Source organism: Neltuma alba, unplaced genomic scaffold (genome assembly GCF_004799145.2).
Source record: "Neltuma alba isolate B1F8T4 unplaced genomic scaffold, ASM479914v2 tig00012322_pilon, whole genome shotgun sequence".
In the NCBI taxonomy this organism is placed as follows: Eukaryota; Viridiplantae; Streptophyta; class Magnoliopsida; order Fabales; family Fabaceae; genus Neltuma; species Neltuma alba.
In genome coordinates this window covers 71,071-132,018 of record NW_021636833.1, presented here as the reverse complement: position 1 = coordinate 132,018, position 60,948 = coordinate 71,071, and the positions used below count along the sequence as shown (strand labels likewise).

The following is a 60,948-nucleotide window of genomic DNA, read 5'->3' as shown; positions in this document are numbered from 1 at the left end:
AAATTTGATGATGTCACTTATAAATATAACAAAAAATCTTACCTCACTTCCTTATGCACATAACAAATTAATGATGAGATTTATAATAAAAACAAAAAATTTCTCTCTATTCTATAAATAAAACCAGATAAGTATATATAATGAAATATGATCGATCTAATCTTGACAATTAAGACAAGATCGATGAGTTTAATTAGTTAAATTAATATCATTAATAAAAGGACACGTAGGAATAATTAAATTGAAGGGGACACACAATGGTGGATGGTAGAGGAAGCCCTGCTAGCATGCGTGGCAATAATCATCATCATCATCATTTTCATTTCACACACACACACACCCCTTCCAATTCCAATCAATCATGATGATGCTTTGCCGATAATTGACATCCCCCTCATATAATCACCAACTAACAAGCCATCACCATTATTCTGGCCTTGCATCTTTATCACATTATCTTATCGCCTCTTGAAATGGATCGATCACTCGAAATGAGTTTAGATGATAAATGTGGATATACTAGCTCCAGTTCTTAATATAAGAACTCGTTTGATTTTTATTTTGATTCTAAATATAAGATCCAAATCTACTTTGTCTCTTATATTTATTTATTTTTTTTAAAGATAGTCCTCGTAATAATAATAATTCTAGTCAATATACTTAATTAGTAAGAATATTTACGAAAAAACAATACATATTTATTATAAATAACTAATTTAACTAATTTTCTTACTCTGCTAAAATTAGTCAATTAGCTCTTAGATTAAAGATCGAAAGTTGTATATATGTGTGTATATAAGATGTTGATCTAAACTTCCCTATACATAGAGGTATGTATAATCAGAAGAGAATCTCAGTTGTCAAATGGGAGGAAGAAGATGCTGGCAAAAACCTAACCTTGGATATTATAATTGGGGGGAGAGAGAAGGGTCACATGACTTTTTTTGTGTGTGTGTGTGGTGGTGATAGATAGCTAGGGCCACAACAAGGCACATTCTACTACAATATAGAGCATATGCTAGTGCTGCACCGTAGAGAATCTGTATTCACATGCATATATGCATACATATTAGATTGGTTGGTGCAGATATATATGTATTTGCCTCATGATATGTTCATGCATTTTCCTTGATTGATAACAAATATGTAACTTCCTCACTCACCAAACAAATATGTACAAGATTTGTAATATATATGGCTATAAAAAAAATCGAAGCATGATTCAGCGTTAAGTGGCTTATCACTATTATATTGCACATTATTGTTGGAATTTAATTTTGGATGGTCTAGATTAAATTTTTTTATTTTTTATTTGTTAGCAAAATATTATTTTCATGTATACAGAGTCTAAATAAAGATGATTTTTTAAAATAAATTTTTATTTAATAATCATTAAATTGAAAATTTTATATTTACACCATTTACACTGATGAGAACAATTTTAAGAAGGTGTTGACATAATTGCCTATCAGAATTCTGATTTGAATTAGTTGTGATGGCTAATAGACCTATGAACATCATATTTAAAAATAAAAGGAAAAAAGAGATTAAGAATAATTTAACCATGCAGAGCATATAATTTTTTAATGTAAATAGATTGATTTTTTAACCCAAGCAACTTTTAGAGCAGAAGAATTAATGGATTCAATTTGTCCTTTTTCTATTTTTTGAGGTATACAGGTTAGACACAATTTGACATTTAATAGATTTCTTTCATTACTTGTTGGTAAGGCCCAATTAAATGGTCACAAACCCCAACTCGTAAGGCCCCAAGCTCTTTTCCATTCAGTTAGTCTTTTTGTTTCTGTCGGGCATGCACCTTTCACTTATAACGAGTGTTCTTGGTCCAGTTTTTTTCTACCTTAGATTTGATAAAACGCGTTAACCCAAAAAATTAAAAAGGAAAAGATATATATATATATATATATATATTTTTCCAATCATAATTTTTTTTGCCAACTTTTTCAATCATAACTTACCAAGTTTTAAACAGCTAATTCAAAATTTTTTATTTTGTTGGATTAATGTCAAATTATATATTATATTCAAATTTCCAATCCCACAAAACTCTAAAATCTCGTTTGATACGAAATATTAAAAATAAGGCATAAAGATTATGATTGTAATTAAAAAAATTATTAAAAAAGTATTTATCATAAGTCATTGCTTATTACATGGGATTAAACATCTCTGTAGAAATATGATTGGGGAGTACCAAGGTATTCTTCAAAATCCAATCCCACGTATATGTATTTATCCAATTCTATATAATAAGTAATCTTTTATACTGAATATTCTTTTACTAGATTTTCTTATTCCTAATTCCGATCCCTACACATAATTTTTATGTTTTGTACCAAACGAAGGGTAATTATAATGTTTTTGTCAATGCAGACACGTCTCTGGGAGCTAAAGTGAAAATATAAAAATAAAAATTCGGGAGGCAAAGCAAATATTACCTGGCACTTCCTGCGCTTAGAAGGTGTGATGAAGAGGGAGGGAATCGAGCTACCTGGGAAGATGCACTACTGGGTTCGAGCTACATCTTCCGATTTTGCTGGAAATCCACCCCAGCCTCGCAGGTTACAATGTTTGTTTTTAATTCGTCTTCTCTCCGTGTGTGTGTGTTTTTGTTTTTTTTTTTTTTTTTTTTTTTTTTAAGTCTGAACTTGAACTCAGTTTTCATCGTTCTCAGTGGTCATTCCGCCGTCAATATCGGCAAATCGAAGGTCGTCGTGTTCGGCGGCCTAGTGGATAAGAAGTTTCTCAGTGACATTGTTGTCTATGATGCTGGTATTCTGTTTTATCCTCCCTTGCATTCTGTTTATTCTTCCTTTCTTTCTTTGTCTATTGCGCCAAGAATTTGCGAACTTTGCAGTTTGCATCGAGTCAAATGGTTTAAACATTGCATGAGGCATTTAAAATTTTGGTGGTTTCCCCCTCGAATCGATGGGTTTCACAATTATTGAGTATGCTGAATTGGCAGCATAAATTACTTCGGCATGTAATTTGGCTGAAAAGTTTGATCTTTCAAATGCTCTATGATCTCCATGCCCTCAAACTTTTAATATCTGATCGGAGTTCCGCATAGTTGACATAAACACAGTCACGCTGGGCGAATGATGATGGGAAATTTGTTGACCTCTGTCACATCTGGTACCTGCTCGTATCGTCTTATTAGTAAAATAGAAAGCATGTTTAGCAACAGTTGGCTATGTCATCGTTTGAGCCATGCTCTGATTGAAGGCAAACATTATAATGATTTACGGATTAGCTGTCAATTTTTTTTTGATGATTTTCATCTGAGCACCAAATTTAGGAGTTTTTAAAGCTGTTTTAGTGGGAAGAATAATGCCCTGCTAGTGTGTCAGCGCCACCTTCTTGGTTCTGCAGATGAACTGCTACCAAAAAGCATACATCTATACGAAAATGAAGCAGAGCATTGAAGTAAACACCATAGGTTGTTTGATACATTCATAAAGATTTATTTTGCCTTGTTTCAAAATTTATTTATTGTTATTTTTTCCAGTGGATTAGGACATGTTGTTTGGCTTCTCCCTTTGAAACACCAGATGAGGTACATATCCTTACCAACTAGGTAATAGTCATGTGCCTCTGTTTGAGTGAAGGGTCCTGATTTGAGTGCCTCTCCATGCATGTTTTTTCCCGTCCCGTACAAGGGAGGAAAAGGAAAAGAAGCTGGTGCAAGAATGACAAACAAGGAACCAAACCACCTAAGCGTTGCTACACATCAATATGAAAAAGGGAACTTATGTTAACTAATGGAATTATGGAAGAGAATTGTCATCCCCCCCCCTCTCCTTGATCTTCTATTTTATTGGGTTTAAGTGCTATGCAAACATTTGTAGATTAAAGTGATGATAACTCTGATAATGATGATTTTAGTATTTTGCTATTTTACTTTTTGTTATTAATTTGTATTGCTTCATCGTTTTCTCGTGGGGTGGTTAGTGTTGAAGATCTTGCGTTTTTGCAGAGTTTTTCTTTCATTTACAGATTTCTCTGATTTTCTTCACATAAACAAACTGGTTTAGTGCCTTGCATCTCAAGGTGGTAGAATAGAAGCCAATTGGTGACCTTTTGCCTTAAACTATTTAGTACAATAAGTTGTAGAGAAGGTGGAAAAATATGTACAAAAAGTCATCATGAAGGGCAGTAAAACACAAGTGGGCGGGAAGGGTTCAAATGATAAATCCATGTTATGGATCAACATTGTGGCATTTAAATAGCTTCACCAACAATTTTACTCATTTAATTTTTCAGAGGCCCAGCAATGGTTTCAACCAGAGTGCACGGGAGGTGGGATGGATGGTCAAGTGGGCCCTAGTCCTCGGGCATTCCATGTAGCAGTTTCTATTGATTGTCACATGTTCATCTTTGGCGGACGGTCTGGGGGCAAAAGGTTTGTGCAGTCCATATGTTTGTTTGGCGTATCTACATACTGTTGTTATTTTGCTTTATATTTCCATAAAATCGGCTTCTCATAGCCACTCAATTCACAGGTTGGGGGACTTTTGGGTCTTGGATACTGGTATGGAATTTTTGTATAATGTTTGAACATTTGTTTTCTGATTACTTATGGTGCTCTAAGAACATGACTTATGAAACATTAACACTGTCCTGTTTTCTTTTTCCTTGGATGTCAATCGACGCTTGGAATAACTGATGCTGTTCCAGACATATGGCAATGGTCTGAACTAACTAGTTTTGGTGACTTACCTTCACCACGAGATTTTGCTGCGGCCTCATCAGTTGGAAACAGAAAAATTGTCATGTGAGACTTATCTTATTTGAATTGACTCTATGCGTTCTTATGTAGGCTTAATCAATATAATGGCTTAGGGCTGATTCAATGTGAAACAGGTATGGTGGATGGGATGGGAAAAAGTGGTTGTCAGATGTATATGTCTTGGACACAAGTATTTTCCTGAAACTTCTTAAATTTATCTCTTGAATAGTAATTTTGCCTATTATATGATCAAAGATATCTAACGTGATCTTATTTCTATGCTAGTATCACTTGAATGGACAGAGCTCTCAGTTATCGGAACATTGCCACCCCCTAGATGTGGACATACTGCCACAATGGTTGAAAAAAGACTGCTTGTTTATGGTGGCAGAGGTGAAGTGGCGTAGGTTCTTTTCATATAGAAACTGAGTTCATTGAATGATTTTTTCTACCCAAGCTATCAATACCTAATCTTTACCTAACTATCAGTCTGGTCTATTTGTCTAGTGTACTTTATCATGTCATTTTTTCCTTATTTTGTTCCACATTACTCGGATGTTTCTTCTGCTTACTCTTTCTGAATTTATTTTGCTGTTAGCAATCTTTAATATCAAAATAGCATGTCCTAGTATTGTCAAAGACTCTCGTCCTTGGTTCTCTCTTGACAGATATTATACAATTCACCCCTTTCTTGACAACTCTCAAACAAGATTCCTGGCATTATAGGTCATTTGATTTGAATAAGTTCAACATATTTAGCTGTTGATGTTGTATCGTTACTTCATATGGGATATCTTCAATGTTATTGCCTGATCATAGTGGTTTTTATCAACCATGATAGGTGGAGGTGGACCAATTATGGGCGATTTGTGGGCATTGAAGGGCCTTATTGAAGAAGGTTTGTAACCCACGTTCACTTTTTTAATACGTGTTATGCATGCTGCTGTTTATTTAGCTATTGCTTGCAAGTTTCAATATGAGATACCTTTTGCCTCTGCTTTGTGATGAGTGATAATCTCTGCTTTTAGATTTTTTTTGTTTTTAAATCTGTTGTGTCACTCTTCTATTTCTTTAGATGCATATCCAGTTTTTCAAGTCTACATCAATACATGATATTAGCTGCTTTCTCCTTTCCTCTTCAAAGACAAGTGAACTGGACAAAACCTATGGTTGTTTTGGGAGGGGAGGGGACGTAGATTGGAGAGAGTGGATAGTTTGCGCACTCCTCCATATTCTGGCCACTGAAATATGATTTGACTACAGTATGACAAAACAGCAAGGTCTTCTATAATGTTGCCTCAATTACAGACTTTTCTTTTTGCATTTCTACCTCAATGTGCAATGAATAATAATTATGATTCTGTTCACAATATTTTGCTCTGGCGGCTATTTTAATCAACTAAAGTACATACTGATTGTTTGTATGTGTTGTGGAAGGAAGAGATTGAAGCACCTGGGTGGACTCAATTAAAGCTTCCAGGTCAAGCACCTTCTCCCCGTTGTGGTCATACAGTAACACCTGGAAGATATAATGTAAACACAATCTCCACAATCCTCCTTATTAGTTTTGCTTAGTCTGTGAATTGCTTTGACTTGTGAATTTGGAATTTTAAGCTGTTCCAATTCTTTCATGAAGTGGAACAGAGAAAAAGGTATTCATAATGCAAAGGAGCTTTGCTAATGCAGTGCCTCCATTGACCAACGAGCAAGTTGACTGTGGTCAGGGATTGTTATGTGATTCAAGAAATATGGGATGTTGTTTCATGCCTGAGGCATGATGTTGCTTATTGTGGTGCTGGTGTGTTGATTATTATATGCTCTTACAAGATTTCCCATGGGTTTGGCTTCTCTTTTCTGTTTTTTTTTTTTTGGGTCTCATTTTTATTTCTTTGTCTTTTCGAATTATTTTACCATCATCCAGTTGTCAAGTATGCCCAATTATGCGTCTTACACTATTTTATTTATTGGCATGTTATCTATATTAGCTGCAATTTTGAATATCAGTATTTAGTCTAAATTTAAATTGAAAAAAATTGCTCCCTTGCATTGATTCATAGCTCTTGTTGTTGCCTTCTTCAAAATGTCTGGTAGTGGTTTCCCCGTCCCAAAAAAAAAAAAAAAGAAAAAGAAAAAAAGAAAATTGTTGTTTTTGCTGAAGATTTAGTGCTATTAGCAGTTTAACTTTGAAATCTTATTCATTTGTTGGCGGGGGTTTGCAGCTCTTGATGTTTGGAGGGCATGGTACTGGTGGTTGGTTGAGTCGATATGATATCTATTATAACGATTGCATTATTTTAGACAGAGGTGAGAACTTACTGTCTTTCTTTATATTCACTGGTTCTCTGTAACCTGCATATGGTTATTTTATAAGGGAGTTTCTAATTTTTTAAAAACTAAAATGGAGTTATATTTGGGATATGCAGATAGATTGAGAGCTTTGCTCCATAATTGAGTCTGCTTGTTTCTGTCCCCCTTTTCTTCTCTCATTGTTTTTTTTTTTTTAAATAAATTTGGATGATACCTTATCTTCCCTCATATTTGTTATTCCGTTATCTTCAATAAGATATCTTCTTTTGTAAAAGGAAAAAATAAATAAAAAGGAAGATGTATTGATCATAATTAATGAGTTTAGAATTATTAGAATGGTTTTGCTCAAGTAACTTAGTTCAACTTAAACCTGATTTATGTGTTTCTCATAAAAAACATTTAGTTGGGGAGATTGCTAATGATTTATATGACCTAGGTCAGCTGCATGGGGAGTCTTTTGCTTATTTGTAGCTGGGGTTAAGGTGCAACTTTGCCCTTGGAGTTTTAGTTCAGGAGCATTGCGCACTTGGAAGCTTTGTCTCGAAAGTTTAAAATCGCTGCAATGTTGCCCCCTTTAGAAGCTTGTGTCTGTTAATGACCGTTAACATTAACAGCAAATGTCTGTCCTTTCATCTCATAGGGGTCTAGGATTCATACCTTTTTTGGATAATTTGTGTTATTAATTTTAAGGAAATTTTATGTTGTCCTTCTAACTCTTGTAACACTACTATAGAGATGTCAGGAGAAGTGAATGAATTTCATGTTTATCTGGCCAGAATATCCTAAGATTATAACACCATGAATCACCAACCATTGGCTAGTTATGGATGTTATGCCATATTGCCATTGGCCTCTTGATGATACTTCATGAAACATTTTGTTTGTAGGTTCCTTGAAAGTAGTATCTATTTTGATTTGGGATTATTTATCATTCTTTCAAAGAAGCAATTGAGCCAATGTAGCAAAATGACTTTGAAAAATGTAACATACTGCTGATGTTCAATTCTGTTTTACTTGTTCTGATGAGGCAAATGTGTCGAGACTGTTCTTCTGATGCATGATATTTGACTGAAATTATATACAGCTGCCTTCATTATGATAACATCGTAACATAAACACACAATTGAGGTTCTTCTGAATTGATTTAAGCAGCAATGGAACTGTAACCCGGTATATCATCTCAATTTATTTTATCTATCTGTTGCATGCAGTTTCAGCACAATGGAAGCGCTTACCTACAGGCAATGAACCCCCGCCTGCTCGAGCATATCATTCTATGACAGTTATTGGTTCACGGTACATGTTGTTTGGTGGTTTTGATGGAAAATCAACATATGGTGATATATGGTGGTTGGTTCCACAAGGTAAATATCGTTATTTCTGGTTTCAAAGTATCTATATTTGTAGGTTGTTTTGGTCAACAATATCTTTATTCATAGTTAAATTTCCATTTTACTTCAGTTTTTCTTTGATATGTCTGAAAGAGCAGATGTTTGATTAACTTATTTCTTTGTTCAACCTCTTGAGCATATTGAAATTAGTAAAAGAGCCTTTCAAGATTTATTTAACTATTAAAAATAAGGAGGTTTGAATTTGGTCTGGGGTCCGAAATTTTTCTTAGCTGTAATGATATGATTTCATGCAAAGGGATCTTGTTCTCTGCCAATTCTCCTCTAACACTTTTTTGCCTGTTCCTCAGAGGATCCCATTACTAAGAGATTAGCTGCATCTCCACTCAATAATGTTCCTGAAAGTAAGGATTCTGCCTCAGCAAATGATGATTTTCAATCTTCACTGAAGGTATAAATCAACTGCACTAAGGTGGTGAAGATTCTTGGTAGTTGTTTTGGAATTCAGAAATTCGTGCATGTATGGGCAAAAGTCTGAACACATCCTAACATTTATCCCCTTTTGTTATCATGGGTTTATCGTTGTGGCTTTACTAGTTCAATACTGTTACTTTTGTCAGAAAAGTCAAGCAGAGAAATCTCTTGTCTCAGAATTGCAAAAACGATTGGAGATAACAGTTTCAATGTCCAGTTCTAGGCTTCCTATTGTGGATGAGCTGGAAGATAAAGAACTGCTTGAATTGGCATCAAGTTTAGCTGGAGAACAAGTTTCTAGCAATTTACAGGTGGGATACATTTTTTCACAAATATGCTGTGTTGTGGTATTCATTCTGATTGAGACTGTTTTTCTTGCTAATAATAGGCAGTTGAAGCACTACGTGACCGCTGGAAGAAGTCTGTACCAAATTCAGTTAAACTTACAGAGCTTGGACCTTTGCTTCGAGATTATCAACGTCTGATTTACCGACACCATCTGTAAGAATTAGTCTTGTACCCTTTGCTGTCCTCTGTTTCTTTAATGTTGACATCTGTCATACAGGTGTAATATTTGTTTCAAAATTGAAAGCTTGATGAACTGTTTTTCGTCAACAAGCTCAGTTCTTGACATCTTTTAACTTTGCATGCGTGTTTCACTATTATTGTTTACTTTATTTTCACCATCCTCCTTGTTTGATTTTGCAACTCGATATACTTCGTGAAGGCTGTTGTGTAACATTTACTGAAATTCTTGGATTATTGATTATAGGCCGTTTCTGTTCACTCAGTTGGTCTTTTCAGACAGTGAAACGTAAGATATCTATGTAGAGGGTTGTAGTAGCTGTCCACAGAATAAAAGCAGAAGCTATGTCATCTTGTGGTATAACTGTCTGTATCAATTGATAATTGACCATCTATATGGCTTAGATTTGATGCCATTTTGGTGAAGTTGTTGGCTGTTTATGGACATAAACTGTGTAGGTTGGCAGCCATAGCCAAGATATACTGCTTTTAATTAAAGGAGGCTGTAGTGCATGATATAATAGGCTCAACCAACTTGAAGTTGCAATGTGGTAAATAGTGTTAATTTTGTTAAGAGATATCTATGCCTCCGCCTCCAGCGAGGCATTGGATTTGTGAAGATGCTTGTTTTATATCTGACCTAAAAGGATACCTTATTTGACAATGAAAAGGAATGGTAAATGTGATTGTCAAAGTTTACTAGGGGTCAAACGCTCCCTAAGCCATGGGAATATGTTATTCTTTATTTTAATTGCATCGGGAGTTTGTCATTTTATTAAAAAATTGTTCCTAATTTTATTGGCATCCCCTTGATGGTCACTAATTAAACTTCTCAGTAACTCGTAATTATTTTTAAATATGAAATTCTCCTGATCTAGGAAATTGGAATGAGTCTAACACATTCTTCTGGTTATCTTGTATTCTAGGATTTCAATATTGCCTTCTCATTTATTTTTATTTTTCATATAAAAGAAAATGCAGGGCTTGAATAGACTTCTATTTCTAGTGAACTTAATTTACATCAGTAAATCATTTTGATGTCCTTAAACATACGACTGTTTCTCGTGCAATAAAGTTTGAAATAAAATACTTTCACTTATTAAAAATTCTATTAATCCAGTTCATGGATGTTTTGCTTTTCCTTTTAACTTGATGGACGGAGGTTTTTATAATTGTATCTTTTCCTGATGTTGCTTATGCTTGTAACTCAAATAGAGAAAGCAGTGGATCTGATCTACAACCTGGGCTAGATGGGCATACGACTTATCAATTTTATCATATCAAAGATGCTTCTCAGGTATGCTTTTCAGGTTATGGCCATTTCTTCTTTTACTTGATCTTTCGTTTTCCCTTTACATCTTTTTCTTTTTGAAATTCGGAAACTTGGTTTCATTGTCTCCTTTTTATCACATTGCAGCTACGCATGGATGATGTTCCAAAACTCTTGGAAGGTTACAAGCAACTACCTCTTTGAACTTAATTTGTCTGATGAATATTAGTCTTCTTGTTTTTTTTTTAATTTAAAAATGTAAGAGATGGTTCTCAGACAACCATTAAAATATCACAGCAAGTTTTGGTATAGTTTATTAGTGAATCTGAATATCAGCTTTTGTTAAGACCTCGCCTTAGGTTGTCAAGACCTGACTATGTGTCAAGGATGTAATTTTACATACTCCTGTGGTCCTAAGTATGGAAGCTAGGGGGCTTTGTTTTGATTCACTTTATCTTTTAAATTTATAATTTGTTCTCCAAATTATTCCTATTAATTGCATTTGTTAAAGGGGTTTCTATTAGTGCAGCTTCTAATGCAAATTATTAAAGAGGTATTTTAGAAAATCAACATATATTTATTATAAATAATTAACTAATCTTTTAATCTGTACAAGTCAGTTTGTTAGCTTCTAAATTTAAGACAGAAGGAGTATCTTTGTTTCAATTTGGAGAAATTCAGATGACAAGATGGATCCTGTCGCCTGCCAAATAGTGGTGCCGGGTTCAAGTTAGGTTGAGAGCATTTTATTAAAAATAAAATAAAAAACAAAGATAATATGAATAATATAATTTTATGATTGTAGTTGAGCACCGCAGGGAGGGTGCATTTTAACCATGAGATTTGGCCTAATTAAAGGATCAGCTTTGCTGATTGATTTAAAATTATGATGCGTATGAAAAGGATTCCGGCAATACTTAACTTCTCTTTGGTTGACATCTTAAAAGAAAATTCTTGAACAATATAAACGCAAGTAAACGTATACAAGCAACAAAGTGGAAAAATGGATCAAGCTACATTTTTTTTCTTGGCCAAAAAATAGATGAAGCTAATCAATAAACTTAGCGGCTGCCACTGTAACTTTTGTTTCAATTCATGGATTCTATAGTCCTGCTCAGCTCCTCCAGCTTCGTCATCCTTATTCTTTCACTCTCAGTCAATAGCTAACAATAAATTAGCAGATAAAGTCACAATAAATAAATAAAATTGAAGAAATTGAATTGGAATGATCATTATGAGGTCTCAAGGAGAGAATATAATTATAAAAAAGTCCGACAACAAGTGAGGAGTACGGGTTTGTTGTCATTTCATATATCAGAAGTTGTTATTGAATGTTGTTCACTTGTTACGAGACTTTTTGGAGACTATATTCATTCTTTAGGATCTTATAATTTTTTGCATAGAATTTCAATATATTGAATGTATTGTACCTCCATTAATGCTGTAATCAGATGACCTCTCTCTTTATTCTTCTCGTTGAAAGCTTCCAAGGCTTCTCTATACTCTTTCTCCTATCATTCAATTTCAAAATTCAGATTCCCTTTTGATCGTTCTTCATTTTCTGACCAACAAATTCTTAAAAATAAAAAAAAAAATTTTTGCTCATAAATTTTTGTACCTTTTTCTGGCAACTCTGTCCTAGTGGCTTCAAATCTTTGTTAGCCATATCGATTTTCTTTCGTACCATTGCTACTTCCTTTCTCAGGGGATCTTCCAACACTTCAAGCTCCTTCAAGATTGAAAGAAACAAACAAGAATCTTCATTATGATCTCTTAATATAAGCCTTTTTGCATAAAATATTCATGAACAGCATGCAAGTTTTGTCTTAGTTATAATATATGTGTGGGAGTCAGATAATGAAACTTACTTCCCAAATATGTGCTAAGCGCTTTGTCTCTTCTTCAGCACGACCAAGTTGTCGTTCAACTTTCTCTCTAACCTCCATCTTCCTTCTCTCTATCTCTTCTTCTTTAGCTTGAAATGTAGAAATGGCCAACTTTGATATCTGCTCATCCTCATAATCTTCTATTGATAGCCTCCCACTGCTTCCAATACTATTCCCAATGTTCTTCATCTTCTAATTAAATCCCCCTCCCTCTCTCTCTGCAAAACTAGCTCCTCAGAACTCTTCTTCTCTGGTTTTTATGTCTCAGCAGGTTGGCACTTTGTTTTCCCTTTACTTCAAAACTAGCCTTCTCTCTTGACTTCTGGAAGCAGCAAAGAGAATACCCTCCTTTTTAGTGGAAGTTTTGAAATGCATTCAAGAGGATCTCACTAATATCTCAGCGCTGAATGTTTCACCTGAGAATCTGAAACTAATCTTCTGAGATTGAATTTGCAGAAAAAAAAGGTGAGGTTTTTATAAGGCATGCCATTGGATATATACACTTTATGACATACCCTTTTGCTTTTCTTAGGAGTGACTTCTACTCTTCAATCCTGAGTTAGCTGTAATGGACACAGAATAATGAAGTGGCTACATATGACTTAATATTGAAGTTGTTCCTTTACGCAAAAGGATATTCTGATTTAGGCAACAATTGTTACTTACTTTTCATCTTTATGCCAAGTCAACCTTAGAAATTACATAATCCTATTTTATTACATTCATTATCACGAACACTCCAACAACTTGAGTTCAAGCAGGTTTTTTGGGCATGTGTAAGGTCTACTACTTTACCATTATCAATATCATTCTGCAGAATAAAAGAATTTCTTCATGTATTATACAAAGAAGCTTCTGTTAAACTTTTTTTTCTTATAAAGTTTGGTGGTATCACTTTTACGTGCTTATATATCTGCTTTCATGTAATATATTCCCATTGATTCATTCATCTTTGTTCATAAATTTAGTGTGTGTTCATTTTTTATTTTGTCAAAAGTCTGTTCATCAGAAGTTCACGTTTTATCGAAACTGAATTTTAGTAAAAGTTATAGTAATAGTACATAATTGACGTTTGAATGCATATTTTAAGAAATCAGTTTAATAAATTGAAACTTGTTTAGATAAATGTTTCATGTTGAAGAATGAGTACTATTTTTTTTTTAAATATTAGTTAAACAAAAAGCCAAAAGTAAGGCAAAGTAACTTCTAGCAAATGAAATTGATTTTTACACTAAAGAAAAAGTGGAGCTTCGAGACAACTTTTAGTAAGCCAGAACAAATTAACCCCCTTAGAAAGAGATGCGTTCAAAGGACCTTCATATGTGAAATGACCAAATTTTCTTTACTGCTGACAAAGTGCCATGGTAACTATTCTCTAATATTGTGTGATTTTTGATCCAATATTGTGTTATTTTAAGTCTCGCGTTGAAGTTATTAGTATAGGCATATGAGATATCACTTCTTGTTTTTAATACAAAATCCAGTTAACTAATTTAAAGACATTAATAAAAAGGAGAATTACAATCAAGTCCCACATAAGAGAAATGATTACTAAAAGGTCCCAATAATAACCTCAACAGTTTATAATGACAAATCCTATAGTGAGAATGACAACTTCTGGGACTCGTTTTTCAGTTATTTTTCTTATTTGGGATCTCATTGTAATTCTCCCTTGATAAAATTACTAAATTATTTTAAAGTGTTTATATTTATCGTTCTTATCTAAACTAATTTGCCTTATTTATAAATTGATATATAATTTAATGATGTATATAAGTATTTTATAGAGATCATATAATATATGCTATAATTAAGTACTACGTCTAGTTCTTAATATAGGAGCTAATTTGACTTTGAATTTGGACTTAAATATAATAATCTAATCAATTTTGTTTCTCATATTTATCTATTTTTTTAAAGTAGTCATTGCAGAAGTTGCTCATGTTAAATGTTCAATCAGATGACAGTCTTAACTAATACATGATTAGCAAAGGTATTTTACAGAAGACAACACCTAATTATCACAACTAACTAACTCAACAAACTTTTTTAATTTACTCAAATTAATCAACTAGTTTTTATATTAAAAACCGGAAGTAATAATTTAGTAACTTTTTTAAATTTCTCTAAATTAGTATATTCGATCTTATATTAAGGCCGGAAGTCATATAAACAAGATTATTTTCTTTGCTCACATCACCAGAGAAATTTAAACTTGTGATGTTCTGTAAGTTACTTAAATGCTTCTCTATTAAATCGTTCTTAATGATTTGTTCCCGTTTTTTCTTTTACACGTATTAAAATGCCCACTTTACAACTATTAATTTGCATAGCTAGAGATATGTGATTATAAGAGATTCTACTTAAACATTCTTTTTTCTTTCCATTAGAACATTAGATGAAATCAAATCATCTTTACATCATATAACGACAAGAACTTAATTAGTAAGTAAAATTAATCTTACTATTTTTTTTTTGGGATTTTGTGGAATACTAAAGAGAGTTTCTAACTTGGAGCGAATATCTCTTTCTTTGATAGGCAAAGCCACCTTGTTTAAACAATTCTAGTTGTCACTTTTGAATCATCCATTAATGGAATTTTACCATAATTTATATGGTTAACCTTTAATTCCCATTCAGTTTACTAGTATAACTATTAGCCAGCAAAATAGGACCAAAAATATAAAAAATGAAGAAAAATGATGCATATGATACTATCTCTCTCTCTCTCTCTCTCTATATATATATATATATATATATATATATATTTTGGTTAAGCTTCTCACTCTCTTTTTCATTGCTTTTCTCTTACTTTATGAAAATTACAAATTACTATCTCTGATTTTTAATATAAGAGCTAATTTAATTTTTAATTTGATTCTAAATATAAGACATAAATTATTTTGTTTTTCATATTTATTCATTCTTCTCCAAAGTAGTCCTTGTAGTAGTTACACATGTTAAATATTTTATTAAATATTAAAGCTAATACACTTGATTAGGAAAGATATTTTAGAAAAGACAACATCTATTTATTACAAATAATTTTAACAAACTTTTTTAATCTACTTAAATTTGTCAACTAACTCTTATATTACAGATCGAGAGTAGTATTTAAGAAGATTTAAATATACTCTGAAACCTTGACGTTTAGATTTGGACATTCCATATCTAAGAAGTTGTGAAAGACTAATTCCATATCTAAGAAGTTGTGAAAGACTAACTCTGGTCCTTATTATAGAATTTTGTTTTTAGACTATAAATAAAATCTTATAATTAGGACCGAAAATAGTGCAATTTTTGAAATAAAGGAGATTTAAAAATATCAATAAAAAAATAAATTAAAAATCTATAAAAAAAACTATAATTAAGTATCCATTATTGAAACGAATCTGTCATTTCAACACAATTTGTGACAATGGGAAAGTGATCCAAAAGCTTTAGATACGTTTGGTACGGGGAAAATTAGAAAAAAGAGAGAAAAATTTTTAATGAACTCAATCTAAAAAATAAAAAAATAGGATTAAAAAATTTAAATTAATTTGCTTGCTGTTTTATCTTATATATTTTTTTTTATCAAAATTTTATAATTTAGTTTTTCTAATTTTTAAGTCGAGCTTATTAAAAAAATTTTCCCTTCAATTTCCTCATACCAAAATTAATCTTTTCCCCTCATTTCCGTTATGGGAGCATTTATTTGCCACCTATGCATTGCCGTAGGATTGATCTTCAATGATTTAAAGTTGAAAGGCTCAATTAGAAATAAGTGAAAAGTATTGGGGCAAAGAAAGGTTAATTTCCCTAAAATATGCAAACAGTTAAACACAATTTCTTGTTTGCATTGCCCGTGTAGATAGGAGTGGGATGGCAAAGGCGGGTCGTCCAACTAAAATAAACCAATAAAACTGCTTTTACGTGAAAGAAATAATTTATTGGAAGCCCACCTTATGGCGCACAGATGATCAATCCGGTTCGGATGATCTCGAAGAAGAAACACTAAATCGTATGCTACTTTTCAGTCCGCTTCAGCAAAGATCATTCATCAGCGGCGACACTCTCTCTTGCAATCTCTCACTATCCTCTTGATTCGCCGAACACTGTTTCCTTGCTTGATTTAACTCTGCGAATTGTTCACGCTTTTCATCTGATCACCATGTGGAAGCTTACTGCTTCTTCCGAAAAGGTTTGAGAAATCTTGTTGATAGCTCGCTCTTTCATCTTTTTCCATGCATCACTGCTCTTGAATTTTCATTGATCTGTGTTTGCTAACGGATCCTTCAAGAACCTTGCTAGGGTTAGGGTTCGGGGATTGGGGTTGACCCTGTAATTCTGTTGCGGTGGTTGAAATTTTTGGATCGATTCGATTGATGGGACTTTTGTAATCTCCGTTGGATTTAAGAAATTGGGGGAAAAATTAAAAATTTAGGGTTTAAGGTTTATCTTTGTTTAGTGAGCTCACGATGCAATCTAGACGGCGTCAAGATCATATTACAGTATCTCCAACATCACGTGCTCAGCACCGCCTTGAACCGGGTTCTCACTCATATCGAAGACCTCGCCGTGATGGGTTGGATCGGGAGATCGGGCGTGAGAGGAACTTGAGTCCTCATAAGATAAATGAGCTGCGACGAGGTGCGGGTGCAAACAAAGGGGGTGATGATTTTGAGAGGAGGGATCATGACTGGCATTTGGGAGATCGTAGGAGCAGCCAGGCCAACTCCAGATCGCCTCCTATTGAACAAACGAGAAAAAGGCCACTTTTTGATGATGGGGTTAGGCGTAGAAGTTGTTCCCCGTCTCTGGGGATGAGACCAAGATATGAAATGGCCAAAACCACGGAATACTATGTTGATGGTGAAAATTTGGATACAAAGCATGTATATGGATATGACCATGATAACTCCACGGTTAATAGAGAGAAGGATTTAACTGATAGCAGATTAGGTGGTGGAACAGGCATGCTGGACCCTAAGTTGATGGTACATGAAAGTGAAGCACGAGGACCTTATGGGCCAATTCCTGATACAGGTCTAACATCTCAATATAAAGAAACTGACGGGCACTTGCCTCTATTGTCAAGGGGTGTAGATATGCAGAGACTTGAGTATGAGCGACTGCAGCATCGTGATTCACTATGTTCAGATAAGATGCCTGTTGCTGAATCTTACAAACGTGTAGAAAAGCCTATATTACATGCAACAGAAGTATCACGCCCATCAATATCACCTTCTTATATGAAGGATTATGTGAGTACTTCTCAGTTGAGGGATCATGGAAGCTCCTCTATAGGAATGCCAAGGAGTGATATATTATGTTCTCATCATGATGGCAACCATTTACCTGCATATTATGAACTGCCAAGGAGCAGCGGAAAACTCCCTGAACCTGTAGGGTATAGTGGATATGGACAAAGGCCCCTTATGGATAGTGCTAGAGATGCAGAACCTGGGCAGAGGAATGTTGGTCAGCAACGATGTGCTTTTAGTTCCACTAGGACTGAACAAGGAGAGTATCTTACTTCCAAATTACGGGTAGGTGCACAGGGTGATCGTGGGTATAAGTATGATGATTTCCATAGAAGGGTAACTCACCATGGACGCTTAGATTATGAGGAAGCTCAAATGGAATATGATAATAGAGAGTTGCCACCCTTTATTGTGAATCCTGTTCTAGATAGAAGTGGTCAAGGTGAAGAACATTTTGGTAATCACAGGAGAGGTTCTATAAATGACCATCCTGCATTACAAAAACAAAAGTACGTTGACTACCATGATATAGCCAGAACATCAATTGCATCAAAGCAAAGTGAGGATTGTTTGAATTCTGGTTATAATCATTTTGAAAGTGACAAGAGAATGCCACGAGAGTATGAAGCTTCATATCTGGCTGTATCTGAGGCTGAACGATCATCAATATTAAGATTGGAATATGAGTCGCAAAGAAATAGAGGTCCAGGTCTTCAGCAAGAAAGGTTAAATAATCCTTTGACTAAACATGATTCAGAAGCCCACAGACATGCTGCTAGAGTGCATGATATGAAACAGGGTCTTGGCATTCATGATCATTCAGACAGACAGTTGAAGAGAAAATACAATGCAGATGATGGTATGTATCTGAGTGATTCGAGAACCATAAAATCATATGATTGGGATTCACTGGAAGAATATCAAGATCCTTATGAGGATGAAGATTGGATAGACGATGAAGAAATGAATGTAATGCATTCATCTTATAATGTTCGACTTGACCATAAGTTCTATGGAAAGGACACAAGAGAATACAATGAATTGGGCATGGTAGAAGATTTCCCTCCTGATGACTGGTTACCATCTCAGCATTCTGTGGGACATTTGCAGCGGCATACATTTCGATTTCGTAAGTATTCCAATCAAAATGTAAAGAGTCATCCAAGATTTAATTCTTCAAGCTGGAATAAGCCCCAGCATTTCTCTAAAAGAAATGCATTTCATAAACAACCTAAAGTTTGGAAAAAATATCATGGTTATGATGAGAATGTGCGTACAACTAATGATGAGTTATCTGAGGATTTGACAAGTGCAACAGAATCTGAGCCAACAGAAGGCTCTGAGGAGTTTAATCAAAAGGTACAAGAAGCTTTCCTAATGTACTCCAAGAGGTTGAATGTGAACTCATCTGTTCAAAGGAGGTACAAAGAGCAAGGAAAAGCTGGTAGTTTGTTCTGCATCGTATGTGGTAGAAGGTCTGTTTTCTTTTCCACGCTGCTCTTTTTGTAAATGGAGCACTTCTGTTCACATATTGAATCAGGCGTTCTTTGGTATTTAACTTACAGGTGCAGTCAAGTATACATGCTATAATTTCTTATGACTATGCTTTGGCCCTTAGATGATAGGTTTCCCTAACTTTGAAGTATAACATGCTGCAATGTGATTCTTCTGTTTTTTAAGGTGGACACCCTGATGGATTTCTCGCATCAATTTTATCCTATGTCAATAGGATAAAATATTTGGTAAATAGCTACGTGGATGGACATGAGTTGTGAAGCTAGTGGCAGTGATGTCTGCTTATGAATGATGATGGAAGTTACTTGTATGTTGCCTGCTGTACTGTATAGCTTTTATATTGAGAATTTAGGGTAGGAGTTGTTGTTAGAGTTGATATCTAGTTGTATTGCCATGCAAAATGAGATGCCAAATAGCAATGTTGGCCTTTAGATGATTATAGCAAAGTAATACTGAGGAAGGAAAAGAAGGCAGTAAGGATAAGTTTTAACATATGCAAAAGAATTTTTTCAGAAGGAAAAATATGTAAAGGAGGATATGGTATCCTCTTAGTTAAAAAAGGACAAGGAGAAAATAAAAGAATCATGAAAATAACATTGTCCTCTAATTGCTTCACATATCTGATAAGGACACCCCTTAAAAAGTAACCAAGCAAAGACCACCAAAGGGGAGTGTAAAACACTATCCAAATCCACCACCAGCTTTGGTGACACCAAAACTTCATTAAATATGCGTGCATTCCTCTCCAACCAAATATACCATGTCCACTGCAGAGGCTGCATGCAACCTCAAGGCTTTGCCTTCCCTCATTGCTACTATAACACAAGTGTCTTTTCTGGGGAAACTGCTATGAGGTCAAAGCACACACCTTGCTTACGTAAAGGGAAAAGTAAAGTTCTTAAATGTTATTGAGAACACAAGTGTCTTTTCTGGGGAAACTGCAATGAGGTCAAAGCACACACCTTGCTTACGTAAAGGGAATAGTGAAGTTCTTAAATGTTATTGAGATATTTCCCTCAATTTCCTTAGCGTTTGGTGTTTGCCCTTCTATTTTGTTTCTCTGTTGGATTTGCCATGAGCTTGCTGAGTTTCCCAGTAAGGATGGTAGTAAATTTCTGTATGTGGTCGTGGAATGTATACAAGGATCAGGGTGCCATCAACCTTTTAGGCTAGATTGTACCGCACCATATGTTGCAGAAGGTCTGCTTTCTTTCTCTGTGATTCTTTTTGTCAATGGACACTTTTGTTCACATGTCAAATCAGGATCGATGGGGCACTAAACGTGCAGGTTCAGTCAAGTAGCTATGTTTTAATTATTTTCATTATGGTTTGGAGCTTAGGTGATAGATTTTATATAACTTTGAAGCAATATGTGTTTTTGTTGCGTTAGCTGTTTTTATGTTGAGTTGGAGGCTTAGGTGTTTTATTGGCGTCTGTGCCAATCCACGCCACTAGGATAAAAAATTTTATGAGCTGCTGTACTGACAGCATGCATTAAAGCTAATTTAGATGTGTTGTCTTTTTTTTTGTTATTGCATACTTTTGGCTTTTAACAAATTGTGAAACATATAATATTCTAGTTAATTGCTTAGCTTCAGGTAACTACAGCTTTACAAAGATCTGGATTGATTCTATTTTGGAAGGAAGAGAACACAGAAAGGATATTTGAGAAAAATTAAGTTCTTATTTTGTTTATCTGGAAAGAAATATCAATAACAAAATAACTGAACTCCCAAAGTTCATTTTGACACAGTCTTTAGTAATTATTGTATTTTCCTTCATAGGGAATCCTTGGACTTGCTCTTTTTTTTAAAAATAAAAAAAGCAGTAGTTGTTATATGCTTGTGAAGTTGAGACTGCCATCAGGATTTTATCTTGTTGAACTGAAGTTAATGGTTATGCTCCTGAGCTTTTTAATGGAGTGACATTGCATGTAATTGTCAATGTTTTAAAGTCGTAACTTGTATATATTTTATTTTATTTTTCTTTTTATTTCAGTTCCTCAAAGGAGTTCTTGGACACACAACGCCTCGTAACTCATGCCTTTATGTCCCATAAGGCTGGGTTGAGAATAGAGCACTTGGGTCTTCATAAAGCAATTTGTGTTCTGTTGGGATGGGATACTGTTGTTCCTCAAGACACAGTGACCTGGGTTCCCCAGGTTTTGCCTAATGCTGAAGCTCTGGCACAGAAGGAAGATTTAATTCTCTGGCCTCCTGTCGTTATCATCCATAATGTATCAATGTCTGATGACAACCCGCAAAAATGGAAGGTGGTAAGCATGGAAACAGTTGAGGCTTTCGTTAGAGGTGAGAGCTTTCCTTGGAATTTTTTTTACTTGGGTGGTTGAAAAAGGAAGAAACAAAACTAGTTGGAAAATCAATTTTCTGTTTCCCCCCTCATTTTCCACCCTTTCTGTAAAAGGATTTCATCTCTTTCCTTATCATCATATGTCGTGTAAATTCAGTTAATCTTGAAGATCTTGCGCTATTGCCTGGTCCTACGAAAGAAACTTTTATTCCTCACTGGAACCTCTATTAAAGATATGTTATCTTGTGAAAACTGCATTTTGAGCTTATCTTTAATTCATTGAAATTTGCAGGTAAAGGTTTTGTAAGGGGAAGAATCAAGGTATGCTTAGGGAAGCCTGCGGACCAAAGTGTTATTTTGGTGAAGTTCTTGGGTACTTTTGTTGGGCTGGGAGATGCAGAGAGGCTTAATAAATATCTTTCTGATTGCAAACGTGGAAGACTGGAATTTGAGAGAATAAAATCTAAAACTAGCAGATGCAGTGTTCTTGATGAAAAGGAAATACAGGGTGACAAAATGGAGGGCATTCTGTATGGTTATATAGGAATTGCCGAGGACTTGGATAAATTAGATTTTAATTCTAAGAAACGATGTATCATTAAGAGCAGAAAGGAGATTGAGCAGCTAGACAAGGATCCTGTCAAAGCCAATGAGAGGCGGTAGTTCGAGGTTAGCTCAAAGCTCTTACTGGGAATTTCATTTCCCTGGAAGTAAGAAAGTGGATGTGGTGTGCTAATTTCAGATTTAATTTGCCCTGTGCTTCTTTCAGTTGTTCTGTGTATGGATCAGTAAATTGGAATTTCACGAATCAATAGTACTTTGTCTTTTATGTGTTTAGTAATTTCCTATGTTCCAACAAAATCAAGCATCAAAAGCTTTCTTTACAATCTCATGCTTGTGTAGGTGGCAATGTATGCTATGATTTGAAAATTGAGGTAGTAGCTAATTGCCCTTCGTGATGGAAAATAATATTAAAAATCGATGCCATGAGAACTGGATCGGACTAACCGGTTGGATTGGGAACAGGTCACATGTCTGGTCTAGGCTAACAAACCGGATAGAGGCCCCGTTTGCTTTGCCATCACGTTTGAGGTTTTTTATAAGCACGTTTTAAGTAAATTGAGATAAAATTTTTTCACATATTTATCTCACATTCTATAAATCACGATTGAAAAGTTATTTGGTCTGTCAGGTTCAACATTTAAAATTTATATTTAAAATTACACTTAATTAATGTTTCTAAGCTAAAACTTATTCATACTTGTATATTTTAAGCATTGAAAAATGGAAAAAAAAATGTACAGGCAATTTGTGTGTATTCTGAGGTTATAAATGATCAAATAAGTACGTGTATTTTGGATGAGTGACTAATATTGCCTCTTTTACTATACATGACTTTTTTGGGTTTTAATATTTATTTTTATTATTACAAATGATCATTCCTTTTATTTTAAGCCTATATTATTTGCTTCTAAATGCGTTCCCAAGGTTGCGTCCTAGCTGTTGAGAGGACTTTGGAAGAATTTATCGAGCACCATCATTCTTTCTCCGAAGCAAAATATTTCTTATCTTTTTCAATTTTGAATATAAGAGTTAACAAAGATTTTCTTTCCGCTGCCTGTCTTGGTTCTAAATGTTATACTTCAATATATTTTGTCTGCCACATTTATAATTTTTTTGCCTAAACTTTATATATTAATCGCACATATTAGGGGGATTTCCTACCAAGGGAGTAGATTCTAATGTAAATGATTAAAATGATATTTCCAACATATTATAGGATTAGAGGGAGTAATAAATTGGAATTAGTATAAATTAAACTAATTTACAAGTAATTTTCTTAATATTTGTAAATTAGTCATTTAGTTCCTACATTTAGATCAAACAGAGTGATAAATTGGAATCAGTATAAACCACCTGTTACAGCATATGATAGAAGAATTTCTTAATTAAACATCACAAGTCAAATTGGAGAATGAATTAGTAACCGAAAATTAATGAACATTCTATATACTGCTGAAAAAAAAAAAGCTATCCGTATATGGTATTTGTTCTAGCAGTAGCCGGTATACAGCTATCTGGGGAAAAAAATCTTTCATGTCCACTTCTCATATTCATTAGCATTCCTTACCTTGTTTGGAAATTAAGGAACTTGATGCCATATGCAAATACAAAGACGAACAGAACAGCAAAGGCAATATGAGCAGCAGCAGCAACTCCAAGGAAACCATATTCATAGCCCATCTGCTTCTTAAGATAGTCTTTTAATGATATTGGTGTTGATCCAGGAACCTCTACGAAATTGTTTTTGTCACCAATTTGGGAAGTCACAATGCCATATGTAGTCCAAGCTGTTGGGCTTAACCAATAATACCACCTCCACCATATGGGAATTAGCTGCAAACACGAAAAGCTGGGCCAATTAGATTGATGCTAGATAGCCAAGAAGGTGAATAAATAATTTCCCAAGATACAACAAGATCAAAACTATTTACCCAATTACTATGAACTATTCACCCAAGTACTATAAAATTTGGATCTCAGTCTGACACAGACTAAAGGGCGGCTCAGTGCATAGGATCCCATCAGATTGGTTCTAGGAAGGGACAAATGGATGCAGTTTTATCCCCACCCACTGTTTCCAAAATTAGAACCCGTGATCTCCAGGTCACATGGCGACAACTTTCTATAAGAAAATAAGAAAATAACAACTGCAAGTGATGGGCTGCAGGTAGCTTGCCACACCTTGCACCTTTCCTAGACTAAGTTGTGTACTTCTAATGGAAAGTATTTTTGGATCTCAGTTTGATAGAGATGAGATCTAAATTTGTGATATTTGGGCACATAGTTTTGAACTTTTGATCTTCTAGTATCTTGGGAATGATGTTTTTTGGGAGCATCACGGTCAAATTGCCCAAGCAGGCAAATGTTACAGAATAGTACATCTTATCGCCTATATTTGAGTCACCCTAACTAATAATTATAACATAATCTAAGGCTTTGGTCAACAAACTAGAGAGAGTCGGTAGATTCAATCTATACAAGAGTTATTGTATCATATGGGCAATTTTACATGAATATCCACGTTATCATGATTAGACAAACTTATATTGTAACAGCTGATATTCTGTTTATGAACTGTGGACTGGAATATTTGTCTCCATAAGAAATGTGTACTCAAAGTATTATGATAAGAGAATTATAAAAATTGAATGGTAAGCACTATGCATACCCTCCTTGGGATAATGAAACCAGTGAAGAGGTTCCATAAGGAGAGAAAGAAGGACATAATGATTGCAGCAACTTGGGGGTTAGGTGTGAGAGCGACTGTCATCATCCCATAAAGCGTGTAGTAGACAAAGCACATGAAGAGAAAGTAGTAGAAGAACATGAACTTGTCAACTTGCCAGCTGAACCCCATCATTGAGAAAAGTATAAGGCTATACAAAAGCGTTTGGATTGCTACATAAATCATCTCAACTGCTACCTGCAGTGAAATTTTAGACCCAAGAGTAAGATCCCACGTGTCAAATCACCATAGTTCTCGAAACTTGAAAAACAGATCATGCTTCTATTTTATCTTTCCAGAGTTATCTTAATGATATAATGATCACTGAGAGCAAAATGTTTCATGGGATTGGAACAAAATCAAACTTTTGAATAGTGATGTGGTACAATCTGAGGGAGGTGCTACTGAAGTCATTGAGGACCAAAATGGGGTTTTACTGGATTCTAAACTGATTTTTCCCTCTTTGCAGTAAAAGGATCAGCTAGATTTACCTGAGCAAATGCATAAGGAATAGCTGAGTACATTCCAGCTGCTCTTTCACGGTAGAAAGCTGTTCTTTCTATAGCAACAACAGGTTGGACAGAGGAAGTGTTATAGGCTCCAAGGAAGAAAATAGCAGAATATATAGCACCAATGAGATTGAACAATTCTTGTTCCTTTTGTCTGCAGACACAATATTTGATCCCAAGTTTTTAATTTTTTCTTATTCATAAGCATGAAATCAGTTAGCATTGACGATTTAAGAAATGATTATTGGAATGCCATTCAAACAGTGTAAGCAGAGTCCATGTAGATGATTTTTTTGGTCATATGATTACGTTTTCTTCCATAAAACTTGTTCAGTTTGGGAAAACATTCTAATTATTACAAATATTTTCAATCCACTTATCTATTTACACTCCCTTTTACAATTTTGTTAGAAATATTACTAAAAGTATGATTGGCTTTCACTTAAGGGCTTAAACTCTTGAATCGAAATGGTCCACAACATGTTATAAAAGCCTCAACGATCAAGTAATCAGGAGTTAAGAGGTATTCCAAAAGCAAGATACTAACAAGGAGAACCCGTTGACATACATTTTATCACCTTCTTTCCAAAAAATAAGCCCAAACATGACCCCAACAATTACTGTTAAGAACAACCGGATGGCATTATATGGTGGATTCCTCCAATAGGACAAGTGTTGTTTCCAGAAGCAAGCTTTAGTTTGAGTAATGAATGGCTGGGAGTATGTGGTTGAGAAGTAAAGGTCCTTTGATCCTGGTGCTGGTGTGCTTTGGTCTTTAATAAGTTTCTGATTCCTCCTGGGAAACAAGAAAAGAAGGAAAGTAAGTGTGCCTAATTTCTGATGTTAGAAGGGATACCCTGGCTACTACTTACTGATATAATTCTGACTTGGTGTAGAGTCCTGCAAAGTCTACACCTAGTTGAGACTCAACAGCTGGAGAAGTGATATCCAACATCCACATAGCAGGATTATATCCGTCTTTGATCTTAGGAACTGATGGAATAGCCTGCAGAAGGGTGTAGACTAGAGCCTTAATCAGAAGGTTTTCTCTAATCTTTTGATAAAAATGCTTTCTTTTGTGCCCTAAATTCAAGTAATTCTCATGGTCTTATCACTACATGGCATGATAAAACCAGTAAATGCCTACCAGACTGTTATCTCCACAGAAAATGATAATTTCAATGCCCACTTATGGATACATTAGTGACAAAAATACTTGTTTACAAATTTATGCATCGCTAAGAATTCATACTCACTTCAAAGTACTCTATTAACCTCTGAGATTTCTGACCAAGGGGACCACTATACAGTACTTGGCCTCCTTTCTTCATCAAAAGCAGCTGAAGGCAAAATCAGATGAAATAGGTAAGCATGGTTCCTTTGTAACGATAATTTTGTATATATGTTTCGCATCCCAAATCTTGGAAAGTAATGGGACAAAACTCTGGGTGAAGTTCCTTGGAGGCTTGCCATTAATTCCTTCCACACGTCATAATTTATCAAAGAGCTTGATAGCAAACATATAAGAACTACAACTAAGTTCTTTTTTAGAGTCATATACCTCGTTGAAAGATTCAAATATGTCAATGCTTGGTTGATGAATTGTGCAGACAACAGTTCGCCCTGTATCCACCGTATTTCTGACAGTACGCATAACAACAGCTGCGGCTCTCGCATCAAGGCCAGATGTTGGCTCATCCATGAAGACTATAGAAGGATTAGCAACCAGCTCTACGGCGATGGTGAGTCTCTTCCTTTGCTCAATTGATAAACCATTTATTCCTGGAAGTCCTACTAGAAAGTCCTTCACTGAATGTAGCTCAACCAGCTCCATGACTTCTGTAACAAACATCTGCAATACAGAGAGAAGACTACCTAAGAATAGTTCTGTTGGAAACAATTGCAAAAGTGTCGCTGAGTAGCTGCAATATGATCCAGTAATACCTACGACCTTGCATGCTCACTTCGGTACCTACCAGACGAAGCCAAACAGTGATAAGTAGTTATGTATTTCTAACCCATTCAATCTGGGAATTATCGTATAAGAACATCTTGATGGGACTGGGAACTTCCATTTGAATGTCCCCTCTGCATCGAAGTTCATGATGGAAATTCTCAAATACATCGTTTAATGTGTGCACAAAATGTTCTTTTGGTAGGGAGTTTAATATGACTATTGATTTGAATCGTCAAAAAGATCATCAACTTTGAAGTCTAAGTTTTTAAGTAAATGCTTGTGAATACTTCAATCACAACTTCTAACACACCAATTTAGCACAAGCCTTACAGGTCTTGCGCTAGAAAATTAATTTTATAATCTCTAACCAGGGTAAACAAAAGCAATACCTTCTGTATTTCTCTTTTAACCTCCTTACCAAGACGCAGGCAAGCAGAAAAAATAAGAGATTCATAGATTGTGACGTTTGGAGAATGAATATCATTTTGCTCACAATAACCACTAATCCGAGCAAAAGTTGCTTGGTTCTTTGGGAAACCAGAAATGTTAATGTCTCCTTCAATATAACCACCAGTTTTTCGTCCAGCAAGAACATCCATCAAAGTGGTTTTTCCAGCACCACTTACACCAACTAGTGCAGTTAACACTCCCGGCCTGAAAGCTCCACTGACATCTCTTAGTAGTTGAAGCCTACTCGATTGAATTCCTTGCTTCTTCGTTTCCTGTGATGGAAACACTGTTACAACTCATAAATTCTTCTGAAAATTCAATTTTTTTATTAAATAATTTTGTAATAGAATCAAGTGTTGACCAATTTCTACTGCATGAATTTGTGATACCATAATGAATAACAATAGGAGAAGATTATTCAACTGAGAGAAGAGAGTGCAGTAGTTTACAGTTGGCATATCAATGTAGTAATTCACGTGATCAAAAGCAAGTGTGAGGGGCCGAAAAGGCAAGACCATTCCCTTCTTAGGTCTTGCAATTTCTTCTGTTTTCTGATTTACAATGTCCTTCTTGTCACCTGCAACCATCTCAGTGTATGAAAGCCAATGAGTTCTGTTTAGACTGAAAATACAAAAAATTTCAACAAAAGAATGAAAATTTCCAGCAGCCTTTTGGGGATTAAACATATGAAAAACTACCATATAGTTTTACTTTTTAACAGTTTATTTGCCAGAAAGCCGATGAGCTAAAGGTAAGAGTCGCTACCTTCAAATGAATTGTTAGCTGAATCTGAGGTATGTTGTCTGTTTTTCATTTCCCGTTTTTTGGTAGAGGATGATTCTGTCATGCTTGCCATTTTTTCATTCTCCTCGGTGATAATTGATTTAGAATCTTCAAACGCTGCAAATTAAATTTTTAAGACATTGTCTGAAACTGTCATTTATTATTGTTACAGAAAAAAATATTACTATGGATACTTACGGCTCAAAAATGTTAATGCAGCAATGAAACAAATGTTGAAAATCAGAGAAAAACCTAGCAAAGCACCAATACAGATCCAGTACCAGTATTCTTCAGTGAACATCCCTCTGGCCTTAAGAAGAGCCTTTCCAACTGTAGGTTCAGGTATTCTAGGGTCAATATTAGGCTGTCAAAAACATAAATCTACATCAATAAACTACAAGTCATACAATTTTGCAAGACAAAAACACTTGTGTTCATATTTTAAATGTCATACTGTGCTCCATCTTTTGTCAAGGAACTCATTGATGGCAATGGCATTTTGCCCATACATCATGGGAAACACATAATAACCCCATCTCATCCATGGTTTGATATCATCTGTAAAGGCAACAATCAAAACGTCACATACTATTTCAGATGATGCAATTACATGCATTTCAAGAAGTATTCCACCTGAAAGTTTAAGCTATCTGGTGAAGACCTATGAAAATGAGGACCAAATGCTATATTACTTAAAGAGAGGCTGTCATATCAGGTCAGTTACTACTTGCTCTCAGTAAGTTAAAAGTTAAAGCTCTTGTCTACATAACAATAAATAGTGATATATTTATTTTCTATCATGATTTCCCTTTGACCAGTGAAGCAGAAGTAGCAAAGCCAAAAAATGCTGCTTACCTTTGGCAACAATGAATCCACCAAGGACAAAAACAAGCAGGATTGTAAAGGTACCAAGAGTATTTGCCACAATCTGTGTTCTTCCAATTGCACCAATGAAGCGGAAAAGAGGTAAACCCATTTGATTCACACAAAAGAATGCCAAGAACTGACGAAAAAACCTGTGATCAATTTTTTTTTTCAAGACTCATATCATCAATTGTAGTTTGGAATTCAATAATACTAAATGATTAAAGAATATGTTTCAACTCAATTCTGTGTAATTGAAGTTGTATTGTTTCAACACAAAGTAATGGCACTATGTCGTTTCAACACAGCAAAAAATTATATTAACCACAAAATTTTAACACTTCGCATTCTATTTCACATAGTTTTGAAATTCAAAGATCTAGATCACCTGACAACTTGATCACAATAGATTCTGATCCCTACCTATTGGCAGCAGGAGCAAACCCAATGGGGTAATAAGTAAGGATGACCCATAATCCTGACTCCGTCAGAGAGAGAGGGATTCCAAGGACCCAAACGGGCAGTGCAAAAGACCATGCAGGATAAAACAAGAAATCTCTTTGCTTGAAGAAAACAGGAAGCCTAAAAACGATGAGCGAAAGTTCTGTCATTCCATTGAACATGACATTGAGAAGACTGAAGAACAGAGCACCGAAGAATTTCGTCCCATCTTCAAGTTGGCCATACTTCATTTCTGTTCTAAGAAACACTGTCAATGCTATCAAAGACATGATTATAAACTGAACAGCTCTAAAAATATATATGAATGAATTTCTCTTCATCAATAGCCATTCTCTAGCGAAGCAAACCCTGAAGAGTTCCCACCTCGAGATCCCATACTTCTCAGTCACCAATGCATCTGGATGAGTTCTACTTCTATCATAAGGAATTTGAAGCTCTCCATGAAGTTTTTGACCAATGTAGTACTTGTTGAAGTGATCTACAAACTCAGGCACACTAACATATTGGTAAGCTTTGTCCCTTCTAAACCAATACTGATCTTGGTCCTTCTTAGAAATAACTTCTTGTAAAAAATCTGCAACTCCCTTTCTTTCGGGGCATTTGAATCCTAAACTCTCGAAAAATTCCTGAACATTCTCTCGTGGACCTTGATAGACTATCTGACCTTCCGAAAGTAATATTATGTCATCAAAAAGGTCAAAAATTTCTGGTGCAGGTTGCAGAAGAGAGATTATCATTGTAAAATCCAGGATATGGACCATTTGTCTCATGAACTTGACAATTTGGAAGGTTGTAGAACTGTCCAAGCCAGTGGAGATACCATCCATGAAGAAAGCTTTTGCAGGCCCTACCAGCATCTCACCTGTAGGCTAGCACTTTTAAATGGAAGGCTGCGAAATGTGCCTTTTAAATGTTTTCAACCTATTGAAAATGTTGTTTTTCACCTAGACCTAATTCATTCGCGATCACTCGCAAAATCATCTGACATGTGTACAATCTGCCACTACCAAAATCATGTATTTGAAAAAGATTGACAGAACTTCAAAAGATAAATGATAAAATCAGAATAAATTATGATTATAGAAAGATTGGCACGAAGATTTTCGAACTCAAGGGACCAAACGAAATTTCATTCAAAATGAAGGAACCAAAAGTATATTGGATTCACTTTTTTCTCATACCAGTTGTTAATCGCTTCTTTTCTCCACCAGATATGCCCCTTCTCATCTGATCCCCGACCAAAGTATCAGCACAAATTTCCAATCCTAGAATCTGAGTCCAATTTCTTGGTATGTTAGAGAAGCAAGGGTACTTAGGCTACTGAATGAAAATGAAAGTGATTAAAAAGAATAGAGATAAAAGCAGTAAACCTTGAGAATATAATCCGTAACAAGGCTTGTTTCTTGGCCAGCCATGGCAGCGGCTTTCATGAAAGCATCTATCTCAGTTTCAGGTTTGATTCCAGCTTGCTTTTCTCGTTCTAACAATTGCAGCAGCAGATCATACCTTGTTCCAACTCCTAAACAACGTCCCGAAAAGTCCAGAGTTTCTCTGACTGTCATTCCTCCATAATGAAGATCATGCTGGCTAATATACGCACAAACTCTTTCAGGCACAAACTCGGATAACTCATGACCACAATATGTGATTTTTCCTGACACCTGATAATTGATCATGACCATTCCAGAGTTCAAGTCAAGGAAACCCAAATTTGACCTTTAAAAATTTTTGCAAACCAGGTTTAATTAAGAATTCTTTGGCTTGGTACGATGCATTGTTAAATGTATTGATTGACCAGTTATAAGCACCAATGCACATTCTTAAACACAATCCTGGTGGAAATAAAAATTCAAGTAAGAAATTCACTGTTAGTTTCTGCAACAGTAAAAACTTCAACTCTCAAATCAAATCACTCTCAAGTGGAATCTCCAATTCATCATTCTAACAAAACTGAACGAATTGAAATTAAACAAGAGCATGACCAACCCTTAAATCCTTGTCTGATTTAGCGGCAAGGGCCTGAAGCAGTGTAGTTTTTCCTGATCCTGGAGGCCCCAGAAGTAAAGTCATTCTACAAGGTGTAATAGGAAGCCAAGTTAGAAAAATACCCAAAATAATGCAGAATTGGTAAGTTAATGAAAAGTCAACTGTTAATTCATTAGATTTGGTTTTTTCTTTTTTACTCATTAGATAGTATTCCCCTAGAATTCTCTTTTTGTTTTTTTTTTTGGGGAAAAAAAGACGGCTAAAAGTTGCAATGAATTAATAGGAGGAATTTAGACGATGATAAAGTGGAAATGATATCTTTATGAGCAGCACCTTGAAGGCTTAAGGATTCCACTGACATCTTGGAGTATGTTGAGCATCCTTTTCTTAGATGGGAAAAGCTTAATTGATCCAAGAACTCCCTATTTTATCACAAACAATAAGAAGAAAAAGAGACAACTTTTTAACAGTATATTTGAAGGTAGAAAAAAAAAACTAGGCATTTTGAATAGCAGACAGTACAAGTTTTAATTATTTTAAAGAGCTATAAAGTCCATTCCAATTTGTTTTGGAGTAAATTAGTTATTTACTCTTCAAGATCACTTTTTTCTTTAATTGGTCTGTTAAAGATAAAATATTTATTTTGATCTCTCAATAAAAAAATTATTCAATGCGTTAGGCAAAACCAGAACACTCAAGTTCGCACTAAGCTTTATAATCATAATATAACAAGTGCATTCAATAATAAGATAAGAACATGATTTCTTGGAGACAATTTGTTATTAAATAAAAAAATATATATTTTGTGTGTTTTGACTGAAAAATTTGATGATAAAGATGAAAAAATACCTATAAATTTAGTCATTAAAAAAAGGTATAAAAATAGCGATGTGTGTGTGTGTGTGTCCATCCACAGATATTGATGAGCTACGGTTTAGCATTGATGCACATGACATGCTTTTATTTTATTAATTTATGAAATTAATACCTCAATTGCATTTAAGGTGGAATTCAGGAGAGTTGGGAGTGCTCTGGTTCCAATATATGCATCTCCATCTACATTCAAATGCTCAAATCGAACTTCAATCTTCGGAATCTCTATTCCAACCCTAAAGCCAGAGGATAAAGAACATCAATCAAAATAAAGCCAGAGGAGATCTAAGCTAAATAAAGCTACATATACTTTTTAACTTCAAATTATTTTTCATCATTTCATAAATACCCACTTCAAGAAAACTACCAATTATTACTTCAGGAATGATCATGACATATCTAACCTATCCAAGACTAAATTTTTGGTATCTTTGGATTGAGAATGAAAGGAGGAAAAAAAAAAAAGGGAAATAAACTAGAGTTTTTCATTTGATTTAAATCCTATATTTCCCCCCTTTTATCCTTTTTACAGTAAAAGTATATTATAAGAAGTGTTCGATTTAAATTTAAAATGAATAAAATTACAGAAGTTAAAAACTGAAATAAAATTTTGATTCCCTCTTCTGTTTCTTCAATCCAAACATATTCAAAAGTTTCAAGGAGAATATAATGAAACAAACGAAAAAAAAAAAAAACAAGGAAAATAAGGTTAAATTTCAATTTTGTTACCCTTCGTTATCCATTTTAATCTTCTTAAATAAAAATACAAAAAAAGGAGGACTTCAACGATATTTAAAGGGTGGTTAATTTTTTAATTATCTGCTCTTCTGTGAAAAAAAAAAAAACACTTTTTCTTCCCTCCAATATCCTTCATTCAAGCATACCTTAAAGAGAAACCCACCCTATTTAAGATTTTACTCCTCATCTGATACTCCTCAAAAGAATTCAAGTCTAGCTGATAATGAGGATAGATAGTGGAGGTTTGTGGAGAAAATTCAATAGGATTTTCTTTTTTAAAAAAAAAAAAATTCATGCTTTTAATTGTGATTTTTCAATTTCACGATCATTTTAACAATTCATCTACTTCTATTAATTTCAATGAAGTAGTTAGAAATAACCTATGTTTAGGAGTGTAGAGAGTATTTAATGTGTTTCATGAGCAAAAAAACCAAAATTAAGGAGAGGAAGAGGTGACTTACTTATCAATCCTATCCTTAAGCCTACACAAAAACTTGTCATGATCTTGTTCAGCATTCTTCAGAACAGTGTCTAAGAGCAGCCTCTTTTCCAGCAGGCCAAGCTTGGTGACATCAATCTCTTCATAACCATCACTCTTCTCCTTCATCCTCTCAATTATGGCTTCCCATTTCAGCTTCTCTTCCTCTCCTTCTCCCCTCATGATTCTGAGAAATTACCTAGCAAAATGGAAGCTTCAGAGAATCTCACAGAACCCATCAAAAGATACTATCATAATTGCTTATAGCTTAAGGAAACAAAGGTCTCTGATTCCCATCAGCAAGCAAAAAGAAAATCCTTATGTGGCCAATGCAGATTTCAGAGATCTCAGATTCTCAGGAGAAATAACGAGTACAGCTTAGTGAGAAGGTGTATAACACAACATATACCAAACAAGGCTTTGTGAGAACATTGAAGTTTTCAGATAGCTTAGGAAAAAAAGAATATGAGGTATCAGTATATATAGAGAAGAATACAAAAAAGAACGTTTGTTAGTGGGAGAATCGGTATATAGAGAGAAAAAGCCAAAAGAAAGGAACTAAAAAGAGTTTTGATTCATGGGGGAATCAGCAAACACAAAGGAAAAAGGCAAGAGAAAGAAATAAGGACTGTTAATTTGCATCATAGTACAATGTACTTGAAAGATGATCTTTCCAAGAACATCATTTCGGAGTATACTAGAACATTATCTTTTAAAAAGAACTTCTGAATATTATAGGTACATGAATCGCTCTATATTTTGATAGAATAAAAATACAGATTGGTAGCTAGTTTAAGAAACTTAAATAATTTTTTCTTTCAAATTTCGTATTTTAATTTAGATGTACAATAAGAGACACTATACATGTGACAGCACACAAATTATCCATTAATTAAAATTAAAAGTACTTCCTAAGTCATTAGATTTAGAATATAATATAAAAGGCATCGCATAATAATTTATTTTTTTCTCCATAGGTTAAGAGATAATATACTGTGAATTAAATTATACTTTCAAAAGCAAATCCATAATTATTATATTATATAATAAAAATAATAAACTGAAAAGAATTAAAAGAACAAGACATAAATTGCATGATACGCCTGAGTTCATGAGAAGGAAGGGTTGGGTATATTGATCAAACATTCAGTAGGGTTGATAAAGGGCATTCCCATGGAATCTCAATCCGTGGTTTTTTTCGTTTTGAAAATTAGAAATGAGACATTCAAGCTGATAAATATAAATATATAGTACCTTCGATAATAAGAGTTAAATAATTTATAAATATTAAAACAACTAATTAAGTTGGTTATTTGGAGAAAAAAATTTACTTTTTCTAAAATATTCTTTTTAATCGTTTGTATTGAAAAAATGCTCCCTTGATACCATTTTATTATGTGCAATAATAGAAAGAATTTAGGAAAGACAAATTAATTTGGGGGCAAAACAGATTAAAATATTATATTTAAAAACAAAGCAAATTCTTTAATTGTTCTTACATTCAGGACTGAAAGGAACATTAATTACTAACAAACAAGAGAACTTGTACTGCTGCTGAATAGTTGGCCAAACTCGCGAACTGTACAAAAGCCTATAATCAGTCATAGTGGGATTAGTACAGCTCCTCCCCCTCTTCTGGTTTCTGAAAGGCATTATAATTAATTAATAAAATGTAATTAGACCTTAAAATTTTTTACAGTAACTAATTTAACTTCAATATATGTGCTTTGAAGTTCGAATAAGCACATAAACCACTTCTCAAACAGATTAAAGGCAATAAAATAATCCAACATCAGAGATCAACTTGGAAATTGAATAGCATATGTATAATTGCTGATCAATTTCTATATACTTTGATTTGATTTTATTTGATTTTATTATTTTTTGTCTGGGATATGCCCTTTGGCATATGGCACTTCTTGTGACAGCAGTTAGTATACAGAGAGAGAGTAAAAATATTTCTTTTCTGTTCACTTCTCATGTCCCTAAAACTCCTTTACCGTTTTTGGAAGTTAAGGAACTTGATGCCATAAGCAAATACAAAGAGAAATACAACAGCAAAAGCAACATGAGCAACAGCAACAGCACCCAGGAAACCATATTCAAAGCCCATCTGTTTCTTCAGATACTCTTTTACTGATATTGGTGCTGATCCAGGAACTTCTACAAGACTAGTTTTGTCTCCTATTTGGGAAGTAACAAGGCCATACACGGTCCAAGCTGTAGGGCTTGCCCAGTAATACCACCTCCACCATATTGGAATGAGCTGCAAAAACGAAAAACCTCATCGAAATTTGTGCTTCATGCAATCTCATGTTCATTATTATATTGAGTAATTCAGACTTTTCCATCAAACTGCTAATACCGGTATTCTTATCTGGTCTCAAATATAAAGAACAAATATGTTCAAGGCCAGAGGGAGCATCATTTAAGTGAATGTTCTGTTTTTCAGCTGTGTATTGAACTATTTCTACTGAAAAATTGTATATATGATCAAATATCATGGCAAGAGATAAAGAATAGTTGAACAATAGGCACTATGATACTGAAACGGAAGTCAGTCGGTGTCCTTAGTGTGTGGAAAGTGTATGGAAGTGAAGAAAGAAAGTAAATACCTTTCTTGGGATAATGAAACCAGTGAAGAGATTCCAGAAAGTGAGAAAGAAGGACATAACAATTGCAGCAATTTGGTGGTTTGGTGTTAGAGCTACGGTCATCATCCCATAAAGTGTGAAGTAGACAAAGGACATGAAGACAAAGTAATAGAACCACAAGAACTTGTCAACATGCCAGGTGAACCCAATCATTGAGAAAAGGATAAGGCTATAAACAAGAGTTTGTATTGCCACATAAATCATCTCTACAGCTACCTGCAATGAAATTGTTTGCACATTGTATCAAATTTGTCAGCATCAGGGATCATCACAGAGAAAAGGTACATTTCTTTTCAACTTCCTCCATTAAAAAGCAAAGGGACATAAAGAAGCTGAAGAAGACAAGAATTGCTGAGATCAACTTGGCACATTCACAAATAATTTGGCCTTCTTTCTTGCAGTAAGAGGATCAGTTGAATTTACCTGAGCAAATGCATAAGGGATAGCTGAGTACATTCCAGCTGCTCTTTCTCGGTAGAAAACTGTTCTTTCTATTGCAACAACAGGTTGGACAGCAGAAGTGTTTGTGGCTCCAAGGAAGAAAATAGCGGAAAATATAGCACCCATAAGATTGAACAGTTCTTGTTCTCTTTGTCTGTAGACAAAATGTGCTTTATTCATGAGTCTGAAATTATTTCTCATTCAGGGTCTAACAAACATATTGTTGAAATGTCATCCAAAAAGGGTGTGAGAGAGATGTCACATACAATTCTAAGTTTATAAGAATACCAATTAATCAACAAAACATGCAGAATGTTAACATGGTATTAGTTTTAATGACCAAGCAATGAAGAATTAACAGGTACCATTGCACAAGTACATTACTATCAAGGAAAACAACTTACGTTTCATTGCCTTTGTCCCAGAAAATGAGCCCAAAAATGACGCCAACAATTATTGTCAAGAACAACCTGATGGCATTATACTGTGGATTTCTCCAATAAGACCAGTGTTGTTTCCAGAAGCAAGCTTTGCATTGAGTTACAAATGCCTGGGAGTATTTAGTTGGGAAGTATAGATCCTTTGCTCCTGGTGCTGGAGTGCTTAGCTCTTTAATAAGTTTCTGGTTCCTCCTAAACACGTTAAAATTTATTAAAAAATTGTATAAATGTGTTCCTAATTTCTGGTACAAAAAAGGACACAAAGGCTACTACTACTCACTGATACAATTCTGACTTGGAGTACAGTTCTGCAAAGTCCACACCTAGCTGAGACTCAGCTGCCGTAGAAGTGATCTCCAACATCCACGTGGCAGGATTGATTCCATCTTTGATCTTAGGAACTGATGGAATGACCTGAACATTTCAAAAGGGTTTCTCCATGGGTTTTTACTCAAAACAAACACGTGGATTTTGTATTATTATTGACAAATTACTATATGCATTGTCAAAAAGTCATACTCACTTCAAAGTATTCTATTAAGTCCTGAGAATTTCGACCAAGGGGACCACTATATATGACTTGTCCTCCTCTCTTCATCAAAAGCAGCTAAAAGAAAGATGAGATGGATTAAGAACGGTTCCTTCATGACAATCATTAAAAATATGATACATGCTCCACAAATTGATAATACCCGGGGAGTTGGCCTGCATTACCAGCTTTATATAACAAACACAACAGAACTAGACCTGAAAGTCATGTACCTCGTCGAAAGCTTCAAATATGTCAATGCTTGGTTGATGAATTGTGCAAACAACGGTTCTCCCTGTGTCCACTGTATTTCTAATGGTACGCATAACAATGGCTGCAGCTCGAGCATCGAGGCCAGATGTTGGCTCATCCATGAAGATTATAGAAGGATTGGCAACCAATTCTACAGCAATGGTGAGTCTCTTTCTTTGCTCAGTTGACAAACCATCTATTCCTGGAAGTCCTACTAGAAAATCTTTCACTGCACGTAGCTCAACCAACTCCATAACTTCCTCAACAAACATCTGTAACACAGAAAGAAAACCATCTAACAATAGTCGTATTGATAACAATTGCAACAGAGGTGAAGATTAGCTAGAACATGACCAGTAATTGAAGCATAGTGTTGGAGTTGATGTCCAAATTTGCAAGAAAGTAATTTTAATTTGTTAGTAGTCACTATACATTTGCTTTCACTGATAAATCATGACATATTAGTTGAACCTTGCATGTTGTATAAAATAATAGAATATATACTTTCACTGTCAAGTGAAAATTCATGAGTTATGCTATTATAACCTCTGGTAAGAATAAAGCAATACCTTCTGTGTTTCTCTATTCACCTCCTTACCAAGACGCAGCCAAGCAGAAAATATAAGAGATTCATAGACTGTGACATGTGGAGAATGGATATCATTTTGTTCACAATAACCACTGATGCGAGCAAAAGTTGCTTGGTTCTTTGGAAAACCAGAAATACTGATGCTTCCTTCTATATAGCCACCAGTTTTTCTTCCCGCAAGAACATCCATCAAAGTAGTTTTGCCAGCACCACTGACACCAACTAGTGCAGTTAAAACTCCAGGTCTAAAAGCGCCACTAACATTGCGTAGAATCTGAAGCCTATTTTCTTCAATTCCTTGCTTCTTCATTTCCTATCACAGGAAAACTTGCCAAGTATTAAAGATCGTGGATCATTAATATCATATTTTATTCCAAAAACACCAATTATCATATGAATATGTGTGTAGCAGAAAACTCTTCTTGTCATGATTACTTAATTCAGCCAATGGTTTTCAAACTGCCTGTGTTATACTTAGTTTAAAGTTTAGATTGTCTTTTAGCGACAAATGTGAACATAAAGAAAGGAAGTTAGCTAGCCTAGATACATGGACCAACTAGTAAACTAATGAGAATGCTAATATGGATATAAAGCACCACCTGAGCAGAGCCTCGTGATAAAATTTGAAATGTCCTCTAGCAATTTAAAGGCGTGTGTCATGTCTAATATGAGAAACAACTCCTCTTTTGAAGTGCCCATAAATAATAAACTAAATAAGAACGCCAAAAGTGGTGAATAATTTTTATTGAGTGAATCTCTATCTCTATTATATCTAAAGTCAATAATAATTTGAGAAGATGATTAAAGAAGACAAGAGTGTAGAAATTTACAGTTGGCATATCAACGTAGTAATTCACGTGATCAAAAGCAAGTGATAGGGGCCGAAAAGGCAAGACCATTCCCCTCTTAGTTGTTGCACTCTCCGCTGTTTTAGGATTTGAACCGTCTTGGATGTTGATGCCTGTATAATTACCAGCAGTTGGTAATAAAGAGGGAATATCTTATAGCCATATGAGGTTTGCGTAAATTGCAACTGATTCAATTTCCAAAATGGATAAAACTTCCCCAGAAGCATTAAGGGATGGAACATGCAAAAAATCACAGTGTAAATCTTTCGAGCAATGTATCTGTAAGACAACCAATGAACCAAACGTGAGATTCATTACCTTCAAACAAGTTCTTAGTTGAAGCTGAGCTATCTCCTGTGGTTTTCATTTCTTGTATTTCAATGGATGATGATCCCGTCATGCTTGTCCTTTTGACATCCTCCTCAACAGTAATAGATTTAGAATCTCCAAATGCTGCAAATTGATATTTTAAGCCAGTCTCGAAAATGAAGTCATGTATTAATGCGATAGAAGGCAGATTAATATGGTTACTTACGACTCAAGAATGCTAATGCAGCAATGAAACAAATGTTGAAAAGTAGAGAAAAGCCTAGAAGAGCACCAACAGAGATCCAGTACCAATATTCTTCAGTGAACATCCCTCTAGCCTTGAGAAGAGCCTTTCCAACAGTGGGTTCAGGGATTCTTGGGTCTATATTAGGCTGTGGAAAAGCATAAATATGCAGAAATGAACTATCAGCAAAGCAATTTCACAAGGCCAGAGAAATACTTGTCTTCACATTTAAAGTGTCTTACAGCACTCCATCTTTTGTCAAGGAATTCATTTATGACTATGGCGTTTTGTCCATACATCATAGGAGAAGCATAGTAGCCCCATATCATCCACGGTTTGATGTCATCTGTGAAGGTAAAAACCCAAGTTTCACATACCATGTCAAGAACCATTTCACTTGAAAGTTTAAGTTCTTCAATAAAGACCTAAGAATTTTAAGTATGGAACTTTTTATCACTTGGTTAGAGAAACTACGATATCAGATAAATATCCATTTCACAGAAAAGCTAAAGTTGAAGGTAGGTAAACTTATTTTATTTCATGCTTTTTTTGACCAGCAAAGCAGAAGTGGAAATAAAAATACAGACTCCTGCTTACCTTTAGCAACGATGAAACCACCAAGGACAAAAACAAGTAGCAGTGTGAAGGTACCAAGTGTGTTTGCTACAATTTGTGTTCTTCCGAGTGCAGCAATGAAGCGGAAAAGGGATAAACCCATTTGATGCACGCAAAAGAATGCCAAAAACTGACGAAAAAACCTGAAATATATTTTTTCTATATTCACCATCTATTATAGTTTGAAATACAATCATACTAAAAAAATTGCAGAAGAATATGATCTAACTCAATTATTTGCGATTAAAGCTGTCATTTTTGTGGAGGACCAGGTGACATGGATGGATGGATCTCTTGACAAGTTAGTCATAAAGATTCTAATACCTTGTCAAGAACTACTCTGACTCAAGATGTCAAGATGTGAAATGAAACCCATGAATTTTTTCTATCTCAGTTGATACGTACCTACTAGCAGAAGGAGCAAATCCAATGGTATAATAAGTAAGGACGACCCATAATCCTGACTCCATCAAAGAGAGAGGGATTCTAAGGACCCAAATGGGCAGTGCAAAAGCCCATGCAGGGTAAAACAAGAAATCTCTCTGCTTGAAAAAAACAGGGAGCCTTAAAATGGTGAGTGCAAGTTCCGCCATGCCATTGAACATGACATTGATAAGACTGAAAAACAAAGCACCAAAGAATTTTGTCCCATCTTCAAGTTTTCCATACTTCATTTCTGTTCTCAAAAATACTGTCAAGGCAATCAAAGACATTATTATAATTTGAGTTGTCTTGAATATATATATGAAGGAGTTTCGTTTCAACAGGAGGCACTCTCTAGCAAAGCAAGCCTTGAAAAGCTCCCATCTTGAAACACCATACTTCTCTGTCACCAATGCAGCTGGATGAGTTTTTTGTTGGTCATAAGGAATCTGAAGCTCTCCATAGAGTTTCTGACCAATGTAGTGCTTGTTGAAGTGGTCTACTAAATCAGGCACACTAACGTATTGGTAAGGTTTGTCCCTTCTGAACCAGTATTGCTCTTGGTCCTTCTTGGAAGTGACTTCTTGTAAGAAGTCTGCAATTCCTTTTCTTTCTGGGCATTTGAAACCAACACTTTCAAAGAAACTGAGAATGTTTTCACGTGGGCCTTGATATACTATTTGGCCTTCTGCAAGTAAGATTATGTCGTCAAAAAGGTCGTAGGTCTCTGGTGCAGGTTGCAAAAGAGAGATTAACATTGTAACATCCATGATATGGACCATCTGTCCCAAGGACCTAACAATTTGAAAGGTTGTGGAACTATCCAAACCAGTTGAAATTTCATCCATAAAGAAAGCTTTTGCAGGCCCAACCAGCATCTCACCTGCATCAATATTTTGATCTTACTATTTAAGTGAAAGATAGCAAAATAGGTAGTTCTATAATGCAAATCAATATTCACCAGACTAATTATGCAACTTTTTTACCTGAAGTTTCCGTTCAAAATGTTTCCAATCAATTGGAAATGTTGTTGACATTTTACCTAAACCTATATCTGTGGAGATCACTACCAAAATTATCTGATGTCATCTTACAAATCACGTATAGGAGGAACACTGACAATGTTTTTGAATATAAAGGGATGAAACTAGAGCCAATAATGATGTAGAAAGACTGGCATGAAGTTACAAGTTTTAATTTTGTTCTTTATTTTTCAACTTGTATTCAAAGATTTTCTTGCAGATTTACATCTAAAGCCAAAAAAAAAAAAAAAGAATTGACATTTCTTATTTTCATATGGAATTAAGAGACCAAAAGTATATTTTGCCCACTATTTCTTATACCAGTAGTTAATCTCTTCCTTTCTCCACCAGATATGCCCCTTCTCATCTCATCGCCCACCAAAGTATCAGCACATGTTTCCAGTCCAAGAATCTGTCTTCATTTTATGGATATGTTAGACAAACCAGGAACTCAAGCTATACTGACTTAGTGAAAGAAAATAAGGGGAAAAATATCAACGGAAATAGAGGTACTAAACCTTGAGAATGTAATCAGTAACAAGAGTTGTTTCTTGGCCAGCCGTTGCAGTGGCTTTCATGAAAGCATCTATTTCGGGGTCCGGCTTGATTCGGGTTTGCTTTTCTCGTTTCAACAATTCCAGCAACAATTCATACCTTGTTCCAACTCCCAAACAACGCGCAGAAAAGTCCAGAGTCTCTCTAACCGTCATCTCTCCATGATGAAGATCATGTTGGCTTATATAAGCACATGTTCTCTGAGGGACAAACTCTGATAATTCACGACCACAGTAAGTGATTCTTCCTGATACCTGTTGATTGATTTTGATCAGTCCAGTGCTAAAACTAAAACTTCATGTCAACCACAAAGAGACATGTAAAAGCATTCATGTACACTAAGGGACACTAAGTCTACTTAACAATTCCTTGCTTCTAAATTGCTTATCCTACTACTAGTTGCAAAATAACATACTCGGCGTGTATTAAAGATGCATTTTTGCAACTGTATATGGAGTGTACTAGGAACAGCAATACCAGAAAATAGTAATTTCCGTGTCTGTCATAAAAAGACAGACGCCATAATTAATGAATTAAAAGATTATATTATTAGGAGTATTTTGCATTGATATACACAATCATTGTAAAGTTCAGCTACCTTTTTACAGATTTTTTGAATGGTTAAAAGATTCAATCCCTCAGATCACTCTCAAGTAGGATCTCAGAAGCATGATTCCCCCGGGGGGGGGGGGGGGGGACAAGTGATTGAAATTGAGTAAAAGAATGACTAACCCTTAAGTCTTTATCTGATTTGTTTGCAAGAGCCTGAAGCAGTGTAGTTTTTCCAGCTCCTGGAGGCCCCAGAAGCAAGGTCATTCTAAAAAAGTGTGATATAAGGACTGAGTTAGCAAAATACTGCAATGTTGATGAAACTTTTGAGACTAATTTTTGCTTAATTGATCAAAAAGCTCATAAATAATTTTATTATATTATAATTTCTAAATAATTTGATATCAAGTCAAGCTTTTTTTTTTTTTTTTGGTTGGCCTGAAATATCATGCCAAGTTTCAACCCTAAAACTTCGACATCAGTAATAAGTCTTTCTACCGAGTGAAGTCAACTATATAGATTGCATTGTGTCATTAAACTCTTAAGCAACTAATTATTCGGATATATCATTTTACCATAAGATCTTGTTTCACAAATTTTGAAACCTCATAATCGAGATTTGATTTCACTAACATACTAGCAACAGCAGTAGATCAAAAAATTTCCTTATCCAAAAATAAATAGCTACAATTTATATAAACTGAAATAATATTAAAAAAAAAGAGAGAAATAATATGAAGAATTTAGAGAGTGACATAATAGAGATGATGTCTGTAAAATCACCTTGAAGGTTTGAGGATTCCACTAACATCTTGAAGTATATTGACAACCCTTTTCTTGGATGGGAAAAGCTTGATTGATCCCAGAACATTCTGTTTACTCAAACAAGAACAGTGGAAAGAAGCAATTCATCAATATATAAATATATATATATATATAGGAAAACAATTCTAGGCATATTAAAGCTAAGTTCATTGCAATGCCTTTTTTTAATCAATCAATGACTTATAAGTCAAGAATCACGAGGGCTCCAATTTTATGATATTTCAGCTAGTTTATTCAAGTAAATGCAATTTTTATCTAACTTAAGGACCTACATAGGAATTTAAAAAGGAAAATATACATGTATGTTTCAGATGAAAAATGATGTTTGAAAAAAAACGAAAAGAATTTAATGTACTACCTCCTACTCTTCATAAAAGAACTAGTTTGACATTTAATTTGATCCTAAATATAAAAACTCCAATCCACTTTATCTCCCATATTTATTCATTTTTTTAAGGTAATTCTTGTAGTTGTTGCACATATTAAATGTCTACATGATTAGCAATGATATTTTAAGAAAGACAACATATGTTTATTCCAAATAACTAACTTAGCTAGTTTTATTAATCTGTTCAAACTAGACAACTAGCTCTTATATTAAAGATCGAGGTAGTATTTGTTTTATTTTGTGGTCCAAGGATCATGGGAGTAACTGCCTTCAAGGGGAATTTGGTAGCCTACTTAGGTACCACAAAACTCAAAGCACGTGAACTTTTCCCCCTTTTGTAACACAACGCACATGAACTTGAATCCTGTGATTTTCATTCTTTGTTTTCCAGAGAAACAAGTGACCAAAAAAAAAATTAAACTTACTTCATTTTGATTTTTTTTTTGTCTCATAAGAAGTAACACAGTTAAAAAAATATATCTTTCAATGGTAAGTTTGTAAAAGCTAAATATTAAGCCGTCTGAATTTGAATTTAAACAACTTAAATCCGATAATTGAATCAGTCAAATTACATCCCCTCAATTAAAAAATATTCAAAATTAAAAATATTCTCTGCAAGTAAATTGATATAAATAGACAAAAATAGATTATACAGGGGAGCAATTTTTTATTTTCACTTTGTATCAGACATTAATGCACATGTCTGTATTTTCTGTCTTTGGTTATATATGTGCCCAGCAACAATTAAATACTCCTGTCCTGCACAAAAACTACATCTTTCCATTAAAAAAAAATATAAATATCATTTTATTTTCTTTTTATAACTGATTTCTGCCTCCTATAATTGCTGTCTGCAATTAAGAACTTGAAGTGGTTGGGGCAAATTAAAAGAAAGAAAGGTAGTTAGATGAGATTCAAAGTTAATAATTGAAAAACGAAAAGAAATGTCAACATTATGTGGCCAAATGAAGAATGGTCCACTAGATGAAATAGCCCATAGGGAGTAGATAACTAATTAAATTAATTATTGTAATAATTAGTGTTGAATAATTAATAAAATTAAAATACCTCCATTGCATTGAGGGTAGAATTGACTAATGTGGGAAGTGCTCTGGTTCCAATATATGCTTCTCCTTCTACAAACAAATGCTCAAATCGAACTTCAATCTTTGGAATCTCTATTCCAACCCTATTTAACAAAACCAAAATTTAAAGTTGTTGAGAAGGAAAAATTAGTCCATGTAAAATCAAACTATATTTGAACTAAAGTAAGCTACATATATTTTTATATTTAAATCGTTTTATCAAATTATTAATGCTCTTTTATAAATATTAAAATTCGAAGATTGCAGAAAGAAAAAGAAATGGGAAAAATTACCTATAGGTCCTAGGTAATTAAATTAAACACAAGCAGGTATATTAAAATTTATTTAACACTAACAAGTTCTAAAAGATTAGGGGTGTTTAGATTAGTTTATTTTAAGTGAATTTGAAATATATATAAGAAAAATTTTATCCCATAAAATGCAAAAGAACTTTTTTCTACATCGTTTCCAAATAGCCTCTTAGTATCTACAAATTTGACTTATAAATGATGTAACTCAATTTGTATATATTAAATTCCTTGAAATCTATTTATACTGTGTATAAATTGAGACACCCATATTCACTAGGACCAATAGATAATTTTCTAAAATAATGTTAGAATGGTACCAGTTATTTAAAGTTCAGCAGTACTTGAATTTACATTAGTTGATAATATTAATTAACGATGTATATGATATTATCAACTAGTTTAAATTTTGAGTGAGATTGAAATATAAATGAGAAGTAGTTCTCATAGCATAATTTTTCATTCATAAAACTCAAATTTAAGAGTTTGAGTTAAGGACATTGAATCTCTTTCACTCAACAATGTTTAGGTGAAAATTAAACCCTGTTTTTAAAAATAATTTTACATTGTATAAAATAAATATATTAATAAATTTGTCTTGATTTACAAAAAAGTATTTTTTAATAGCCGGTACTTCTTCAAGTTGTGATTTTACACGTGCACATACAAATTCTCTTATTTGTTTCAAAATAATTGTCAGAAAAAATGACAGATAAAAACCATGAAAATTACAAAACTCCAAATCACGATTCGTTATAATACTCGAACAGGTTTTCACAATAATTGACTGGCAAACAACAAGACATTTTTTAAGATAATTCTTGAGTTGAGATTTTGTAATTTACACAATCTTTTATGTCATTTTGCCTAATACAAAAGCTAGATTATACCAAAATTTCATAATATTAAATTAAAATGCCCTTGTAGTAAATACCTTTGTTTCAAATGCTACACCTGTTATTAGCGAATGGTAAATGAGTATAACAATCGTGAAAGGATTCATTGAATATTCTAAGGCGACAAATATTTTGAAAATTAATTAAAACTCCAAAAAGAATATTTTGTTAAAAGAGAGGGAGTATGTTTTGCAAGTTACACCGTCCACTGTTAGTTTTGTGTTAGATTTTAAAATAAAGTGAAAAAAGAAGGAAAATTATGATCCACATGTCTTCAAGCTTTGTCCCAGAGTGAATTTTCTTTACATTTGGATTGAGAGAAAAAGACGAAAAGGAAGATGAACTAGAATCTTAAGGTCTATAGTAATATTTCCAACCCAACTATATTGTAAAATTATACTATATATATATCCAAATTTAAACAACAAAAATCATCAAAAATTGTAATTTTTCACTTTCCTCTCTCCTTCATCTTTTTTTATTCAAACGCATTCCAAATAAGAGTATCCCTCAACTTAATAATAGATGTTAAAATTAAAATATATATTATTGGCTTTCATTTTCTTCCATTATTCTTCCCCATCCAATCCTACCTGAGCAGCGAACTCCGATTAATTTAATGTTTTTCTCCCTTCTAATCTAAAGCAAGAATCAAACTTGAGATGAACAGATTTGCATTTCCAAGCAGAAAAATAAGAAAGAGGTAAACTTACTTATCAATCCTGTTTCTGAGCCTCTGCAAGAACTTGAGATTATCTTCTTCAATATTCTGCAGAATACAGTCCAAGAGATGCCTCTTTTCCTGTATCCCAAGCTTGGTGACATCAACCTGTTCATAATCCACAGTTCCAAAATCCTCAAGAACCCGAAGCTCCTTCTTCTTCTCCTTCTTCATCATGCCTGTTCTTATTCTCTCAAATGTTGGAAGCCTTTCTATGGCTGCCCATTTCAGTTCTTCTTCATCTTCATCTTCTCTTCTCATGCTTCTCTCAAACACTCCTCCATGGCCACTCCATGTGTCTCTCATACTTGCAGTAACCCAGCTCCTTCTGCTGCTCATTGACCCTATGCTCATCCTCAGGCTGCTGTTCGCCCGGATCCCTCCATTGTTATCTCCTTCCCTTTCTTCCTCCATGAATGCTTCTATCAAACTATTGAAAAATCCTCGTGTCAGCCATGGAAGTTTCCGAGAGTTAAAACTCAAAAAGGGTACTTATTTAAGAGTTTTCAGATTCTAAGCAACTAGGAACAAAATGAGAATTCTAATGTCAGAAATGGAAGTTTCAGAGAGTTCAGACTCAAAAGAAGGTCCTTAAGTAAGTTTCAGAGGTTTAAGATTCTAAGCAACTAGGAAGAAAATGAAAATTCTTATGTCAGAAATGGAAGTTTCTTAGATTTCACCAGATTTTGAGAAACTAAGAAGAAGGAAAAGAAAGTTCTTACGAGAGCAATGGAAGTTTCTGAGATTTCATCATATTCTGAGCAAGTAAGAAGGAAACGAAAATCTTTATGGGAACAACAAAAGTTTCTGAATTTCATCAGATTCTGATAAGCAGCTAGCTGGGAGAGAATGAAAATCCTTATATGAAGCAAAGGAGGTTTTAGAATCTGACAGAAAGAAACCAAAAGATACTGATGGGTTGGGTTGGTTCCAAATTAAGGAAACAAAGGGTGAGACTACCAGCAACCAGGAAATTAAGAAAAATCGTTCCATTGGTTTCAGACTTCAGAATCTCAGAATTCAAAGGTCTGTTACATAACTTAAGAAGCAAAGTTTATGTAATCTGATCTACCAAACAAAACTACAGTGTCTGAATTCTAATAAAGCTAGAAAGAACTAAATCCTTATGTGAACACTGGAACTTTCAGACACTTGAGACCAGTAGAAATCTCACTACAAACCAAATCAGACAACACAGTTGATACTACTATCTACCAAACCAGGGATGATTATCTTAAGCAACTGAGAAAGAAAAATCCTTACGTGTCAGATGTGAGCAAAGAAAGTGTACAACACTATCTCTGTGCGTTTGTGAGTATGTGGAGGCTGGGAAATGGTAAAAGATAATGTGAGGCTATAAGTGAATATAAAGAGAGAGAGAGAGAGAGAGAGAGGCAGAAGAAAGCAGTGATGAAGCAACGGACATGAATGTACTTACAAGAGGCCGTTTCCAGAAGATATGTTGAGTTTGTCAACTACCGCCTCCCATCTTATAAGAATTAGTTAACTGATTTAAGAAAATTAAAAATATAAGTAAGGTTAGTTATTTATAATAAATAGGTATTGTTTTTCTTAAAATATTCTTGCTAATCAAGTTTATCTAGAACTATCATTATTAAAAGGACTGTCTTAGAAAAAAATATATAAATATGAGAGACAAAATATATTGAAATCTTATAATTACGATCAAAATGAAAATAAAATAAAATATTATATTAAGGATTAGTATTTGAAAGTGAAAGCTGTAAAAAGAGGTCAAGATTATCTTGTTTGAACCGAGTAATTAATTAACCGACTTTGGTGGGACTGCCAAAGTGAGCGCCTCTGTTCTGAAACAAACCCATTTGGATTGCACAGAAAGTTTCCAACACAAACGAGAGATCGGAATATACAGAATGGAGATAAATATGAAAGTATAAAATGATGATTTGTCTGTAAGACATACCCTTTGGCTTTGGCTTTATTTATTACACTGGGGTAGAAGATTTTTTTGTCTTATTTATATTAAGTCATATTATTAAATTTTTTAATATAAGTATACTATTTTACTCTTTATTTATTATTATGTAGATTGTTATTTTGTTAAAAAATATATATTCAATAGAAATAAAGTCATATGACTATTAAATTTTAATGCAGAGCAAATAAGATTTGATTTTTTTAATTTTTGTGAAAAAATATTAAAAGTAATTATAAATAGAGTTAAAATAGTACTACTTCTATCCTAAATATAATATATTTTATATTATAAAATAGGTCTTATATTTAGGACTGAAAATGTATTACCAGAAGATTATCCAAATAATATTTCTTGAAATAAAAAAGAGGTGCAGATGACCAAAATTACCCATAAAGAAAAGAAAAGAAAAGAAATGACTCATATAATATATGATCAAAATTGGATCTGAAAAATTGAAAGCAGAGGGCTGTGCTTTTGACTTTTGCCTTTCCAGGCTACTATAGGGGTATTTTTGACTTTTCATGTGTGATTTCATAACGCATGTCACGTACCTTCTTGAGTATGATATGTACATTTGAGGTTCATAAATCAAAACTATTCAAGAAATTGACAGAACGCGTTGCATAGCTTGTCCTGTCCAACAAGAGACGTACCATTAATCTTATACCAAAAACGAATAATCATGTCAAGTGCAATGCAAAATTTAAAATGATCGTACTATTTTTATAGTTTTATTTTATTTATCGATAATAAATTCATTCCTTCCCAATATTGTCCTTCTAATCTTCATTATAAAACACTTCTTAAAAACAATAAATTAAAAAATAATAAATAATGTTTATTATAAGTCATCAAATAGATATTAATTACATTTTTTAAACATTATTTCCATTTAAAATCTCATTAATTGCAATTTCTATAACTTCCTCAATGTGATTCCTGCTACCACATATTTAAAAAAAAACTTTCAAATAAAATTAATGAGTTAATCACCTCTCCTTAATCTTAATAAAAGAATTAGATATACCTTATACTTCTCTTATCCTATTTATCACTTTCAACATATTTCTTGAGAACCGAAAAAAAACCTTAAATATTAATAATTGTGTTTTAAAATTTAACAATTTTTCAAGAAAATAATAATGTATATAATAAATAAATAGTAAAATAATAAACTCATATTAAATATTTAATAAAATAACTTATAAATAAGATTAAAATTTTTTTATTACTTTATAAATAGGATTGTGGGTGGGAGGGAAGAGTAGGTGTCAGTGCAATGGAACCACAGTTGTCAACCCTCTTAATTGTAAACGGTTGAGCCTAAGTGAACTCCTCACTCACCTCATTAATTAGCCCCCCGCTACTGCTCTACTCTCGGAAGTTTTCTAGAACAAAATTTTAGTTGAAAATAATAAGAAGTTAATATGATAATTAATCATAAATTTTCACTTTCACCCCTTCTTATATGGAGGGAGGGAGGAGAGAGTTTTTAAATGTAAGGAAGAAATGAGAGGATTTTTCAATCACGTTCCAAAACATGCTAATTTTTTAAAACTATTTAAGAAAAATAACAAAAAAAAATTCTGTTCAATTTCAAAATGATAAATAGATAATTTTGACAGATTTTGACATGTCAAAATCTTCATAGTCAACATAACTTATTTATTTTTTTAAAATTTAACAGGTATTGGTTTGTCATCTTCCCAATTATTTTTACATAGAATCAAGGGAATTTCTCATATAAACCACCTGTAAATATAAGTAGAGGTAGCAGTTGATATTTTTAAAGTAATTTTCATAAGCATCTTTTATTAAATATCTCTCACATGCACGTTGGGGCTTTATAATTCAATGATGCCATACAATTTTCTTAAATTTTTAAGCATGAGATTGTATATTTAAATAAAAAATTATAATGAGATCTTAAAAAAGAAAAATAGTTACTAAAAAATTTTAATAACAATCTAATAAGGTCTCAAGAGAAAAATAATTATTAAAAAGTTTCAACCTAAACAACTGGTAAGTTTTAGAATAAAAATAACAATTTTTAAAAAAATTTTTTTAAATCTTATTATAATTTTTCCTATTTAAATTCCTTGCCCAAAGAAGAGTTGTAATATGCCCAAAGAAAGTACTTTTCACATGGATATCTAATGAAGAGAGATAGACACATCTAAATGTAATTTTTTTTGGGCCAAAACACATCTAAACGTAATTGATATTTGATTGCCGGTCAAAAAAATTGATATTTGATTGGACTTCCACCTGACTCATTTATTAATGTCAAGTCATTTCAGGTTGCATATTTAAATCGGAAAATTACAATGACATCTTAAAAAATAATCTTCTGATCCTATTTATAGAGTAGAGAAAGAATATTTTTTAATTCTATTTAAATCATTTTATTAAATTTTATTATAAATGTACTATATTATCCTTTATTTATCATAATATAGATAGTTATTTTTAAATATATATATTAAATAAGGATAAAATTAGAAAATTGCTATATTTTAATACAAAGTTAATGTAATTTAAAGTTTTTCTGGTATGTATGAAACATGTTAAAAGTACCTTATAAATAAAACTAGAAGAATAATAATTACTAAAACATTGTAATAATTACTAAAAGATCTCAACTTAAAAAATTAATGAGTTTTAGAATAAAAAATAATAGATTCTAAGACTTATTTTATTTTATTTTTTAAAAAAATCTTATTATAATTCTTCCTATATAAAGCCTTTGCCCAAAGAAAAGTTATGATATGGCAAGAGAAAGTACTCATCTAACGGTAATTGATATTCGATTGGACTTGAACCTGAATCATTTATTACTATCAAATCATTTGGTTTTGAAACGCTTTCCTCAGTATTAATGAATCTAATCTCTTTTTCAATGAAGAGTTGCTCTTAAATTAGCTGTCTTTTTTTGATGATGTTGCAACCTTGTACAATTAACTTAAAAAAAAGGATGTTCGGAATTTTTTTTTTTGGGAACAACAAAATAAGTGCATATTTTAGCTGCTGAAATGCCATGCATTTCCTGACCTTGAAATAATTTTAAGAAATTGAAAAATATTAATGCAAAATGACACAAACGTCCCTGTAAAGAAGACAACGATATACAACAATTTTCTCAAATTTCCTTAGTGATACACAAGTCCTGATTTTCCTAGTTGTTAAAACAAAATAAAGTGATGGATGAAAATGTCTAACACATTTTTTTCCCACCAAAATGTCTTGCTCCAAGGGATTTAAGTTATTTTGCAAATTTGAATACCATTTATAGGACAGATAGAATGCTATTTTTTTTTCTTAATATAAGTCATATCATTAAATTTATTGTGTAAATGTATAATTTTATTCCTAATATCTTATGCTATTAATTGTTACTTTCTTTTAAAAAAATATAAAATAGGAATTAAATTTAAAAGTTATTAAATTTTATGACAGAATTATATGATTTAATATTTTTGTTAATTCATTTAACGGGTTAAAAGAGAATGTCATTTTCATAGTTACCAACGGAACGGAGCTTTAAAGATTAAAATTAAAAAAAAAAAAAAAAAGAAAAATGACCGCATCATGCCATCATGTGGCTCATCAGACGAGGCCGCATGCCCTGCGCATTGCATCTATCAGCAGGGCATGCTCATTCCCTGGACGGCACCGTTTGGAGATGGGACTCATCCTTTAAAAAAAAAAAAAAACAAACAAATTTTTCAGTATGCTAAATTAATCAATGAATTTTTAGCTCATGCAAATGCATTACAAATTTTTATTGGGCATTGGGTGTTAGTGGACACTAAAAACTGATTAATTTAGAATATTAGATGCTACTGAAAAATAATAAGTGAAAAAAAAATTTTAAATGCACTAAAAATTCATTAATTCGTGATGCCGAGTGTTACTAAAAAAATATGTTTTACAGTGTTAGATACAAAAGTTAAAGAAAACTAATGAAATTAAAATTTAAAGAATATTTTCAGATATTGAATACACTAAAATAATGAATTTAAGATATTATATTTTTCTAAAAATATATTTTAAGGTACGAAGTATATTAAAAATTAATTAATTTAGAATACTAGGAGCTACTAAAAAATATTTTAGAGTATTGAATCTTATTTAACACAAATAAATAAAAATAAAAAGTAATTTTAAAAAAAAAATGAATCTCATTTCCATACCCTGCTTATAAATGTGATGAGCAGGGCATGCGGACTCTTCATGAGAACATTATTAAATAAAAGTGAAAAAGGAGTGGTGATACGTATACGGCTTCGCGCAGGAAAATCTGAGGTGCAATAACTATGCTGTCATATCATGTAAAATTAAATGAGAAGCAGAGATCCGGCTTGTGGGACACAAAAATAGATAATCTTTGATTCTATTAATATCACTTTATTTTTATTTATGAGTCTTTTATAAATAAAAAAAATTGTTTCTAAATATAAGTGATAGATTGGGTAGTTAATGGGTTTTTTTTATTTATCAATTTTACTTTGTTGGTTTTGATTTATTAAATGTAAAGAGAGATAAAGTAAATAGTGAAAAAAATATAAAACATATTTTTAATATTTTTTTAAACAAGGATGAATATAAAAAAATTATAAATTTAATATATTTTTTGGTTTGCCAGTTAAGCTTAAAAGTACAAATGACTTCTAAATAGTAACATAATGATATATTATTATATTATACCATTTAAACACAGTGCTCAAATATGTCAATAACAGTCTTAATTTTAGAACCTTATCTAAACGTGGCAAATAGTGTTAGCACTGAGACAACATAGCGTTCACCAAAAAAAAAAATTGCTGTTGCCGAAAGCACTTTGCTTCATTAGAACAAACAAAAAAACTTTATATCTCATTATCTCTTTTAAAATTTAATAATTTTTTAATTTCACCTTCATTTAATATATAACATATACAAGTTTCACAAAAACAACAATTAATAGAATAATAGATTAAGAGTAGAATTACATATTCATGTAATAAATTTATCGATGTGACTTATATTATTAGGAGATGGTTATTCAATTGGACTTTGTAATTTTTCCTATAGAATTATACCTAAGCTTGTGGCCGATAGGCTGAAACTGTGCCTCGATAGATACGTATCCTTGAATCTAGGGGCTTTTGTCCCTAGCCGCCTCATTTTTGATAACACAATTACAGCTCATGACGTGCTCCGTTATCTTAAGCGTAAATCCAGTGGTGGCAAGTTTGAATTTGCACTGAAAATAAATATGAGCAAGGTTTATGACAGAATAGAATGGGATTTTCCGAAACTGTGATAGCATGTGTCTCGTTAGTGTTGATAAATCTATGTGTTTTAGGCCAACAAGTGCATCCTTTAAATCCGGGCAAAAGATTACTCCAAGGAAACCCACTATCCCCTTATCTCTTTATATTGGTAACTGAGGTTCTCTCCTGCATGTTAAATAAAAATATTGAAAGCAAACAATTGAAAGGCACTAAATTGTCTAACCAGTGTCCTATGCTGTCTCATACATTTTTGGCTGATGAGCTCTACTTTTCATTAATGCGGAGGCAAAAAATTGCTCCTGTTTAGCCAATTTGCTCAACCTGTATTGCAAGGCCTCTGATCAACAAGCCAATTTTAGCAAGTCAGGGCTGATTTTCTCAAAAAATACCGCATTGATAAGAGAACATGTTAGTATTATCTGGGGATCCTAGTGGCTGAGGATCCTAGTCGTTCTCTTGGAGTTCATAATATTTGGAACAAAAAAATTAAAAAAAACAACCCTTGGCTTATGTAAAAGAGAAAGTGGGTAGCTAATGGGGTGAGGTCTAGCAGAATGGGCTAGTCTCCCATAACATAATGAACCAATGTTCGAATCCCTGCTGAGAGAGGTGTCTACATTTAGTGTCCGATAGTGCCTCGAATAATATTGCCTCCAATAGGAGGATACCTATTCTTTAGTAGAAAAAAAAAGAGAGAGAGAAAGTGGGTAGGAAGGTGCAAGGATGGAAGCAGAATTTATTATCCTATCCTTGACGTAAGGTCATGATAAAGGCGGTGACTAATGCCATGCCAATTTATCTATGGCTTGTTTCAAATTTTCCAAGAAAACTTGTGAGGACCTTGATAGGCTTATCTCTAATTTTTGGTGGGAAGTGGGAATGGTGGTTGTTTGCATTGGCAAGCCTGGGATCACATGAAACTTCCTAAATTTGTAGGTGCAATGGGCTTTTGAGATTTTGAGATCCTAAATGATGCGTTGCTCGCAAAAACTGCTTGGAGGCTATCTCAAGAGGAACACTCTCTCTGCTTTAAAGTTCTTAAAGGGGTTTATTTCGCCTACACTACTTTCATGGCTGCTGAGAAGGGCTATAGGGCCTCTTGGATGTGGTCGAGTATTTTAATGAGTAGAGCTGTGATTAACAAAGATAGTCAATGGCTACTTGGAAATAGGAAATCTATTTCCCTCTAGATAAACTATTGGATTCCAAGTTTAGCAGGTAGAACTCTAAAAGCAAATTTGAATGTCGATATAGTAGAAAAGATGATAGTGGATAAGATTATAGATAATGGCAGTGGGAATTTCTTTGATATAATGCCTGCTGGGGTTATTAGACTTAATTTTCATGTTATGAAGGATAAGCTTATGGCGACCAAAACTCATAATGGAGTTTACTCAGTGAAGCAGGGTTATAAGTTGGCAATGCAGAATCTTGGTTCCTATTTCACTCGGCTGAGTACTTTTTTTCTTCTCCAAAGAATTTTGGTCGAATTTATGGCATGTTAAAACTATTCCAAGGGTCATATCATTTGTTTGGCATTGTGTTTCTAAGGTTGTAGCAACCAAGAAAGCTCTTTTTCGCCGACATTGTTCAGTTCACCTTCTTTGGAGCATCTCCTGTTCTATTGCCCTTGGGTAAGATCCATCTGGTTTGGAAGTGAGCTTTCTCTACAGGTTGATCAGGGCTCTATTAATTTTGTTGAGGAATGGCTTGCCGGTATTCTTTGTGATATGGGAAATTTGGAAGAAAGTGATATCTCTCTATTAATTCTAGTGAGGTGATGTGGGTAGATTGTTGGGTTGGCAAGCAATTGGAATAGTTTGCCAGAATAGCTCTGGTTCTTTCTTGTGGGCTTTTGGGGATTTTGTTGTGGCCGAACTTCTTAAAGTAAGGAAGCTATCTCACTTTATGAAGATCTTAATATTTCTTGTGCTATTATTGAAACTGATAGCAAGGATCTAGCTTCTTGTCCGATGTCAAACTCATCGACTAGATGTGATTGGAGTAGTTAGCATTAACTCCAGGAGACTTTGAAGTTAAGCTCAATCGCGGACTAATCTTTCTTTCTCCTTTAGAGAAGGAAATTGAGCTATTGACTTGGATCAGCAATGGAAAAGCAGTTTATAGGAAAAGTAGTTTATGAAAAAGTGAAGTTGGTAACAGTTAAATTAGATATGTTGAATTGTGTTTGGATTGAAGTTTAGAAAAGTTAGTTTGTAAAAGTGAGATTGATAAAAGCTTGTTTGGATTATAGTTAAGTAAAAATAAGTTTGGCTGAAAAATTACCAAAATGGGTATGAGTTTTAATAAATAATGAAACATAAAAAAAATTGATTTCACATAATATAATGAAATTAAAATAATTTAATATGAAGAAATCAAATTTAATGAGTGAATTAAATTTTAAAATTTTAAAGAAATCATAAAAAATATTTTAAATATAAATTGAAATATAAAAAAAAGAATTGAGATAATATAATGAAGAAGTGAAATTTAATGACTGAATTAAAATTGAGAGAAACCATAAAAAATATTTTGAGTATAAAATAAAACATGATAAAAAAAAAAAAAGAAAGCTGGTGGGACTTGCGGGTGAAAAAGAAAGGACCTGACACGCACATTTGGTAAAAGCTCTTCTCAAATAAGCTCCTGTGTGAAGCTTATTTTCATTGAGCATTTAGTAGGCTGAAAAATAAATAAGCTCAATAGGTTTTAAGCTGTCCCAAACAGACCTATATGATCAACCCAGCTTAAATTATAATATAAGCTGCTTTTGGGTCAGCAAACGCTGACCCAAACAGAGCCTTTGTGTCGGTCTTTTTGGTCGCAGGAGGTGTGCTCTAGGTATCTAGTACCTCATGTCCTGATTATAAGATTTTATTTGTAACTTACAAACGAGATCTTATAATCAGAAGATGATGTAGTACGCCTTTAATTTTAAATATAAGAATAATTTTGTAATGTAAATTACACTATAAAATGAATCTTATATTTAAGGTTGGAGGAGTTTTTTTTCCCTTCTATATTAACCATTGATGCAACTTGCTTAGGAAGTTCTTCGACTGAAAAGTCTTTTAATGAAGGCCGTTCTGAGGAGCATAACCAAGAAGGAGTTGTTTAATTGCTCTGGTTCTTTATCTTTACAACTTTTAGGTCTTAGTTGTTTTTGTTTTTGTCTGGACTTTTCGTTTGCCGTTAGTTTTCTTTGAACCTTTTGCTGTAGTTGTCGTTACTTAGGCTTTTCTCCGTTAATTAAAATATCCTTTGGAGGTCGAGAGAGGGGGGGGGGGATTTCCCTCTGCTTTCAATTGTTTCTTTTCTTTTACGTATAATAATAACTTAAATATCATCAAGTCATTTTAAGTTTGAGATATCAATAAATAAAAATTATTTCTATAATTATCTGACCTTATTTACTCTTCCAGTGTTAAATATAAAACTCTTTTCGTACTACGAGAAGGGTTTAGTCCTACGAAAAAAGTCTTATATTTAGAACCAGAAAAGTATAAAGTAGTTTAAACATTTTTAGTATAATCAGGAAAACCATAGTCCTTATTAATTCTATTTTAAAATTTATTCAACCCATTACTTTATATAAGGAACAATTAACCGAATCAAGTTAATCAAAAAATTGGTTAAAATTAGTTAGCGATAATTAATATGTAAAAGAAAATGCTGTTTTTCCAAAAACATTTGTACGTATCCAATCAAGCGTTACTTTATTATAAAGAAACAATTAATCAGATCAATTAGTTACATTGAAACATTAATTGCAAATGACAAACTTGAAAAATATTCTTTTGATCCTATTTAAAAGGTGGAGAGATAATATTTTTCTTGATCATATTTATAAGTTACTTTATTAAAATTTTTAGTAAGAATGTACTATTTTTTCATTCATTTATTATAGTGTAGATGATTAATTTTTGAAAGGTGTTTATATTAAGTAGGAGTAAAGTTAAAAATTTGTAATATTTTAATGGAGAGTGATGCAATTTAAATTTTTTTGGGTCTGTATAAAATACGTTGGGAGTATCTTATAAATAAAATTAGAAGAATAAATATTATTACGCTCCAAATTTATATTTTGAATCAAGTTATTCTTCTAAAAGTTACTTATATCACAGATTGAAAAGATACCGTAATATTTAATATCAGAGTTAGTTGAGATTGGCAAGAACATTTGGAAGTGATTTAGAAAAAAGATTGGAAAACTCCAAGAAGTAGTTTGTTTCACAATTAATGAGGAGTTTGGCATTGGCCAGCAACCGGCGCCAACTTAAAGCAAGGGAAATAAAAGGGGTCCAATTGTCACCTTCATTACGGTTAAACCCAAATTAAATGCCCTTACAAAACAGGCACCTACTAACATGTCACCAACCCATTTGAAAAAGAAGCCCTCTCTCGATCTCGATGATAACAATGCCACATTAGTATGATACTAATGTTTTCTCCTTTGTTGTTTAGTTTTTTTGAATTTGGATGCTTGATTAATGGTACGTCTCCCCAAAATGATACGCAAGAGTTTTGCATGCCTTACAAATATTTTGTTTTTGGTAGCAATACAACTAAATTTTTTTGCAAAACTTTTTATCATTAATTTTTTATGATTCCATAAATTGCAAGCTTGTTTATCATAAATGAATCATAGAACTGATTTTAACAAAAAAATTTTTTTAAAAAAAAGGTAAGTGATAGCGGGAAGTGATTTTGGTGCTTATAAAATGTATTGAACAGTGAATGTGAAATGGATTTGGATTCTCTCGTAGTCCCTCCCTCCACCACTGTTGTTAAACTCGCGAGTTGACTCTCTGAGTTTAACGTTTTTACGTTTTCAACTAACAAAATCGTGTCGACTTGTTCTTAAACTCGTGATAACTATAAACTCGGTTAAACTTACGAGTTCATTTACCGAGTTTATTGTTTTTATGTTTTTAGCTTATAAAATCGTGTCAACTTGTTCTTAAACTCGTGCTAAATTTTTGAATTTGATTATTTTTAGTGACTTTATATATGATTTTTATAGAAATTTTATTGTTGAAATGATACATTATGAACATTGATATATATAATTTTAATTATTTAAATTTAAAATATATTTAAATGAAATTGTTCTCATTTTTTATATATTAATTATTTGATTATATATTTTTAATATCAGTTTATTAATAAAAGTAAACACTAACGAGTTTACGATTCGAGTTTACGATCCGAGTTTATATCATTATCACGGGTTTAGTTAAACTCGTGAGTTTGACAACCTTGCCCTCCACTTTTCGTTCATTTTATTCTTTAGTTCAAAAAAAGGAGGGTTAAAATTAATATTTTGAAAAGTGGATATCCATCCTCTATCTTTTTTATGTAATACTATTACAACGATTTTATAAAATATTAAATCAGAAAAATTCATTTTTACCCAAAAAAAAAGAAGATAAAAAATTATGAGAGAATCCATAGTCTGAATTTTTATTTAAATTTTTTAAAAATTATTTTAATATTCACCACCGAAACGATAAGTGACAAGTTTATTCAATTCAAGACATACTTTGTAATAACTACTCTGACTTGATTTTCAGATTCTGTTACTTCTGCTGGTCAAAAAAAAAAGATTCTGTCATTTCTGAGACAAAGCTTGTGAAAGTAACTTTACCTCAACAAACCCCAAATCACATTTACAGTTCCACTCCATCCCTGACTAACTGCTCACTCAACTCCCACATGATCTTGTCCACCATTTTGCACACGATGTTGTTTTTATATCAATTTATTTTGGACACATTATTTATTTATATCAATTTAAATTGTGTGTCCAGAAATTCTATCACAAATTACTTTTGCCACGGATTTTTCTATTATAAATAAAGCGGTTTGCACTATATTTACCATGAATTTTCAAAATTCTTGTCATAAAACCTATGGCAGGATTTCAACATGTATTTTTTTTACAGGACTCAAATTTTATCTTCTACTTAAAAAATATTAAATTCTTTTCACTCAC

General features: G+C 33.3%; 4 protein-coding genes across 13 annotated transcripts; 2 read left to right on the top strand and 2 right to left on the bottom strand.

The window, feature by feature from the left end:
- The first annotated feature begins 2,461 nt into the window (after positions 1-2,461).
- Positions 2,462-11,124, top strand: LOC114726005 (protein GLUTELIN PRECURSOR ACCUMULATION 3). 4 transcript variants are annotated; one of them, XM_028912565.1, is made up of 16 exons: positions 2,462-2,582; positions 2,696-2,793; positions 4,285-4,423; positions 4,524-4,552; positions 4,699-4,795; positions 4,885-4,940; positions 5,036-5,143; positions 5,592-5,648; positions 6,192-6,283; positions 6,970-7,054; positions 8,269-8,421; positions 8,757-8,857; positions 9,030-9,191; positions 9,269-9,381; positions 10,618-10,702; positions 10,823-11,124. In XM_028912565.1, the coding sequence occupies exons 1-16, from the start codon at positions 2,488-2,490 to the stop codon at positions 10,877-10,879; spliced, it is 1,527 nt and encodes a 508-aa protein (XP_028768398.1). In that variant the 5' UTR covers positions 2,462-2,487; the 3' UTR covers positions 10,880-11,124. The 4 variants fall into 4 exon arrangements, with proteins under 4 accessions (XP_028768398.1, XP_028768399.1, XP_028768396.1 ...); XM_028912563.1 differs by having other exon boundaries at positions 2,464-2,582; positions 9,027-9,191; XM_028912564.1 differs by having other exon boundaries at positions 2,465-2,582; positions 9,027-9,191; positions 10,621-10,702.
- Positions 11,125-11,527: 403 nt separating this feature from the next.
- LOC114726020 (syncoilin-like) lies at positions 11,528-30,621 on the bottom strand. 3 transcript variants are annotated; one of them, XM_028912589.1, is made up of 5 exons: positions 30,611-30,621; positions 12,544-12,883; positions 12,294-12,404; positions 12,106-12,186; positions 11,528-11,838 (listed from the first exon to the last, which is right to left on the bottom strand). In XM_028912589.1, the coding sequence occupies exons 2-5, from the start codon at positions 12,748-12,750 to the stop codon at positions 11,764-11,766; spliced, it is 474 nt and encodes a 157-aa protein (XP_028768422.1). In that variant the 5' UTR covers positions 12,751-12,883; positions 30,611-30,621; the 3' UTR covers positions 11,528-11,763. The 3 variants fall into 3 exon arrangements, with proteins under 3 accessions (XP_028768422.1, XP_028768421.1, XP_028768423.1); XM_028912588.1 differs by lacking the exon at positions 30,611-30,621 and having other exon boundaries at positions 12,544-12,970; XM_028912590.1 differs by lacking the exons at positions 12,106-12,186; positions 30,611-30,621 and having other exon boundaries at positions 12,544-12,970.
- Positions 16,464-31,056, top strand: LOC114726018 (uncharacterized). Of its 2 annotated transcripts, none has more exons than XM_028912587.1 (3): positions 16,464-19,282; positions 21,321-21,692; positions 31,046-31,056. In XM_028912587.1, exons 1-2 carry the CDS (start codon positions 17,022-17,024, stop codon positions 21,670-21,672), a joined length of 2,613 nt encoding a protein of 870 aa, XP_028768420.1. In that variant the 5' UTR covers positions 16,464-17,021; the 3' UTR covers positions 21,673-21,692; positions 31,046-31,056. The 2 variants fall into 2 exon arrangements, with proteins under 2 accessions (XP_028768420.1, XP_028768419.1); XM_028912586.1 differs by lacking the exon at positions 31,046-31,056 and adding an exon at positions 21,925-22,522 and having other exon boundaries at positions 21,321-21,631.
- LOC114726017 (pleiotropic drug resistance protein 2) lies at positions 23,538-49,044 on the bottom strand. 4 transcript variants are annotated; one of them, XM_028912584.1, is made up of 21 exons: positions 48,437-48,749; positions 47,707-48,144; positions 45,773-45,893; positions 44,275-44,363; positions 43,675-43,759; positions 42,906-43,196; positions 42,709-42,799; positions 41,348-42,248; positions 40,925-41,085; positions 40,570-40,673; positions 40,310-40,475; positions 40,093-40,227; positions 39,757-39,887; positions 27,777-28,109; positions 26,992-27,282; positions 26,687-26,770; positions 26,303-26,436; positions 25,999-26,226; positions 25,413-25,584; positions 24,865-25,119; positions 23,538-24,029 (listed from the first exon to the last, which is right to left on the bottom strand). In XM_028912584.1, the coding sequence occupies exons 1-21, from the start codon at positions 48,466-48,468 to the stop codon at positions 23,760-23,762; spliced, it is 4,512 nt and encodes a 1,503-aa protein (XP_028768417.1). In that variant the 5' UTR covers positions 48,469-48,749; the 3' UTR covers positions 23,538-23,759. The 4 variants fall into 4 exon arrangements, with proteins under 4 accessions (XP_028768417.1, XP_028768416.1, XP_028768415.1 ...); XM_028912583.1 differs by lacking the exons at positions 26,303-26,436; positions 26,687-26,770; positions 26,992-27,282; positions 27,777-28,109 and adding exons at positions 37,837-37,970; positions 38,080-38,163; positions 38,319-38,609; positions 38,907-39,239 and having other exon boundaries at positions 23,544-24,029; positions 48,437-48,731; XM_028912582.1 differs by lacking the exons at positions 23,538-24,029; positions 24,865-25,119; positions 25,413-25,584; ... (3 more) ...; positions 26,992-27,282; positions 27,777-28,109 and adding exons at positions 35,789-36,287; positions 36,637-36,891; positions 37,099-37,270; ... (3 more) ...; positions 38,319-38,609; positions 38,907-39,239 and having other exon boundaries at positions 48,437-48,649.
- Positions 49,045-60,948: the final 11,904 nt, after the last annotated feature.

Coding starts and splice junctions, on each gene's coding strand:
- LOC114726005 (XM_028912563.1), top strand. CDS start 2,488: ATGAAGAGGGAGGGAATCGAGCTACCTGGGAAGATGCACTACTGGGTT. Junction 2,794..4,284: donor CATTGTTGTCTATGATGCTG/GTATTCTGTTTT, acceptor TTAATTTTTCAG/AGGCCCAGCAATGGTTTCAA. Junction 8,858..9,026: donor ATTTTCAATCTTCACTGAAG/GTATAAATCAAC, acceptor TACTTTTGTCAG/AAAAGTCAAGCAGAGAAATC.
- LOC114726020 (XM_028912589.1), bottom strand. CDS start 12,750: ATGAAGAACATTGGGAATAGTATTGGAAGCAGTGGGAGGCTATCAATA. Junction 12,405..12,543: donor GCTTAGCACATATTTGGGAA/GTAAGTTTCATT, acceptor TCAATCTTGAAG/GAGCTTGAAGTGTTGGAAGA. Junction 12,187..12,293: donor GACAGAGTTGCCAGAAAAAG/GTACAAAAATTT, acceptor ATTGAATGATAG/GAGAAAGAGTATAGAGAAGC.
- LOC114726018 (XM_028912586.1), top strand. CDS start 17,022: ATGCAATCTAGACGGCGTCAAGATCATATTACAGTATCTCCAACATCA. Junction 19,283..21,320: donor TGCATCGTATGTGGTAGAAG/GTCTGTTTTCTT, acceptor TTTTTATTTCAG/TTCCTCAAAGGAGTTCTTGG. Junction 21,632..21,924: donor AGTTGAGGCTTTCGTTAGAG/GTGAGAGCTTTC, acceptor TGAAATTTGCAG/GTAAAGGTTTTGTAAGGGGA.
- LOC114726017 (XM_028912584.1), bottom strand. CDS start 48,468: ATGATGAAATCTCAGAAACTTCCATTGCTCTC. Junction 28,110..39,756: donor ACTACGTTGATATGCCAACT/GTAAATTTCTAC, acceptor TTTCCATCACAG/GAAACGAAGAAGCAAGGAAT. Junction 25,585..25,998: donor TGGAAAGAAGGTGATAAAAT/GTATGTCAACGG, acceptor TTGTGTCTGCAG/ACAAAAGGAACAAGAATTGT.